We start from the raw sequence: 60,948 nt of genomic DNA, 5'->3' as shown, positions 1-60,948 counted from the left end.
TGGATAAATAAATAAATGAAATATCTAATACACATTCTGTTAAGTCAAGCACTTACTTAAGATGCAATGAGACAACTGAGTTATAAAAATTACACTATAGTAAACAATAAATAAAAACACCTTTTAAAGTATTTAAGAGACTTCTTTTTTTCAAACTTGGATAAAAGCACGTCCTTCTCATTAAGATGCTGCTTCCTCATTGGTTTATGCTGAAATATGAGTGCAATTTCCTGTCCCCTCAACAGTGTCAGTTTCTCTTCTTGATGAACACAGATTTTGGGGCCCCTGAGTGGACAAAAGCATCACCTCAAGAAACATGGGTAAGTATAAAATTATAAAATAAAATAAGATTGTTAAGTAGATAATGTACTTAAATGTTCAATTGTCAGCAATGTTTGCAAGATTTTGTCTGGTTTAAGCTGAATAAACATAGTAATACAAAGCAATATAAGAGAGAGAAATGAGGACACATGGTTTCCTCTACTTTGAGCAGTGGTAAAGGGTCAAAATTTAAATTTAGGACTAGTTAGGTAAAACTGTAGATATACAAAAAGGGAATTGTGTACTTCCTTTTCAGGAAATAGTGTATTAGCAAATTGCTTTAAATATTTAAAAGAAACCTGCTAGCTCCTAGCTGTAGAACTATCTGGTACCATTTCCTCATCAGTACAATGGTCTAGAAATACTTTTTATACCATCAGAAATAATGTGAGGTTAGGAAATAATATTTCCAGTATTAATAACTATTAACTAGTAATTATTAGTCAATAAGTGACTAATCACAGTGCCTGAAATATAGCGGAGTCTTAATAAGTAACAATAAAACTGATAAATGAAAGCAAGCATTTCCTATGACACTGTAAGAAAACATTTTACTTTTGGTCATTGTCATCAATGACTTGTACTATTTTTAGAGCTAGATGTAATTTAATATACAGTAGCTATAGTTTAATATACAGTATATAATTCAGATATAATTTAATATATAGTAAATTGTCTATTTTGGCACTTAGTAAAAACTAAAATAAAAATTAAAAGCTCATCAAAATTTCTCACCACTGGTTCCATAAATAATTTTCTCAAAATTTGCTTATGATTTCCCAAAATAATATCTGAAAAGACATACGAATACAATAAGAATTATACAGAGTATTGTATTAAAATCTCAGCGCCACACAAAGTAAATTGACGACTATGAATTTTACTGTGTAACTGTACAAATTACACTCTGAGTGCCTCTGGCTTCTCTGCTGTACTCCTGCTTGATGGCCAAAGATGATCTCCTTCCCGGAAATGTAGGGGACAGCACAAAGGATGGCAGCAGGTCACCGATGCTGTCATTAAAACAATGTTATCACTTAACGCACAAGGAATGCTTACCATGTGCTAGGCACTCTGCGTCATCTTATTTAACCCTCACGACAACCCTTTGAAGTGGGTACTAACTTACGTGGGTGAAAACTGGAACGAAGAGAGGTGAAGAAACAGAGATGTCCCCCGATCCCCCGAGGACCGTTGGTTGAGTGGCTTTGATCTGTCTCCAGGGCCCACGCTCATAACCACAAGCCTCTGCTGCCTCTGCTCAACTGTGGCCCCGTATCTGCTTCATTAAACCATTCTCTGTCTTGCGGTGGTTTAAGTCAGGGCAGGAAACGCTTTGTAAAATGTCTGTAAGCTAGAGAAATTCATTCTCTTGATATAAACCTTCCTGAAATCATATTTTCCATTTTATCTATCTCATCATTTTTTTAAAAGAGAAAAGATGTGTATATTCATTGAGCAACATGGACAGAGGAGGAAGGAAGGGGTACCCACTGCCCACTACGCAGTCTTCTCCATCCTAGTCCCAGAGGAGGATATTTTTTTTTTGGCATATTATGGGGGTACAGATTTTAAGGTTTCAATAAATGCCCATTTCCCCCTCTCCCCCCAAAAGTCTGAGTCTCCAGCATGACCATCCCCCAGATGGTGCACATCTCACTCATTATGTATGTATATACCCGCCCCCCTCCCCCCTCCCACCTGCCCAATACCCTATTACTGTAGCACCTATGTGTCCACTTAGGTGCTACTCAGTTAATACCAGTTTGCTAGAGAATATATGTGGTGCTTGTTTTTCCATTCTTGGGATACTTCACTTAGTAGTATGGGTTCCAGCTCTAACCAGGAAAATATAAGATGTGCTATATCACCATTGTTTCTTAGAGCTGAATAGTACTCCATGGTATACATATACCACATTTTATTAATCCATTCTTGGATTGACGGGCACTTGGGCTGTTTCCACAGCCTTGCAATTATGAATTGTGCTGCTATAAACATTCGAGTGCAGGTGTCTTTTTTGTAGAGTGTCACTGGATCATTTGGGTAGATGCCCAGCAATGGGATTGCTGGATCAAATGGTAGATTCACTTGTATCGCTTTAAGGTATCTGAGAGGAGGATATTTTCATGGTTCAAGTGTTCTCCCCCAGACTCACAAGCCTAGTGGTAGACGTCATGTTATGCGTGCATCAGAGTCCCACTCTCCAGAGTTTATTTAATCCTTCATGGAGCTCAGACCTCATTCTAGTCTTTTGTCAATCTAAATTCCATTCTGTGTACGTAAGTCCATCTCTTCTGTCTGCCTCTTTTTTTTCTTGAGTCTTTGGTGTTCTGCAGTTTTATTGCATCGCGTCTAAGGATAGATTTTTGTCTGTTTTTGTCTATTTTTGTCTGTTTTTAATCCTATTTGGGATTTTCTAGGCCTCATGAATCTGAGGATTCCATGTGCTTCATCAGCTCCAGAAAGCTCTCAGCCATTATCTTTGTGAATATTGCCTCTTCCCTATTCTCTTTTTTCTCTATCTTTATGGAACGTCAATTGTATATGTGCTGACCTTTTCACTTTATCCTCCATGTCTCTTTGGTATTTTTTCCCATTTCTTTAACACTGTAATTATTTTGGTGGGTTTTGTTAGCTGCACCTTGCAATATACTATTAATAATTCTCTCTTCAGGTGGATCAAATCAGTTGGTTAGTCCCTGTGTTGATTTTTTAATTTAACTTATATTTTTTATTTCTAGAAAGTCTATTTCAAGCTGTTAAAAAAAATGCTTGACCATTTTTAGAGTCTCCTGCTCCTTACTTATGTGTTTAAATTCCTTTTTATTTCTTTAAACATACTAAATGCATTTGTTTTATATCTATATCTATTAATTTTATCTCTAAAGCTTTGGGAGATCTAGTTCTCTTCTTTCTTGTTTCTCCTCAGTCTCACACAGTGGCTTATTGTGTGTGTGTGTGTGTGTGTGTGTGTGTGTGTGTGTGTGTGTGTTAATCAGGTCATATTTGTTAGAACTTACCTGTGGGAAACTTTGAGGCCTGGGTTAAGGAAACCTTCCTAAAGGGAAGATTTGTATTCACCTCTTCCAGATGCCTAGAATTTATTATTTTTTTTAAATATAGTAAGCCTTTACTTTTGGCCAATTTATTTCCATAACTATTTAAATAATTTATTTATTGTTTTGTTTGAATTACTTTTCATATATGAGGATGGAAGTAAAATCCCATTGTTTCTTAGGAAGGCATATACACTGCATCTTCAGGTAAAGCAAACATTCGTTTGTGAAGATGCTTTACCGCATAGTCTCACACAGCCTTTTGATTCTACTTTTTCACTTTTTAATTGCAATACGATACATATGCAGAAACATGCAAATATCCTCAGCGTACAGCTGGATAGATTTTTACAAACCAACCATGCACCTGGACCCAGCACCCATATTAAGAAACAGAGAACATTACCAAAACCTCGCAAGTTTCCCTCATGCCCGTTCTCAGCATTGCTTGGCCCTCCGCAAAGTAAACACTTTTCCTGACTCCTAACAGAACAGATTAACTTCACCTGGTTTTTATCGGATAGCACACATTCTTTTGTGTGTGTTTTTTCTATCATTCAGCATTATATTTCTGAGCTTCAGCCATGTGGTTGCATGTAGCAATAATTTGTTCACTTTCACCGATGTATAGACTTTAGTGGTGTTATTATATCACAATTTACGTATCTATTTTACCGCTAATGGGCATTCTAGTTGGGAATATTATAAATGGTGCTATTGTGAACATTCTAATTCTAGTATATGCCTTTTTGTTCATATATGTATGTGTTTATGTTGAACATATACCTAGAAGTGGACTTTCTGAATTACAAGGTATACATAAGTGCCAGTTTTCCAGCAGACAGCGTATAAAAATCCAAATGTTGTACATCCCCACCAACACTTGATATTTTGTCTTTTTTTTTTTCATTATTAATATTTATTCTGGTGGGTGTGTAATGGTATCTCATTGTAACTTTAGTTTGAATTTCCCTGATAACTAATGAAGTTGAGCATGTAAGTTGGCCTGAAGTTTGTGGGATCAAACTAATAATGTAGACTCAGGCCCACCTTCCAAGTGAGGACCTGCCAGAGGCCATGAATACTTAGCTAAAAATTTTTTTAATTATAGCTCCTCACAGAAACCAAGCTGGTGCAGAGAAGTTGCCATCTTTTCTCTGCTGTCTACAAATACCTATGGAGTTTGTTATTTTATTTTGCTTTTTTTTTTCTATTTCACCCTTTCTATTTCATCCATCCACCTACTGGATCCCAGTATCTTTGGTATGGTCAAGGACCCCTTCCTGCCTGCCTGGGCCCAAGCTTGGCCCCTAATTTCTCTGACCCAGAGACTCTAGTTGGTTCCTCTAGATCTACATGTGCGTCCAGAACACCCAGAACTTTGGTGCCCACTCACCTCCCTGAGGTCAGCTCCCACCTCTTTCTCCCTGTTACACATTTTGTCCTCTCAGGAAGCTTCCCTATTTATTAAAAAGGCTGTTGTTCACATTTTATTCATAATTTAGGGTGTGGTAAAAGTAGATTTCAGGAGTTTTAGTTCTCCATTTTGTTTTGTGGTGGAAAAATAACATACAATCTGGACATGTCTTACTCTGCTTTGTGACACAGGTCTCTGTGCCCAGCACTTGCCAGCATTTGGAAGGGACTGTTTCTGATGCCCTGCGTAGTGTCCCCACAAGGCTTTCTCTGAAGGTCCCCATGGGGTAAATCATCCGAACCACCAATAGGCCTCACTAGTAAAGGAATACAGACAAAAGTCTTTCTCTACTTAAGGGTGGAGACAAGGATGGATCCTCTATTCCAGGTGTCCTCAAACGACGGCCCATGGGCCACATGCCACCCACCTAGCACATTTATCTGGCCCTCTGGGCGCTTTTGCCACCACTGCCTGTCCTGCTTAGCAGCCGACTCATCCCGGGCACACAGTGGGCTCTCTCCAATGGTCTGAGCGACAGTGAACTGGCCCCCTGTTTAAAAAGTTTGAGGACCCCTGCTACTCTACGTGAATCTATGACATCGAAGCTTTCAAAAGAAGCTAACCTAGTCAACAATCAGGCATAAAGGTGGAAATTGATGACCCCGGGATTTTGCCCAGAATTGTGAATGTTCTGTCCCCTCATTTATAAAACTGTAGGAAAGATAAAGTGAGTTATCCCACAAAGGAAGCAAAAGGATTAACAAGACGAGTTAGGGTTGTCTAAGTACATATTAAGGTTTGACAAGCTATAGTTTAAATTCTACAACTTTATTGTACTTCTTATGCTATTTCCTTGAATATTATGGTTGGTTTGAAGGTGTTCCTTATATCTAGAGTGTATATGAAATTAAAAATTTGAAACCATATAACCTTATAGTTTATCATGCACTCAAAAGCATTTACTGATCCCAAACAAATAATTGAATTTCCTATCTTTAGCTGCTAAAATGGCTTTTTAACTTCAGTTTTGTGTTCTTAGTTCATGTCCAGTGAGAAATATAATTTCCTCTAGCATCCCTTGGATAATAAGGATTCTTATTTGAGATAGGTAAAATATCTCAGCATGATTTTATTTACTGAAGTCACTTAGATAATTTTCCTGTTTTAAACACCTTCGTTGTAATTTGATGCGTTTGCAATATCTTCAGTAAATGAAATAAAAAGAGATTGTTTTGAAATCATGGTTGTAATGAGGTCATGTATCTTTTAAACATCTAAACTGTTCTAGTTTGTCTTCTGTTACAGAAACGAAGGCATTTTAAAAAGAGATTTCAATTTCTGTGAAAACAAAGCCTTATATATTCATGTTTACATCAAACTCCTATGAGACTCATGAGGAAAAACAAATTGAGGACAACATTCCACAGAAGATGGAAGACAAAGCAGTTGATCCTTGAGGACTGTTGGTCAGTATCCTGTGATAATGAGCACATGACTTCTGTTCTTCGAATTCCACCAACCACTTTAGTTAACTGCCCGGAGCCTGGATCTGACTTACAATCATTGATAGCTGTGTGAAATTGACCTTTAAAAGCATTGACCAAATGAATTAGAATTTTAAAAGACACAGAACAATTGAAAAAAAAATTCTTACAAAAAGAAAATTTGATGGTGAAACAAACCACAATGAGGCAAGATTGACTTTTCCATTTACCCGGTTGAAGAACTAATGTAATTGCCCCTTAAAAAAAAAAAAAAAAAAAGATGAACAGCACATGTATTGAAGAACAGCACGACCTGGATCATTATTTATTTCCAATTGTTTACATCTTCGTGATTATAGTCAGTGTTCCAGCCAACATCGGATCTCTGTGTGTGTCTTTTCTGCAAGCAAAGAAAGAAAGTGAGCTAGGGATTTACCTCTTCAGTCTATCGCTATCAGATTTGCTATATGCATTGACGCTCCCTGTATGGGTCAATTACACTTGGAATAAAGACAACTGGACTTTCTCTCCTGCCTTGTGCAAAGGGAGTACTTTCGTCATGTACATAAACTTTTACAGCAGCACAGCCTTCCTCACCTGCATTGCCCTTGACCGGTATTTAGCAGTTGTCCACCCTTTGAAGTTTTTTTTCCTGAGGACAAGAAAATTTGCATGCATGGTCAGCCTATCCATCTGGATACTGGAAACCATCTTCAATGCTGTCCTTCTGTGGGAAGAAGAAACAGTTATTGAATATTGCGATGCCAAAAAGTCTAATTTTACTTTGTGCTATGACAAATACCCTTTGGAGAAATGGCAAATCAATCTCAACTTGTTTAGGACGTGTACGGGTTATGCAATACCTTTGGTCACCATAATGATTTGCAACAAGAAAGTCTACCAAGCCGTGCGGCATAATAAAGCCACGGAAAACAGTGAAAAAAGGAGAATTATAAAACTACTTGTTAGCATCACATTGACTTTTTTTTTATGCTTTACTCCCTTCCATGTGATGTTGCTGATTCGCTGCATTTTAGAGGGTGGCGTGAACTTTGATAACCACAATAAATCTGGGAAGCAGACTTACACAATATATAGAATCACAGTTGCATTAACAAGTCTAAATTGTGTTGCTGATCCAATTTTATACTGTTTTGTAACTGAAACAGGAAGATATGATATGTGGAATATATTAAAATTCTGCACTGGGAAGCATAATACGTCACAGAGACAAAGAAAACACCTACTTTCTACATCTACAAAAGATACTGTGGAATTAGAGGTCCTAGAATAGAATCAAGGATATTTTGGGGGGACATGGATGTGTTTGGGGAGGAGGGGGCAGTTAAAGTACACAGTATTATATCATCTTGATGATATAACTATATTTTGAAAAGGATATCTAGAACTAAGGGCTCACAGAGAGCTATCTTTATCCTATCCAATAGAAATATTTTTAAAAGTGCATTGTACAGCTGAGTTTTATTAAATGAGATATATTAAACAAAATTAAGCATTTTCTCATGACTCAGGGTCATCATTGTTAATGGCATTTTTTTGTGTGTCTGTGCTATAATCCCTCAGAGGTCAGTAAGGTATATAGGATGGTGTGTCTTTATATTAGTGGCCTTTGTATCTGGGTTTTGTGATTTTTCTCACTCTTTTGGATTTCATGCTGCCTGCCATTAGTTCTCCCAATTCTGTGTAGCTCTTTCCAACAACTTCAACTACTAAATACTATTCTGATCTTTTCATTCTTTAACAAATACTTATTGAACTTGATATACTCAGTTTGTGTTGAGTACTGGGGCTACCAAAAGTCCCATGAAGCCTCTCGAAGTTTATATCAGTTCAGAAACCTACTCACTGAGCTTGAAATATCTCTATAATAGGTAAAAGTAAATAGGCTCTGAGTTTTGTTTTGACATTTAAAAAATTTAAAATAGGTGAGTACAACACAGTTGAAATTATCATAAGTTTAATGTCTAGACAAATAGTTCTATTAAATATTACATTCAGAGGCTTCTTTTTGGACTTAGAATATTTAAAGAGTCTTATATATTAAGACTAGATATCTCTCTATGGTCTTTTGAATCCTCATTTTGGAAATTACTCTGCCTGGTTGTAGGTAGTCACTAGGTTAAAATTTTTCTTAACCAAAGTGTTTTTAAATATTTTTCTTTCCCTACTCTTCTCCTTCCCTTCTTTCTCTTACCTGTCTGTTCTTTCTGCTCCCTCTAAAATGATCAGATAGCAAATGACTTGGTAACATTTGGTACCCTCACACTATAAAACAAAATCCTGATAAGAAAGACCAATATCCTTTCAATAATGAATTTCTAGACACACACTGAAAAATTAGCGAATGCACGGACTGACTACATTTTCCATTAAGTTTTTCCATGATGGTGTGTGTATGTCATAGAAAACCATCTTGCCTTGAGGTCACATGCGTTCTCTGTTCTTCGCGGTTTTCTGGTCATGACGTTTTTGGAGAATTAGCAGATTCTCTCTGGGCACTCTGATATACACATAGGCTTAAAAACTACAGGTACTTTAAAACTTAAAGTAATTAAAAATTATTTGAGTTGTTTGATTAATTGCTGATAAATTATTGGCAGGTGGGAGTTGAATATTTGTGAAAGTAAAAGATCCAAGAGCAATTTTCCCCCTTTATGATTTTTTTTTTAACTTCTACCATTTCTTTCTTTAGGCATGATAAAGACAGCTGCATGAAGAGCTGTTCAGTGTAGTCATTAGATTTAGGTCAGGATTTTCAAGATACAGGAAAAAAGGAGAATTATTTCATTAATCAACACCTCTGGAAATATACCTCTAGAAATCATATAGAATGTCATTAAACTGATGTTATAGAGAACTGATTAGCACTTTTCCTCAGTTGGTTATACAAAGAGACATGACAAATCCAAATTTGTGGCACCCTTAATAAGAATGTTCTACTTAATGATCAGCAGCAAAATGTTGATTTGGATTTTTTTTTCCGGCATATTATGGGGGTACAGATTTTAAGGTTTCAATAAATACCCTTCCCCCCCTCCCCCCACAAGTCTGAGTCTCCAGCATGACCATCCCTCAGATGGTGCACATCTCACTCATTATATATGCATATACCCACCCCCCTCCCTCCTGCCCAATACCCTATTACTGTAGTACCTATGTGTCCACTTAGGTGCTGCTCAGTTAATACCAGTTTGCTGGAGAATATATCTGGTGCTTGTTTGGATTTTGTGAGATAAGTTTCCAGGTGAACCAGGCTGCCCAAACTTCCTCACAGGCGGTCTTTCTTACCAGAGCAGGACCAATCATGGAGAAGCCATGCTGAGAGGACACTCATATCATTGAAGGTAAAACACTCTAGAAATGATGTAAAAATTATCTAACATCTCAACATTGGAAAGTTAATCCTTTGGTTTTCAAAGGCCTTTTAGGTTTTCTTACTAAAGTTCCCCAGTAAATTGAAAGTACTTCTGGAAGGGATTGGACCTTCTAGCTGTTATTACCTGGGACTTTCTTGTCCAGAGACTTAGCTTTGAAGACTAGCTGTTTGACCTCCAAACATTTTTGTAATTTCCCCAAAGTTCAAGTTCTATAAAGTGCAGGAACAATAATAATACCTGCTTTTTAACAAGTAGATGCGAAAACATTTTGTAAACTGTGGTGAGCTGTCTAAATGTTCTTTATTAGTAGTTATTCTCAACTTTGTCAAGATTATTAGAAAACTTACCCAAAATATAGAAAAGTCCCTGATGGGATGGTGGACATAGAAATGTAGCAATGTAAGTTGGCATTCCTCCAGATGATTAAATGCATCATTAAGGTAATTTAAGGACCGTCATTGTTTCCAGTTCTGTGGAATGTTCTCAGTAGTGCCTGCTTCTAGGAGTTAGACTCTGAGGTGACATACACTGTGGACATCAACATACAGGTAGACATCCATTTTCAATTTGTTTATATTTTTGACTTTGTATTATCTTCTTCAGAATGTTATTTTTGAATGTAACAAACTGGAAAAAGACATACTGTATAGGCCAGAGAAGAAACCAAATACAAGTTTTTAAAACCTCCCTTTTCCTTACCCAGTTTGGGGAGGCTTCATGGATGAAGGGCAACTTTAAAAGCACCACAAATAACCACCTCATTCAGTCAAAATTATACAACATTTACCCTGGAGCACTGTGAGAAAAGTATGTTTTACCCAACCTGATTTTTTCCTTTTTCTCTTTTCAAGCTAAGCTAACATTTCTCCCCAAGACATTAGACTTCTACTCCTTAATGGGATATTCAAATAAACAATTATTTGCTGATTGCCTCTGTTGACCTTGTTACCTTCATTTATTTCTAATTAGACAGTGCCTATTTTAAAACAGAATCTGTGATACAGAGTATATAGGCCCTCTTCAACAACACTTTTATCTGTCCCTGTGCTTCTTTTTGTCCAATCCTCACTGTCATCACTCTGCCAGCCATGCCGGGGGCCCCTGTTCTTTTCTGGCTAAACCTACCCGTAGGTTGCTATGGAAACACAACAGCTACTATACCATCCTAATCTAAGAAGGTCTTTGTGATAATAGACTTCTTTGTCTAGGTCTATCGGGCTGGGCCTGGCCGTAGAATCAGAAGACTTCCTCCAGAAGACACATACAGACACAAGACATATCTATGGAAACATACAAACAATTGGCCCCATCTCACAAAAATAAACAAAAAAGCAAAAATCCCTCGGACCTTTTAGCATGTGCTTGTGCTGTTCTATAAAGTGTTTAACACCAACTAGTGGAACACATATTACCCCCTTGACTTCTAAAATAATTCACCTCTGGGTATTTTTATTTTCCTGTTTACTAAATCAGCAGCAGGCAGGAGGCAGGGGAAACATTTTTAAGATTCTTCCCTGACCCTCTTTCCTTCTTTCTTCCCCAACCAGAAGTGGCTGCCAAGGGAGCTATGGTAAGAAAACTCCTCTCCACATTTTTTCTTTGCTTTACTAGTCTGGAAAAATCCAGTTCTGACTGAGTTTTATTTACATCTCCTGGATAGACACCTTTGGGGGGAAAATCATAGAAATTTAATTTAAAACGATACAGAAATGTAGTTTTAAAATTGTTTTTGTTCATAATATAAACAGCTGATTCAGCCCAAGTACAAAAAAATATACCTATGTATATATTCAACCACTATGATCACTATTGTCTTTTATTTTTGTCATTTCAAATAGTTTAAAGATAGAGCACAACGTGATTAGCTTCATGTTATTAGTTACATTAGTTGAACTCATCTGATTTAAAGGAATGAGGCTGGCAATGGCAAAAGTGGATCAAATTTGGGGTGAGGAAGAAGTGATATGGGGGTTAAAATTCCTCTTTTCCCCTGCAAAGATCCTGTTCTTACTACATCACTTGTGGCTGGCCAAGAAAAGCCAGGCAGGGGTCCTGCCTGTGGCCACTAGGTGTCGATCATGTTCTATACAGAACCTTGTAGTTCTCTGCTAGGTGCCCGTCCATAAGAGCACAGTAGCCTAGGATAACATTTTCTTATCCAAAAAACAAGGAATATCCACTACCACGGACTGGAAATAAAGAGGGAAAAATTCTGAAATTTCCTTTACACAATTTATTTCTCTACTTTCTGAAAATTTCAGCCATCATCAGATTATTTCGCTTGGTTTAAATTCCATATGTAATTCCAGTTATTTTTTCTTTTTTTACAGTCAGTTAACATTGTTCAGTTCATGTTTAAGAAAACGTAGGTCTAAATTGTGTACACATTTCTACAAGATTGTGATATAGCGTTGAAGATATGTCCTTATGTAGTTATCTTACTCATATAAGAAAATACTGGCCACCTTTCAATAAATAGAAACGTAAAACATTTATGCTATACGCAGTTTGCATTTTTCTCTACTCATATGAAATTGCTTTTTATGAAATTCAAGATGTTATTCAATATATGTATGATTTTTAATGTCTGATTTAGTGTTAGATCTCAGCGCTAAAAAGCAATTAGATTTGTTATTTTGAATGGTTTAAATCTGTTCTTCCCCAAAGAACAGTAATACAATCATGGTCTAATTTAACAGAATTTGCATATCATTAAACATATAATGGCCTGTAATTTACTTTTCTTTTGCCTATAATTTTCCGAAGCCCTTTATGAAGCACCAATATATTTTTGTTAAAAGAAAATAGGTTATGATTCCTCAAATAATGTTTCAATTGGGTGTTCAAAAAGCAATCCGTAGACATAGCCAATAGAGGAATGAGCTAGAGAAGTCTCCTTATTATCATTCAGTACGTGAGCTCTGGAATAAAAATATAAATTTCATTATCTAGGAAATGTGCACTCATTTAATTTCAAATCTGATATAATCAAGAAACCTTACCCTGCAATGACTGGACTTGCCAATACTACCAAAAATATTACCTTCAGTTCTCAGAGTTTCATTGAAAGTTCTTGGGTGCTTCGAACTTGAACTTGTAAATATCCTTCTAAAGGAATAACCCTTTTCAGAATTACTCTAAAATTTCTGGTCCTGCCTGCTAGACTATTGACACTAACAAACAATTTAACTTGGAAACCTTGATTGGAAATTTGGAAACAACTTTTGTCTGACCCCCTCCCTACCAAGGACTGTTCTTAAGGTATTGTCACTACTTACTAATCATGGTTATTCACACAGTGAATAAATAATAAGTTAATTAACGGAGTAAACTAACAACACTGCATTTCACAGTTTGTCCCACCCCCAGGCTTCAGTTCCTAAAGCCCTTGGGGTTATTTGTATTGTCGGCTGCAAAAAAAAAAAAAAAAAAAAAACCGCTAAGATCATGTGGGAAAATAATGTTAAAGAGAAAGACTTTTCCTTCAGAAAATCTTTTATTAATACTTTGTACATTTGCTAAAGTTAAGCAGTAGAAACACATTAGCAATGCCATTTTATTTACCTTAAATAGGTAGTAACAGGAATTATATTGTTTTCCAGCTATCATTCCTAAATCATGTGAAATGTTTATAGGATGTTCCTTCCCTAAATTTTTAGTAAGTTGTTCATAAATTGGTTTAATTTTGTTGCAAACTACACAATGACATGAATCTCTGTTCATAGAATCAATACTACAAAAAAATCAAAAATATTTCTGTATTTTGTCAACTTCTCCCACACACCCTCGAGCTATAGGAAATTCCATTTCAGTCATTACCAGGTTGTCTTCCTCTTTGGGGTTTGCATTAGAATCAGGGAGGTTTACAAGACACTAAGAAAGTGGAGGAAGGGCCTCTGATTTACAGTCATCAGTGATAATGATATTGCTTAAGCTTTCAGTGGGCCCTTGAATCCCAGTGGCTCTTTATGACCTCCCTGAATATCTAAGAGGCACAGGGCTCATTGGCAAGACCAGGTAGAAACCTAGCAAATGACTGGGACTCTTGTGCATCAGATAGACAGATATTCCTTCAAAACATCACATCCTCTGGAGTGGCCTCTTTCGGGGAATGCCTAACCTCCTGATCCACGTAGTTCTTGGCTTCAGGGATGGAACATGTAGTACCTAAATTAAGCCAATGAAAGCTGTCTAATCCCCTGGCAGCAATGGTTCAGTACCATAATCAATTGGTTAGGGCATGTGACCTAAGGACATCATGACCTAGGGCTGGATCCTAAGGACATGATGAGCTTCCCATACTTGAGTTACGTGAACCAAATAAACCTCCTTAGTATCTAATTCAGTGTGAGTCAGCTATTTTTGTTCCTTGAACCCCAAGGGGTTCTATTGGAATGTGAAACATGGAAGTGAGAGTGATGTTGCAGACCCTAGATTGTTGAACAGGCAGGGTTGAAGAGCCACAATGGGGAGGGCAGTGAGGATATCACTAGCTTGTGAGTTAGCAGCTCTCGTTAAATGGTAGCAAAATCACTGGTTAAATTGTTGCCTGGTTACATTGGCAATTGGCAAAATCACTGGTTAAATTGTTACTAAGGATTCAGGCAATGTCTACCATGGCTGTCACGTCAGGGATTGTTAGGAAAAATTCAAGCCATTGGAGGCTCTTCCTTTCTTCTTCTAGCCTTCAATAAGGTCTCATAAGAGACAGCTAAAATAATATAATTTTTATGAGAGCTTTCCTGTTATATTTTCAAATCCAGAAAATACTGCTGTTCACCCACTGAAGGAATGTGTTTTCATGCTTCAGCAAAAGGGTGAATTTTAGCTAGATAAAGGAAGTCAACATTGTGAGTCACTGGTAAACAGTCTCAAAAGCCAGACATTATGGAGAAAGAAGAGAATTTTTTAAATCCCTTAGGCTCCCATCTTATAACAAGAAGTAAGTCTGGATACTTAAATTTGGAGTTTTCTGTACACTAGTGGGGAAACAAATCTCTTATTATTCAGAGAAATAAAAAACCCTGGCATCCTGACCCCAGTGGACTATGGGAACAAGGCAAGAAAGAGTTAACATGAGGGGGTCAGAGACAAATGTCGAAGTTCATGGCTTGATAGCAGTAGAAACTTTCAGAGTAGGCAGATAGTCAATGCCAGTAGTCTGCTTTCCTTGAGGGCAGCTGCAAGCCTCTGGGAGAAACCCCATATTTAGCCTGATGCACATTATTCTGGTACAAAAATAGAGATTGACATACAGTTGCACAGGTTGAGCACTGCACAAGAAATTCATGTCTAAAGGGGCGCCTTTCATTTTACAGTTTTTGGAGTTTTTCACATTTATTATGGCAATTTTAAAGCATATGGCAGCGAAACATTTGTTATAATATAACAAAATCACCATGACAATTTTCCAACCACTGTAAGAAAAGTATCTTAAGGAAGATAGGTCTTCTAATTTGCATAGAATACCCTATGCGCAGTATAACTCTACCTCTAACCTGGTCCCACAAGGTCATGTAAGTCTCTCCCACCCCAGAACCATCATGGAGGTAACTAGGATAGGAGCAGTTTAAGCAAGAAGAGGTGGAGATATCTTTAATTCACAAGTGACATAATTTTTGTACCCTGCTACTCAGCAGGTTGGTGAGACAAGAGCAGGAACAGACCAACAACAGAAAATAAACCTACTTTTTTGTGTGTGCACAATTGAGCCATAGTGTGATCCATAATCTCTCAGATGTCCAAACTTTCACTGGAGGTGACCTGTCTGGAACAGAGAGAAAAGAAAACATATCTATTTTTATTAATAAAAAAACTCCTGTCCACCTGTGATCTATAATCTAGGTTGCAAATGGGTCAAATCACCTAGTGCAATGATTCTCAAACTTCAATGTTTATAAGAAACACCTGGAAATCTTAGTTTAAAAAGATTCTTATTCAATAAATCTGAACTGGAGGCTGAGATTCAACATCTTTAACAAATTCCCAGGCACTGCCAATGCTGCGGGGCCCTGGGTCCCGGCATTAAGTCACATGATTTTAGAGTCTAGAGCAGTGGTTCTCAGACTTTAGCATGGATTACAATCACCTGGAAGGCTTGTTAAAACAGGGTACTGGGACTCATCCCCAGAGATTCTGATTCAGTAGGCCTGGGGTGGGGCCTAAGAATTTGTATTTTTGACAAGTTTCCTGAGGACTCTGACATGAGTGGATCACACTTTGAGAACTACTGCTGTATTATGCAGCTCTCTTCTAAGGATCCCTTATTAATTTGCATCTGCCAGAGATAAGATGCAGTTCCTCCCAGTGAAGATATGGATCTCTCCCACCCCGAAATTCAATCCCAGCCCACTGTTTGCTAAGAGACAGAAATTCTCAAGCCTGTGGTCTAGGCTCAAAAAACTGTGACCAGTAAGGTTTCTGACTGTGGTTTTTAACTGGCAGAACTGAGAAGCAGCAATTAAACTGAAAGCTGCCAGGGTTTTAAGAAAGTTATGCGAGCTTTCACCCCTCTTTGTTATCACAGCACAGTGGTGCAGGCCACATTCAGGCCCCATGCTGTGCCTTAGCCAGTGGTGTTCATGATCACGTCCACCCCTTCCACCAAGTTAAGCGCAGAAACCATGTCTTACTCTCCCCTGTTATCTCCTCTGAGCCCATCCTCAGCTCCCGTCCTAGAAACTAGAATAGAGTTTCATATTCTAAACAACAGGAATCCTATTTAAAAGATATTAAATTGTTATACTTTCCTTTCCCATTTAAGTGACTGTTATACCAAAGGCCTTCCGTCATTAAAACCCAGTTTGTTGTCCAAGAAAAAGAAGAGAAGTAGCAAAAAGTCATCATACACAAAAGAAAGAAGGCATGACTTGGTGATGCCCCCTTGGACAAAAAGATGAAGTAAATATTCCTCCTGATTCTAGGAGGAACCCACAAGCTAGAGAAAGCTAGAACAAGAGAAAGGATATGTTCCTGGGGTTAAATCAAGAGAGGTCAATAAGGAAACCCATTTCCTGTTTGGGGCTCAGGGAGGAGACCGCTTTTCAGGGAACCCCTGGACTAAAATGGGAAAACAGCAACAGAACAGAAAAACAGACATGGTGGTATGCCATACTTAAGCAAGAAAGATAAGTGGGAATAGACCAGCTCTCCTGGGGCAGAGAAGGAATCCAAACATTGTCATATGCTCCTCGGGAGGCAGGGTGAGGAAGAGAGATGAAGGCCACTGAGCCTACCATAGGTCACCATGGGAGGGAAACTCGACCCTGTGGCACAGGCTGCAAGGTGGACAACCTAGGGCCAGACCAAGAGGAGCTGCAGCTCTAGGGAGAACCAAGGTAAAGGAGTATAGCAGGAGGGGGACACATTAGGTGGACCCCCACCAGACCACAATGTATCATAAGTTACACTGGCTGTAATTGTCAGCAGCTTCTGTCAGGAGGATTCCCAATGCATAGGCAGGACATCTTCTCAAAGGCCCGAGAGGATCAGAAGACAGCACCAGGACCAGCAGGTAGCCTCACCTTTTTCCTCCCTACAAAGAGGACAGGTAAGGTTTCCTCTCCATCCAGGTGCCATCTTGTGGAAGACGCCATCTTGTGGAAGACACCATCTTGCAGAATATGCCTCTTGTGGATATCTAAGCAGAGAAACAGTACTAAGAGGAACATGTACCTTAAATTTGACCAAGTATTTATCCAAAAGACACTAAGCAAGTCTTTAAAAGACTGTTTAAGCCAGCAGTGACTGAAATAACTTCTATGCACATGTTTGGGGTTTTTCCCACCATCCGTGGGAATGAGGTTTTCAGGGCAAGATGATGATAGTTTCTTTCCCACACCTAAATCTATAATCTATATATTATAGATTATATAATTATAGATTATATAATATATAACCTAAATTATAGATTATATAATCTATACCATAATAGATTACATAATCTATTATGGTATAGATTATATAATTATAGTATAGATTAAATCTATTATAGTATAAATCTATTATAGTATAGATTATATAATCTATAATTTAGATTATATAAATATGTGACCTCTCAACAAATGTTTAGCAAACCATGCTGTTACATTGGTTTTACATAAGCCCAGTTTGTTTAAGCTAAATTTTCATTCACCAGAAAACAATAGCAGAAAATAAAGCTATGAACAGCCCAGAAACAAAGCCCAGGTCATTGGGTAGTGGAAGAATGGATGACTAATGAGGAGATTAAGTACTCTTGAAAAATTTCCTTTGTCTTCACTTTAAAACTGATTTGTTTTTCTGGCATTCATTTGATGAAAATGAATTGAGTCCCTTCCAAGGAGGATACACATAAAAGACGGAATACTAATAATGATAATACCTCACACCGCATTTTACTTATGGTAGGCATTGAATATTTATATGGACATTTGATGTGCTGATTAGATTTGAAGAGCGATATCATGAAAATTATATAGTGTACTTGGTTGATTGAATGGAAGTGGGAAGATGAGATGAGCTCTCCTAGAAACATCATTGTGGCTAACCAGGGCTGGGTATGGTCGTTAATTGTAATAATAGCCATTGTTGGATGAATAGCAGTGGCTGCCTGTCTGCAATGGTCAATGTGCTGGGAACAGAGAATGAGCTCACTGAGGCACAACTTTCCTCTTAGTTCTAGCTGAGTGGGAAGATGGGCCACTGTTCATTCTTCTCCATGTCCGTCTCTAGAAAGATATGTGAGGAACAGCCAGTACAAAATCCTCATTTTATAGATGAGGAGTCTGAGCCCAGAGAGGCAAAATAATTCACCAAAGGTCACACAACTTCTAAATGACAGAGACTGGAATGAATTTCCAGTCTCCCACATCAGGAGTTTTTCATTTACTGCAGACACTTCTGGATGAAGATGATAGAGCATAAGACAAAAATGATTATTGGTCCAGGAAAGAGAAGTCCAGGGACAGTTTCAGGTCTGGCTGAATTCACATGCTGAGCCAAGGTTGCCAGGAAGACATCTTTGCCATCACTCAGTTCCATCTTGTGTTATTTTGGCTTTTACAGAATGCCAAAGATGGTTACCAGCATCTTCAGACCTAGGTTCTACAGCTTAGAAAATCCAGTGGGAAGACAGCCTTCTTGCTGATACTTCTGGGAAAGGTCACAATTCTGGTTCCCCTGCCCTTGTCCCTTCCCATCTTTAAACCAATCACTGTGCTTAGGGGTGTATAGTTCTCTTATAGGCCAGGCCAGGGTCCCACACCTGCTCCTAGGATGCAGGGTCAGTCCCATCCTAACCAAGGAGCTTGAGAGTAGAGGGTAAGGTGGTTTCTCAAAGGCAAATCTGGTTGCTGTTACCAAAAGAAGGAGAAAAAAGAGTCTGTTCCTATGGCTACGGCTTTCTAGTCTGTGTGGTCTTGGCACACCTGTGACAGCAGACACATACCCTCAATTATTATCAATTGAAAGAGATACTGGTTTATCTCCTTTCATAAGAGATGGGAAATTGGACTTCTTCCTATAGAAACACCTTCAACAAGGTTCATTCTGGAAGTTAATGTCAGGGAGGATCCTGGCATAATATGTGAGCGTAGGAAATATATTAGTATGTTTTTGGTGGGTATGACTTTTTTATAATTCTTATTTTAGGAAAAGTTCTATAGCCTACTTTACTCAGTCCCACATGTGGCAGTATTTTTTACCATGTGAACACAGAAATGAATTAATGACAAATGAACCTCCAGTTTACTCCAGGCTTGTGTTAGGGAAATTATTGTCCATGATTCTGCTTATTGCTAACAACAACAACAAAAAAGTTAATCAAGCTTTCTGCCTGATAAGTGAGTTGCCACTGTGCTTATTATCTGTTTATGACTAGGCAGAAGCACACAACGACCCTCTGTGTCCAGTGAGTTATGCAAGTCCTTTAAAAGCAGTGCATTAGCCATGGATCTTTCTGCTATCTCTCCCCTGCACTTTGCTGAGAGTTTTTCCTATTAAATAATAGAGCTATGCTTATCACAATTTATTTCTGCCTTGCTGGCTCCTAGGTGATTGCCTAGAGTTCTGAACCCCACATGGGAAGCTGTCGTTTAATAAAAACTACTTTAGAGAAAATGGCCACACTCCCCTCATCCCCCTCTCACCTTCCTTGAGGCTGACCAAATAGGCTGGTCTTTTAATCAGATTTTCTTATTGTCCCAGATTTCTGGAGCTCATCAATGATAGCTGCCATGAGTACGTGGAAAGTGTAGTATATGCTGAGAACTCCACATCTCATATTTCACTTAATCTCCCCAATAATCTTATAAAGTAGTTGCTATTAATATCTTCCCCATTGTACATGAAGAGACTGAAAGTTAGAGGTCTAAAGCAGAATGAGAATATAAATCCAAAAGTCTGAGTCAAAGCTTTATGACCTTAACCACCCTGCTGTGTAGCCTGTCTATTCCCAGGTTGGTCCAGCGGGCTCCTTGTCTTCTTATTTCTTACCATAGTATCTCATTGATTGCTGTTGAGGAATGGATGGTAACTGGGTTGAGATACAGAGGGAGTTTTGCTTCTGTAATTTCAGGAGATCCTTGTGTACCCATATTAGTGCAAGTAGATTGCACTTCATTGGGAAAGAACTGTCAGTATTCCCTGGGGACCCCCTTTTAATAACTAAGAAGGGCCTTGCCACATTTGACTGCTGTCTTTTATCAGTCACTGTGAACTCTAAATTTCAATTATTATGATATCATCTAGGATTCAAGACCATTAGTGAGACAAATGTTCAGGAGGAGGTTTGTTCAGCTTTGTGATGGACTATTGCATTAAAAAAATATAACACAGGATTTTTAAAATACAAAAGTGTAGAATGGTTGTGAATCTATGTATGGTATTTAATCTATTTTTCCCAAATGCTTACTTAAGAAGTTAAGCCCAGTGATATAAACTACCACTAGGAAAGTTCCCAATTTCATGCTGTTCTTATGCTATTTCATTTTATGTAAGTACATTGGAGAAGCATATGAGGAAAAAAGGTACGCTCATCTGTTAAAGATATTATAAAGAATGGTGAGCAATTTAACCAAAAGGAAAGAAAACCACTTAATTCATTTATTAATCCTTTCAATAGATTTTTGTCAAGTGTTTATGTTTTACTAGATGCTAGGAGAATTGGGAAGCCCATAGTCTGACAGAGATTCCAAAGACAAGCAAAACAAAGCTGTGAGTGTCACAATAAGAGTTAAGAAGGGTGGAGGTAGATGGCCACTACAAGCTCAAGCTTGGAGGGTTCAGGAACATGGCTCAGGACCCTCTCTTGTTGCTTCTGGGACCTAAAAGGCTGAATAGGCATTAATTAAGTGGGGAGGTGTGTTTCAGGCCAAGGGATAGCACATGCCAAGGCCTGGCTCCGACATAAGGAAGTGAAAGTAGTTGGGTGTTATTGGAGCTGATTGTGAAAGCGGAAGTGGCAAAAAACAAAGGCTGGGAAGAAACAGAAGTTGAATCTTAGATAGTCTATTTGCTAAGATAAAATTTCCACCTTTATATTAAGATCAATAAGTAGCCACGGAAAAGTTTTAAGCAGATGAATGGCATGATCATATTTGTGCTTTAGGAAGATACCTTTTGTCTCAGTGTCCAAGATGGGTGGAGGGAGGCAAGCTTAGAAGCAGAGAGTGATTTAATGTTGGAAACAAAGAGCTGTGGAAACAACCAGGCAAGATTCAGCGGAGGCCTGAACTAGGCAGGTGGCATCTGAATGGCAAGAAATGGACAGATACGAAAGATAATTGAAAGGGCGGGAGGGTACTGTAGCTGCATGGCATACATTTCTGAGGAGCAAGGAAGAAGAGGAATGGTCTGGGAATAGTATTTGGTGAACCAGCACTCTTCATTTGAGCAGGCTGCAGGGAAAGTTGTATCCTTGGAAGACAGTCATATTTCAGTTAAAATGAGATTGGAGGGAATGTTCATTGTGGCAGTGGAAGTGGGTCAGATTGGGAGGTGAGAGATTATCCTCACCTGAATTAGATTGTGCAGTCCCAGGGAGCAGGAGAGAGAAGCAAGGAAGTGTAATAGAAAAGAAATAGGGAGAGAACATGAGGACCCATCATAGAGCTGACTGCTGCTAAATGCAACTGCTCAATCCCTTAGGACTATCCTCTAAGCAGTCCTATAATTTCATCATGGAGGAAATAAAGAATTTAACCACTGGCTTCAGTCTCCAATTAGTCAAAGGTTTATCTCAAGGGACATGAACCTCCCTGCACTTCCATATTTGACATACTTGAGTACAATATGGGTCTTACGGATCACTGGAGGGGGCTGGAGCAGAAAGTGGGAAGTTATGATGATGTCAGGTTGCACCTGCATGCAAGTGGTCAGAACATACCCCGAGAGCAAGTTATCTCAGTGGCAGCTTCAGTGAAGTAGGTGAGCCAAAGAATATGAAGTAGTACCTAAAAGGTATAAAATACAGTCCACCCCTTGCACTGTTCAGCTTCACTTTGACCCACCATTGTATCCAATTCCCATACTACAATATAGGTCTCTATTTTTGTGAGAACAAGTTGTCCTCATCTATTGCACTCATCCAGTCTGTCCAAAGTCCCCTTCAGTGTGATGGTCAGCCACACTGACACTCAACCTGGTTGAGGTTAATAAAACAATCTTCAGTCCCATGGCTATATCTGTATCTGAAGTCATAAGAAATGTTTATCTCCAATCTCTTCCAACAATTCCATGTTTCCCTCACCAATGGCCAGAACATTAGCTTTCTGGGTTGGTGTCCTGGTAGGATGACACAGACCTTCATCCTTGAGGGGCCTGAGCCCATGTTGGTCTATAGTTGTGGCAATACAACTAATTATCAACTTGACAATACAACTGTGTAGATAAAATACAACTATGATAATTATGTTATTACTAAGAAAGAAGCACCAATAGATAACCTGGGAAAGCTTTGCGTTCCAGACATGCATCTATTTGCCCCCAGCAATACAGCAATCCTAGGTTTTCAGGATAATTGTAGATTATCACCTTCACAAATACAGTAATTTTTTCTTCCCTGGTTGGCCCACAGGCATGAGGAGTCTAACTGGTATTTTTACCTTAAAATTCAGGGAACTTTTACACTTCTTCTGCCAGAATCATTTTCTTTCCCATCCACAACCACAGTCAGGACTTCTAATCCAATGGAGGCTAAGGTTGCAGTATGGGAAACAAATTGTGTAATCACTTGGTGGTTGCCAGTCCCATGTAATTAAGCTACTAGGGATTTAGCATCATACACTGGTCATTGGCTTAATGTATGCACCATATCCTGGAAGGCCACATTCCAGCTCTGCTAGGTGTTGTCCCCAACCTGGAATCTTAAGTGAATCTTTAATCTTAAGTAAGGATTTCTACCATTTCTTAGGATGCTGCTTCTGGGTGATAGGGTACATGGATCAATTAGTGGACCCTGTGGTCATGTACCTATCACTCTACCTTGTCTACTATAAAATAGTTTCCTTGGTGTGAGGCAATGTTGTATGACACGTTGTGTTGATAAGTCAAGTGTTCTATAAGCTTTGGATGGTATGCCAGTTGAGGTACTTCAGACAGGGAGGGCGAACCTACAGTCACATTGAGGATCAATTCTTGTAAGGACAAAGTTATGTTCTCCCCGTACCCCCAGGGTGGATGATGTCTAAATGTAACCAACCTGATACCAACAGGCTGGCTGATCTCCATCTCTGCTGCTGGAAGTTTGGGCTTTCAACAGTAGCATTAGCTAGACCAGAGGGAATTTCTGCATATGCCTCTATCTCTGCCACATGAACACTCCATTCTTGGGCCCATCATCCGGCAAAGAGGCAATCGATGAGAGACAGATTGGCTGACATGTATGATGAGTTATTTTCCCCCACTGGTTGTTGAAAGCCCCCTGGGCAGTGGATGTTCTCCAGTAGGTAGTAATATCTGCATACCTTGTGTCCTTTTTTATAGGTCAATCTATAGATCTATTCACCAGACCTCTTTGTCCCCAATTTTCCACATCTGTTCCTTCTAGCCTCCTGACCAGTAGTCCAAGCAAAGTGGATGACAAGTTTATTGCTCAGCACTTTCCCACTGATAGAAATCCTTTCACCACTGTCCTTGAGAGATACCACTAAGTACGTCTATAGTATGTCAGCAGTGCATTTTTGGCTAGCATCTAATGACGCACTTGTGAACCATATCTGAAGTTTTTATCCTCTATCAGTTAGTCATAGGGAATCCCCCATAAGCTGTAAGTGAAAGATGAGATAGAAGGTATCAGAGCAATAGAATCAGATGATGTGCGAATATGAGCCATCTCTTCATGCAATGTACTCTGGCTTATTGGGCCTGCTTGGGCCCATTCCCAAATATAACATTACCATGCTATAATGGATTGCTACTGTGCTTATCCAATCTATAATTCAGTGGGTCTCATAGTATACAGCTTGCTATAGTTGGGATATTTGTCCCCTGAAAATGTCATGTTGAAATTTAATTCTTCCAGTGTTGGAAGTGGTGCCTCGTGGGAGATATTTGAGTCATGAGGGGTGGATCTCTCATTAATAGCTTGGTTAGTGGTAGTGGGTGAAGTTCTCACTGTGTTAGTTCCTGGGAGAGCTGGTTGTTAAAAAGAGCCTGGTACCTCCTTTCTCCCTCTCTTGCTTCCTTTATCACCATGAGTGGAAGCAGCCTGAGCCCTTCACCAGAAGCAGATGTGAGACCTCTATCACCAGTGGATCTGTTGAGTCTTACAGCCTAAGTGGCAGAACTGCTGCAGAAACTTCTGTTGACTGTGGCCCATGAAAAACTTCTTAATCTCCTAGAAAGTAGACCAAAGCAGTATTTTTAGATGCAGTCTATTCCTCCACCAAAATTTTAAAAGGTTTACCAAGCACTGGAACTCTTTCTCAGTGGTGGCGGCTGGCAAGTGAAACAATGTGTTCATTTCTTTAGAAGAATGTCCTAGCATGTTCTGGACTGCTGTATAACTAAAAAGTTTACCAATATGGTGGGACCCTGTATCTTCATAGGATTTATCTTCTACCCTCTGGCACAAAGGGTATTAGCATTTCCCATAAGCAAAGCATCATCAGTATAATAGACAAGTATACTATTGGGATGTTCTGAAGAAGGTCAAGATGATTAAAGACTCTAAAACTATATAATGATAGGGAACAGGAGAGTTAAAACAGTGAGTGTATACAGCTGTTCCTCTAAATGTAAAGGCAAGTTTCTTTTGATCATTTTTACTGACGGAGACCTAGTCAGCAAACTTTTTCCATAAAAGGCCATTCAGTAAATATTTTCAGTGACATGGTTCCATTATAATCATTCAACTCTGCTTTTGTGGGCCTCTGGTTATATTTAGCCCATGAGCTATAGTTTGCCTACCCCTGACCCAGAAAAATGTGTTTTCCAGGTTAGTAGCTGCACATAAAATGCCAGAAATTGTGTTGATCTGCTCCATTAAAGGAACCACATTTTGCATGTGAGCTGCAATGGGAGTCATCACCCAATGTTTATGGTAGTACACCATTGTCTGCCCAGACAGGTCAACTGAATAGGGATATAATGGGACCAGCACCCCTACATCCTTTAAATCTTTGATGGTAGTAAAATCTCTGCAATTCCTCCTGGGATGCAGATTACTTCTCATTTACCATATAGGGCAAGCATGTGTGTGTAGGAGCCAGTGTGTGTGTGTGTGTGTGTGTGTTTGTAGGTGGAATTGCAGAAATTTCAGAGGTTTCCACTTGGCCCTTCCTACCATAATGGCCCTTACTCTACAAGTCAGAGAAACAATGTGAGTATTCTGCCAGGTACTTAAAGTAACTGCATGCTTGGGGACTATGAAAATTACTGAGATAAAGTTGGGCTAAGATTTCATTTATCACCCCGCCTGCATATACATACTCTAACTGGAAGTCCATGATGAAGTTTTGAGTTCACTAACATCAGAAAATCACATCTTATATTTAACAGTGTTCAGAAAAAGCTGTGTATTTTCCTTCTCTCAGAGTACAATGCTTTGTCAAATGGCCACAGGTCCCTTTGGGGAAGAATTTGAGGAATATTTAGGGTATATACATATACAACATATATACAATATATGCATATACAATATATGCAGTATTGTAGGAAATGCAGTCTTCCTTGCAATATATGGGTTTTAGGTCTATGAATTAACTTAAATCTTGAAACTGGAAGAAGGACTGCAAATTTCCATTTTGGTAACTGCTGATATCATACTTCTGCTCAGTAGTTCTCAATTTTTAAAAATAAAATAGTGCAAGTCAGCAACCCCAGTCATTAGTCTGTCTATCTCACATCTAGGAACACCATGATTAGCCAACACCAAAGATCTGTGTTTAAGTGACCGTCTGTCCCTGCTGCACATTGTAGACATTGTGTGCACCAAACCTCTGATAATCAGACAATCAGAGCCCCAGGCTCTGCCACTCTGGAATCCTGTGATCCCCACTGATAATGTGGAGCATCATTTCATGGCAGCATCTCCAACCATCAGTCCTTTTTACAAAGACAGGTTCCATCAAACATCTGAACAACTGTCAGTACCCTCTGACTATTTCATTCCTTATTGTTTTGGTAAAGGGAGTGTCTTCTGGATCCCCTCAGCCAAGTAAAAGGTTTCTTGGTCTTACATAATAAATTAATTCTGACAGCCCCATCTTCATGAGCTTTGTAATCCTTCCTTTAACACTATACCAAGAAAAGCCTAACATCTCTACTACTTTACTAAAGGCCATCATCCTGAGCAAGCTTTAAGGAGCCATCCAACAGACTTTTAGGATCATCTTGAGATGTTTCCCAGAGCATTGAAACCTAGACCATGAGTGAGCTCTTCCTTGCCAATAAATGCTCTCTACTCAGTCTTATATCTGCCTTCCCATAGAAGGCTAACACCCTTTAGATCTACTTTCTAATGTGTTCCCCATGTCCTGAAAATCCTTTGGAGTGTAGAGTATTCCTCCTGGAGCAGAGGTTGTACTTTCCTGATCAGATCTGACTCTGGTTGTTGGTCTGGAGGTCATGAGGAGTGGATCTTGAGGGGAACTGGTGCCATGTTGCAAAGCACCTGACCTCAGGGATGTCATTTCACCACCTTTAGGAAGGGGGAGACTGGTCTTCTCAGGCAAAGTGGAAGGCATTGCTTCTTCCATCCTGGAAAGTTCAGGGAATTTTATAGGGGGTTACCAATTTTGGGGTTGGTCCACCCAAATATCCCTAACACAAGTCATAGGATCCCACTCTTTTTTTCCATCAGGCATTACCTTTGACAGATGAGACCTATTGAACCTATGCATTGAGTTACCCATGCAGCTCTGCTATACTTAAAATTAGATGCTGGACCTAATTTTCAGCACAGTCTGCCCGAAATGAAAGTTTCCTTCAAAGTTGCCATAGAACACTCTGACTTACTTCAGTGTGTTTTTCCTTGGCGGTTGGCTGTTATGAGTTTCTCATTTTCTTGTGCCAAGCCTTGCAATGCATTTAAGAAAGTTATCACACTCAAAAATTCTTATAATCATCATTGTCCTTATAACATTCAAGTACATCATCTTCTGCCTGCACCTCACTCCAATTAATCTCATGTCAAGGGAGAGGAATCACATAGAGGTATGGGGTGGGAATGAGGAGAAGCTAAATAGCTGTATGCAAATTGAAAGCTTAGGCCTTTGGAATAAACTGGCCTATAGAAGCATTTTGTTTGGCAGGCTCAGCTTTCAGAAAAAAATTTGAATTTAAATGTTCTTAGGCATAGCATGCATTTTTCCCATTGGTCACAGTTCTTACCAGTCCTTACTGTGTTATGCCCAGCACACTCTACATAGTCCCCTTCCTCCCCTGACCCCTAAGGGCATTTGAGCTCATCATCATCTGAGTATTTGGATTATATCTTAATAACAAGGCAGAGTGGATTTATCTAGCTGCAAGTTTTCCAGAAAAATTACTCTTGGCACCCTCTGGATGGGAATGTCTCATGTCCCCCGGAAAAAGTGAGCAAAGGCCTGGGTTCCCTGAACACCTTTGACATTTCCAGCATAGACCAACAGGGAAGCAACAGGGATAGTTGATTCTCAGAACACTAGGCACATGTTGAAAAGAGCAGCAGTCTCTTTTTGAGAAAATACATAACACATTCAAGGGATAAGGAGAAGACATTAGAGTATCTTTGGCTTGGTTGAGAGGTTTCATCCTGACTCTGATTTAACACAATGATGCTGTACCTGGTTCTCTTCCCTACTATTTTTTTTTTTAGCTCAGCAGTGGCCTTCAATTCAGTAATCATTTTCCATTTATTTCCAAAGCAAGATAAGAGTTATAGTTGCTGTATCATCAAAGCAGAGCTTGAGGTCTACTGTCTGTACATACTGGTAACAGGATAACACCATTCTGTTAAGTGAACTATCTGGATTTATAAGGGAGGTTGAATTTCTGAAATTCATTCTGAAGTGGATGATAGATACTATATATATATTTTGTTAGGAAATTTACGTCATAGATATATTTATTGAGGATCATTCTGTGCAGATGTTGCATCAGGCTCTGTAGATGCGAGAGAGTTAAGATATGGTCTGCTGCCCTTGGGGAGCTAAGAGTCTAGTAGGAAAATGCATGAAATCATGTGAGGTCTGGGCGGAGTGTTGTGGAGCCCTAAGGAGGGAGGGAAGGCTTCATAGAGGAAGTGGCTTTTGTTCTGAGCCTGGAACAATAACTTGCTCCGGAGGCAGAAGTTGGGAGATGGAATGGCAGTTCAGAGCTAGGGATAAGATGTGGGACCACTTGCCCCCATGTCTAACTGGGCTGCCTTGACCACTATTGCCCCATCACCACCTCACTTTGGGTGTTCTGCAGTTACTTTAATTAAGGATCTCTGCTAGACTCTGCCTTCCCATAACTCTAAGATAGGCAGATTGTTCCAGCTATCTGCAAGTAGCAAGCTAGTCTTGGTTCCCTGAACTGGGCCCATGGGAGCTGGTTGAATATCCACCCCCAGCTGTAAATTTGTAAGTGTAACATCATACTAATGTCACATATCAGTGAAGGGACTAAAATGTTGTAGATTTATTTTCCCAGTTTCAGAAGGTTGGAGTTCAATGAGCAGGAGCAGGAATAAATTGCTACATTGTCACACTCTTCTGAGCATCTGGAAGGAAAACTGTATCTGAAGAACTATAGGTGATCAGGTGAATAGCAGAGCAGGTGCTGTGGGTGATCGGGTGTATTAATTCTCAGTGGAATAGTTAAGTGTTTCCTCTTTCTGATGAGTTGGTAACTGAAGGCATTTTCAACCTTCATTAACTTCATGTTTGAATCAGTGATTCTGTTGTAGGGGTCAGGGGAAACTTGCCCTTTCCACGAAAGTTCACTAAAAGATCAACTTCCAATTAAGGCAGATTAACCAGAGAAAGGTTTATTTACCATGCACATGGGGAGAATCACAGAGTGATTACCCAATGTTCCAATGAAGTCCAGATATGCTTATACCTGTCCTTTTGGAGGGGAGGGGAGATAAGGAGTGCAGGTAATTCTGCTTAGGGGTGACAAATGGTGCTTGGGAGGACAAATGGATGGGGGAAACAGATTGACTTGTAAATGACTCTCTTTGCAAATTAAATTAACTTGAGCAAATTAAATTACCCTGAAAGACAAGTATTATATTTAAATGATGTGGGCCAGGTCTGTTTGCAACCTTGATCCTTCTTCCTGCAATATTTTGGGATAACAAGGAGAGGAAAGAAAGTCAATTGTCCCTTTGATCTTTTAATCAGTTAGTCCAGTTTAGGCAGAGAGAGGGAAAGCACCTTGCAGTGCTTTTTGATCTCTAAGGGCCTTGATTCAAAATACCAAGGAATTATATTTTGGGTGAAGTTTCCTGACCTCTTTCACTGTACTGTGATGTGCACAAGTGAGCCCCCTGGATGCTAAAAATGCAATGCATTGACTCCATTGTTTAAATCAGAATCTCTGAAGTAGGCCCCAGATAATGGTGTCTTAAAAGCCATTCACAAGGTTATAATTTGCAGCCAGGGTTGACTACCATGGTTCTAGACCAAAAGTGAGAGAAAGGGGTAGGGTAACTTACCTTGGGGAACACCATTATTGCCATCTTCCCTCTTTTTGTAGATGTATCTATCTGTTTAGTAACACTAATATGGGGAGATGTAATCAGAATTCTTCTTTGGGGTGCATTCCATTAGTTTGATAGAAATATGCTTTGATGAGCTGCTTGGGACTAGAGGCGAGTTCTCTCAAGGGCATGCTCAAAAGCAGCAGTTCCCAAAATCACAAGCTTATGACAAGGAGAGGGATTAGATGGTCTTTGAGAGATCAGGGAAGAGAATGTAGAAAAGAGGGACAGGAAAGGAAAAAGAGCAAAGCAACCTGCTGTGAGCCTCCAAATCTTCCATGGCCTGAACTCCCAGTGCCTGTGGTAAGGATTTCTTGTGGACACAGTGGTGAGTGCTGAGGTTTCTGCACGAGTGAAAGGAACAGTATAAAGTAGGAGCTGGAAAGTCAGAAATGTCTCAATGCGGTTTGAGTCTCAACCGTGTTGATGGCTAATATGCATTGAGAGTACTTTAGACATTCAGGAATTTGAAAAAAAAGTTGAAAGATATTGTCATATCATGGTGGAAGAGAAGTTGCTGATGTCAGTTGGTCACCCGGGTCACAGGTTCACAGCTAGAGCTGCATTTATGAGGTTCTACAGAGAGCCATTGTGACCAAAAGTGCCCCTCTATGTGCTAAACTCCTGGAGGGTACTCATAAACCAGGACTTCCCAAGACTGTCCTGTGGAACTTGAGTTCTAAGGAGGTTAAATTTTTAAAAGCTAACGAGGATATCATGATCAAAGAAGCTTGGGAAATAGGCTAAATGAAAGGACCTCCAAAGCCTTTAATATGCTAATGAGAACAGTGATGTTCCAAGAGGAGAGGTATAGACTACAACTCTCATGTCTGTTCTCAAAGAATATCTCAGAGAACCAGAATTCCCTGACAGTTATTTTGGGAAACGCCACTGCTGGTCTATATGTATGAATGACCAGTGTTGCATAGAATTGTTTTGCAAGAAATGACCAGGAGACACAAATGAATAAGGACACACACTGATACATTTTAAATTTGTCTACTTTTTCAATCAAAAACCAACAAAAGTAAGTAGTTTCCCCTTTCAATATCCTTTTCTAGAAACAAGGCATGTTAAAAACAAGCTGTTGCCGCTGCCAGAGGCAGCACGAAGCCTATGAGTGTTTATCCCCAAATGAACGATAACTTGATATAATAGTGAATTCAGCAGGGTTTATCTCACTCACTCCTTGAAACTCAAATTCCCTGTTGAGAATTAGGAAGACAGTTGGGAGCCTGAAAGTTAATTCATCTTGCTGAATTTCTCCTATGGCATATTCATGATGTTTTGTGCAGACTAAAGTTTAAAGAAGACCAAAAAGCAGTTGGCATTTCACAGTGGGAGGTTAGAGTTACAGCGTGCTGCTGGGTAAGGTACTGTTACTAAAATGGAGGTGTGCGATGGAGTCAGTACTGGGGTGGGAGGCAGAAACTACACTCTTGCTATGTGACCTTGGCCAAATTCTCAGCTGTCTCGTCTGTAAAATGAGGATTAAATGGTCCTGAAGGTCCCCTGCCGGTCAAATCTATTTGTATCTGGATGACTATGCAGTAACGAATCTAACCTATTCCAAAATTACTAGAAAAAAACCCGGAGAACTCAGCAAGTTGCTCAGATAACTTGCAAAAAGGGCTGTTCTTAGGAAAGAGGCCCCAGAAGTTTCACAGCCACCATTCTCAGTGGGACGAGGGGCAGAAAGGGCACAATGCTTCCTTTGACAAAGCTTTCCCATCTTGTGAGCTTTTGATGCATGGGTCACTCCTGGGTCGCCTTCCCTTCCTCCACCGGATCACACAAAATCCCTGGGGTCACATGATGCTGGAAAAATGGTGAAAGGTCCAGACCCTGAGTTTCCACATGATATTGCTGGTGAGTTCTGGTGGCCAGGGCTGTGGTCCTTTGTGACCGCTTAGTCCCCTCTAGCACTCTTGCAGCTGTCCCCGACTTGGAGTGTGACCACCTTCTTCCCCTCTGCCCTGTACTTCCCCATGGATCACTGGACATCCTCCAAAAAAGCAAATATTTTCCCGAGGGTTGTGAAGAGCTCAGTCTATACGTGCAACCACTTTCCTACCACGCCCTGGGAATGGTCGGTTTGCCTTTCCTCAGAAGCAGTAAGCCAACAAATGGTTGGATTTTCATATGCTGTGATATTATTGATAAGTTCTCAATAATCCACCTAACTTTGTCCCCCTAATACAATTTTGCTGTCTAGGAGGGTTGAAGTGGTCAAAATGTATATAATTTGATCCAAGTCCTCCCAGTGATTCTAGTATTCTCTCCACGCCCCCTCCTTTCCACCCTTTCCTGGACCCTTTAGCTCCCAAACATAAAGAAGGAGGCCATTTGTGTTGGCCTTAGTGACTTCGGAAAGGTTCCTTTCTTCGAGGGCTTTAGCCTTCCCGCCTGAAACTGGGGAGGATCTGTAAACAAAGTACAGTCAGCACTCCACGTCCATGGGTCCTACATCTATGGAGTCAAACAGCCTGAGATAGAAAATATTTATAAAAATGGATGACTGTGTCCATATTAAACACGTACAGACTTTGTTTTCTTGTCATTATTCCCTAAACAATACAATATAACAGTATAACAATTTACATAGCATTTACATTGTATTAGATACTATAAATAATCTAGAGATGATTTAAAATATACAGGAGGATGTATGACGGTTCTATGCATCTACTACACCATTTTTATATCAAGGCACTTGAGCATCCATAGATTTTGGTATCCGCAGGGGGTACCAATCCCCCACAGATACCAAAAAAGGACTGTACATTTTTACTCATGTGACCATTTCCCGTTTAAGTACATTCTTCTAAAATGTCACACTCTTTGACACTACCACAGCCACCTCCACAGTCTGAGCCCGTGGATAACTGCTCTAACCTCCAGCATGGTCGTTCCACGTCCACTCCTGCCCTTCTATTTGTTCCTCACACAGCAGCTACAGGGATCTTTTAGTAATCTGATCAGTGCTTGTCCCACGGAAATCTCTTCTGGTTTCTACTGCTCTGAGGACAAATTCTAAACACTCACTCCCGTTCCCCAAGCTTCTGTCATGTGGGCCTTCTCTCCACACCTGCCTCCTTTGGGCATCGGGGCAGATGCTGGCCCTTCATCCAAGGTCCTCCTCCCCCTGTTTCTTCATGTCGTCAATTATAAGTCATCAAACAGGCGATAAGCATGCCACTTCATTAGACTGGGGAATCTATGATAATCACTAGCAGCCCGGTCTGAAATTTATTTTAATGAGTGACGTGTGGTAACAATCCAATTTATATTTTTATGTGATACAATTTATATTTTTATATGTCATATTTGTCCATATGGGAAGCCAATTTTTGGCACCATTTATTATTTGGCATACCCCTTCACTGTGCAATACTTCTCCCACATTTCTTAATTCTAGTATATACCTACGTCTGTGTCTACACTTTCTATTCTCTTTAATTGGTCTTCAGTGTCTATTTCTGGACCATGACCACACTGTGTTGATTAATACATAGCTTTATAATAAATCTTTGTATCTGGTAAGGAGAGTTCCCCCTCCCTCCTTATTAATTTTTCTTTTTTAAAATTGTCTTTGTGATTCTTGGCTCCTTTCACTTCCATCAAAATTTTAGGATCACTTTATCCAGTTCTGTGAAGAACCCCTGTTGATTTTAATTGGAACTGCATTGAATTCTATAAACTTGGGGAGATTTTACATATTTCTGACTTTTCATCCAGTAAGAGAGCATATGTTTCTATTTTATGTAAATCTTCTTGTATGCCCTTCTATAAGGTTTTATAATATTCTTCATAAAGACATTAGGCATCTCTATTAGATTCCTAGGTCACTTATAGATTTTTGACAATGTAAGTGGTATTTTAAAAAATATATCCTTTAAATGCTGGTTGTTGTTATATGGGAATGAATTCATTTTTCATAAGGTAATCTAGTATTTAGCAACTTTGATAAATTCTTTTATTAATTGCAGTTATTTGTCTTTAACTTTGCTTATATTTTTATGTAGATACTAATTTCACCTCCAAATAATGATAATTTGATTTTTCTTTACCTATCCTTTTAACTTTTATCTATTTTTATATATTATTATGTTAACTATGACTTTCAGAACAATAACATTGAATAAAATCGGCATGGTAGACACCTTTGTCAGTTGTCACGCTATTAAGCATGATATTTGCTCTAAGAGTTTATGATTTTTCTTTCTCAGACTAAAACAATTATTATAAGTTTCTATTATGAATTTTCATTGGATTTTACAAAATGCTTTCTCCGCATACCTAGAGATTATATGGCATAAAATGAGATGCAGATTTTCCCTCTTTTTCTACTTACTGAATCAATTTGTATAAGAGGAGAATTATTTGTTCTTTGAAGAATTGTTAGAACTTGCCTGTAACATCATCTAGACCTATAGCTGTTTTTCATTCCTTATTTATTTCTTGCACCTGCAGCTTTTCTTTTTTCCAAGTCAATTCAGTAAGACATTTTTTAAAATCACTATATATTATAGACAGCATCCTGCATTTCTACATGTTATACAAATTGTTTAATTAACTTGGTATACCAGCTTTCTAGAATCAGAATTCTGGAATTATTTTTAAGAAAATATATTTTGGTTACTATTGTGATTGAGGCCTCCATTGTATGATACATTCTAGCTAGTCAATATTGGTATATAAAACGTATATTTGCATTCATTTCTAGTCCTCTTTACAATGTGCTCAGTGTATTATGAGACTCAGTGGCCTGTAACTGCAAGATATTTTATTTCCTTTTGTATTCAAAATATAAGAATTGCTAGGCGCATTGCATGGACTATCAGAAATTTACACTTCTCCAAGATTTCCCAGTCGATTTTTTTTGAGTCCCCAAGGAAGTGGATCTCTGCTGGTGTTTTTGTCCACTTGCTCCTGCAGCCCACCACACTCAGAACCACTGCTTCTGCAAAGACAAGTAAATCCCCTCTCACCAGCTCATGGTGCATTTCATGTGCCTCTCCGATTGTCTCCACGCTTGGACACGATCCTCTCTCATAATTCCCAAGGTAGAGCCAAGAACAGGCTCATGAATTTAACAAAACTTATTGGTGAGCATATAAAGAAGATGATCGAGTAACTTATAATTAAAAAAAAACTAGACTGTCATCAGACTTTTTAGTGTGTGTGACAGAGACCGCAGGCTGGTCACAACATCCTTTCTTTCCTCCTTCCCGGACCCGTGGCTGGAGTAGACGTCCTTATTTCTCTTGCAGTTGTTCCATGTGACTAAGTTCTCACCAGTGGAATTTGAACAGAAATAAAACGTACCACTTCTAGGCCTGGCGCATTAGAACTGCCCAGTCACATTTCTCCATGCTCTTTCCTCTTTGTGGCCAACTGGGAGACGACAACCTTAAGGAAATCTTGGCAGCCACGTGTTGAAAATGGCAGACTCTCTGTTACACCTGAGTCTCTGAAAACGATATCACTGCTGCTGCTGGCCTGAACCCCCTCCTTGAGAGAGGAATGCATTTTTATTTAAGCCACTGCATGTTATGGGCCTCTATGTTTACCATTTTCCCTAATCAATACGAGAGTCAGCATCTAAAAGTAACAAGCACCTGCAATAGACGGTGTTGATTTGGCATTCAGACTAAAAGAGGGAATAAAATGGATACCAAAGGTTTAAAAACTACAGCCCCATGTTATCCATGGAGAAAAAAAAAAAAAAACACTTTCAAAAGCTATCATCTATGATAACTTGGAAGGCAGACCAAAAACCTATTGAGTCTGTGCCTCTAGAGAAGGGTTGGAAAGAGTAAGAATATTAATGCGTGTTGGCTGCTGTTTGTTGTTTTTTAGCTAAGCACTACAAGAAAGAGATGAACTCAGACAAGAATTGAATGGTTAGCCAGCTGAAGTGGAACTGGAAAAAAAATTAAAGGCTTCTCGGGGCTGGAAAAAACGGATGGTTTCTATAACTCAGATACTAGAAAGATAAGACTTGTAGATCAGAAAAAGGAAACACAGACCAGTGGAAAAGATAGTATCAATGCTGTTGCCTCTCCAACCCAAGCCTGTTTCAGACGTCAATATATATTCCTTCATGGTAAGGTAGATGGGGTGATCAAGGAAGGTCAACTTTACAAGAGGTCTAGAAAAAAGAATTCTGGGTTTATTTACCAGCATATGAAACTGACTGGAAACAAGTAGGTCAGACGCCTATCAAGTTTTTGAGAAAACTGGAAAGCCCAGAAACCACAAGCTTGAATCTGTCAAATTACCTTCATGCAACAGCAGAAAGTGGGCTCTGAAAAATGTACAACTCCTAATAACAGACTCCCCGATATTCATCTCGTGTGTGGCCACAGCAGATAACAGACAAGAATGTTCTCTGGGCAAGTGGAGCCATGGGCCACAGAGAAAAATGGGCAATGAAGTTCCTTCTTGTAGAGGACAGACATAGAGTCTATCAGAACATTTTCTTCTAGGGCTTGGAGGTCTTCATACATACTCTACAGAATCCTATCGCTGCTCTGAACCAGGGACTTCTCTGGGAATTTTCACTGTGGTTAGGCTGTCCACATTTGCACCTTGGATGGGAAGATGGAGCACAGACAACTTGTCTTTTAGTTCAAAGGATGCTGGGTCTTGAGGAACCGTATTTGGACTTTCAGAAGAGACCTAAGCACTCCCTGGAGAGCCTAGACTTTGAGATAGAAGCAATAACTAGACACAATTTGGAGTTTCTCCCCTGAGGAACATGTGAGTATGTTTTAAGTAAGAAATGATGGTGGCCAAGTGGGCTAACTGTGATAGAAATTGCCAGCTATCTATAAAAAATCCATCCTCCACTGCTTTCTGGGCACCCAGATAGACATCCCTGCAGTGAAGTGACTAAGTTTTCTTCAGAGAAATATGACTGCAGAGATAGATGCCACTTCTATGCTTGGCCCATAAAAGCCTCTCACACTTGTCCCTATATGTCCTTTCCTCCTACTGGCTGATTGATGTAGCAAAGCTTTGGATGACCTCTACTTGCCACATACTGAGGATGAAAAAAACCGTCATCAACCTGGGTCCCTAAATGACTGTGTAGGACAGCTGCCATCAGCCCTATCCTATTACAATGACTTTTTGTTCTTTTCAAATCATTGAAATTTGGGTTTTATTTTAAATGCAGCTTAGCATACTCTAATGCATTATTATGGTAAAAAGTAGCAATGTCTATATTTGCAGAATTTGCTAACTTTTCCAAGTAAGGCCAAGACCTTTATACTGTCTCTTACTATCATCCCTCTTGGCCAGATTAGATTGCATGGTGCCTTCTTGAATAAATATGCTCCTAATCTCCTCTTTCCCCTCCCCTTCCTTCCCCTCTTCTCTTCTCCTCTCCTCTCTTCCCCCACCCTCCTGTTGTACTCTCCTGGCAAAACCCCAGCTCTGGTTTCATCCAACTCTACCTACTCCCACACTCACAGCTTCCTGTGGCTAGTTGCACTTTAAATTCTCAACTGCGGATGCAAAATAAGACCATAGTTCTGCCCAGCAATCTCACTACGTTTCCATAGTTCATTCACTCATCCAGTCTCTTACACAGCTATTTCATACTTTCTCTTCTCTCCACAAATCTCCAGTTCCTCCCCCTTCTTCCTCATTCCCAGCTGATGAGTTTGAATTCTACTTCAATAGGAAAATAGAAGCAATCAAGGGAAAATTTCCATTGGTTCTCACCACCTCCTCTGCTGCCTACCTGCATCTGTTCCTGTGTAACTTGCCTTCCCTCCTGGGTGAGCTGTCTGTGCTCTTTTCTAAAGCCAAAACCTCCATATGTGCACTGGGCACCATTTCCTCTCGTCTGCTTTAGGATCTTACTCTGACAATTCTCTCCTCTCTCTCCTGCATCATCAAAATTCCCTTCTATGCTGGATCTTTCTCATCAACACACAAAACATCTTGCAATATATTCCATCTTAAAAACAAAAAACAAAGAAACTTGACTCCACATTATCCTCCAACTATCCCATTTCTTTGCTAGCTTTTATAGATATATTATTGAAAATAAGTGTCTATATTCACTCTCTTTTTTCTCCAAATGTCCTTCTCTCTTGAGTCCACTCCAGGCAGGCTTTCCTCCTCACTGTTTCACTCAAACAGCTTGTAACAAGATCACCAGTGATCGTCATGTTACCGAACCCAATGGTCAATTACTAATCTTCATCTTAACCTGTCTGCAGCATTTGGTACAGTATATTACTCATTTCTTCTTGAAACACTTGATTCTCTTTTTTCTTTTTTTTTTTTTTTTTTTTTGCCTTCCGTTGCCTTTATTCTGCCTCATCTCCTCAACCCTTAAATCTTGGAATGCCCCAAGCTCAGTCCCTTCTGTTGCTTCTTTCCTATCTACACACATTCTCTAGGTGATTTTGTCAAATTTCATAGTTTTTATTACCAATTCTATGTAGGGGGATCCCAAATTTCTATTTATAAGCCAGATATCTCCCTTTCACTCTGGGCTTACATATCCAACTGCCTTCTTGACATCTCTACTTAGATGCCTCATTGTGATTTTGAAATTAACATTCACTAAAAGCAAACTGCTGATTATTTTCACCCTCAAGCCTACTCAACAAAAGTAGCTCTATTTTTCAGTGAGTTAAGCCAAGACCTTCATCACTCTTGACTATGCTGTTTTCCTGACACCCTACAACCAGTGTGTCAGCACATCCTCTTGCCTCTATCTCAAGCTATATCCAGAATCTGACCTCTTCTCATGACCCTCATTGCCATAATCTCTCACCCGGACTACTGCACTAGTATCCTGTAGCCAACATTGCTCTGTCCCTCCCAATATCCTTATCTCCTCCTTCTATACTAATACGTAGAAGTAATAACTAATAAAACTTGTATCTGGGTGCCTGGTCTTCTAGAGTGTGGATTATATTTCCTAACATTTCTTGCACCTGGTGTAGTCAAGAGGATGCAAGCAGAAATGACTATGGAGCCTCTGGAAACCTTCCCTAAGAGAGAGATCAAAGGTACCCTTTGCTGCTGCCTCTTTTTCTTTTCCTCCATCCCTCCTTCTAGTACAGAGATGACTCCTTAGATCACAGAGATTCACCTTCTGTTTACTCTTTTCTATTGCACTTATGCTCTGGACGAGTCCTTAGAGCAATGAGTTGCAGAACTTTGGGGTCCCTGAGGACTTGCTGAAACAGAGCTGCCATCTACCTCTGGATTCCCACCTCCAGACTTGAGTGAGAGAGGATCCAAATTCTACTTAATAGAATCTGAGGGTATTTTGTCAAAAAAAATTAAAAAAAAAAAAAAACAAATTCTACTTAAATCCATTGTCATTTGGGTTCTACTGTCACCACTGAAATTCATCCAAACCAATATGCCTTCTCACCAGTCTCTGTGGTTTTGCTCTTGCTCCATTATAAACTATTCTCCCCACAGCATCAGCCAGAGTAGCCCCTGTAAGGCCCAGGTTGGCTCATGCTACTCTTGGGCTCAAAGCCCTCTGGAAGCTCCTCTTGCTATGTGCACTTTCCTGTCACCAAAGCCCTCACTGGACATGGCTGTTCTTCTATGCTCTGTCCCCTGTTCCTCCTCTGCTCTCAGCCCTGCCCACTCTCGACCCAATTCCTTCTGTCCCAGCTGCAATGGCCCACGCACTGCCTTGCAGGCACATTCCTCCTGCAGGGCTGTGCCTTCTTTCTTTCCTCTTCCTGGAAGACTTTTAGCCCCACTATCTTCTGACTCACTCTCTCACTTTCCTCCAGACTCTACCCAAATGTCACCCCATCAAATAGACCTTTTCTGACCACTCAGTCTCAACCATCACCAACACCACCAGAAAATGTCCAATAAAAAATCAGGATACTCAGCTTCTTTAGATAAAGCAACCACTTTGAAACCACTCTGAAAATACTGGGCCCAAATTCTCACAGAGCAAATATGGACTTGAGCCACAGGTAGCACCACAGTAGGGTTTAGGAGAACTTCAGTTATTCTTCCCATATGATTTCTATCAGGGCACTGTCTTCATTCCTTGATGTGGAGGATGGACGCTCTGTTTATTTAATGCAAACTACTGTGTAAACTTGGTCTCAAGTACCACCACCCCCATCCCATTCTCCCCATTCCTCTTCCCACAATACACCCCTGCCCACAATACACACCCACAATACATCCCTGCCCAGCTAGATGATCATCTCTTTAAATAAAAAGAATAAAGTTGCTTCTGGCTAGAAACTGGATGGCACTGGCACTCCACAGTTTACAGTTCCCTGAATCCCTACTGTCATATACCCCCCGCTTTACTGATTCATAACATTTGTCTGGTTCCTGAAGACATATGATTAGCAAATAATGTTACTGGGTGTTTTTGTCCTCACAAATTTGTAGAAGAAAAACTCAAAAGATTAAGAGGTATTCTGAGATCTCAAAGAATGACTGGCTTTTAAATGCAGAATTCTAGGCATCAGGAGACCATCACTTCGCATAATAACTTTATATACCTACTGCTCCAAAGGTTAAACTCCATCCACCAGATTACTTTGCAAAGCCACATGGCTCATTCCTGGAGAGTTGTTTGATTTGGTTCACAATCCAAGTCTGTTTTCATTTCAAATGTCAATACAGGCCAACCAGGCTTTGAACATGTGCAGTGATTATTGCAAACAGATTCATGTTTCCTAGGAAGGGATCTAGCCTGGTACCAAGGAACTACTATTTTAAACAACTAAAAGGACAACTACATTATTTAGCTGGCAAATGCTATATTTAGGGGTTACTAAAGACATAAATTCGAACAATTGCCAGTTCAAATGAAGTTCAAATTCTTCAAAGTGAATAGCTCATAAGAGGTTTAAATCTAGCTCAGTAGTGCCCTTTTAAATATTTATGTTGAGTTTTTATTAAAGAAAAGTATTGATATTTCCATGCTCATTTTACCCTGTCTTTGTAAATTCTTTCAAAACCAAATTCTTGGGAAATGTTAATAAAAACTGTTTTGAATGGAACTCATGGACTTTTCTTTTTAGCACTTTGTCCAGGATTAAGAATTATTATGAAATAATCTCATTCATTCATTATTCATTCAGCAAAATCATGCAACAAATATTTATCTAGCCATGCTAGTCACTGTTCTAGCCACCAAATTCACATCAATAAACATAAGAACAAGGTCGATGCTCTTATGGAGATTATAGTCTGATTAGAGGACAGACAATACATAAGTAAGTGTATAATATGTATGAACTATGATGAGAAGTGTTAGCAAAGCAGGCAGGAATGGAGTGTTATCCATACTTTCATCACCAGTATTTGGGGCCTGGAAAGGGGCTGAAGTGGACGAATGAATTAATGACTTACTATGATAAACTCTACCTGCAGAATCTCTGATCAGACAGGACATTTGCTGCATAGCCATAGAATGGGGTGGTGTGGGGCATGCATGTTTTTAGCTCCATCTTACACAAACTATGGCCTTTTTTATTTCAGTATATTGCAAGGGTACAAATGTTTAGGTTACATATATTGCCTCAGCCCCACCCAAGTCAGAGCTTCAAGCATGTCCATCCCCCAGATGGTGTGCACCACACCTGTTAGGTATATATATACTCATCCCCTCTCCCCTGTCCCACCTGCATGACACCCAATGAATGTTGTTACTACTGTATGTACACTTAAGTGTTGATCAGTTAATGCCAATTTGTTGGTGAGTACATGTGGTGCTTGTTTTTCCATTCTTGTGATACTTCACTTAGTAGAATGGGCTCCAGCCCTATCCAGGATGATACAAGAGGTGCTAGATCACCATTGTTTTTTGTAGCTGAGTAGATCTCCATGGTATACATATACTACATTTTCTTAATCCACCCATGTATTCATGGGCACTTGGGTTGTTTCCACATCTTTACAATTGTGAATTGTGCTGCTATGAACATTTGAGTGCAAATGTCTTTTTTATAGAGTGTCTTTTGTTCTTTTGGGTAGATGCCCAGTCATGGGATTGCTGGATCAAATGATACTTCTACTTGTAGCTCTTTGAGGTTTCTTCATATTATTTTCCATTGAGGTTGTACTAGTTTCCGGTCCCATCAGCAGTGTAAAAGTGTTCCTATCTCTCTGCATCCATGCCAGCATTTATTGTTTTGGGATTTTTTGATAAAGGCCATTCTCACTGGAGATAAGTGATATCTCATTGTGGTTTTGATATGCATTTCCCTGATGATTAGAGATGTTGAACATTTTTTCATATGTTTGTTGGCCAGTAGTCTATCTTCTTTTGAAAAATTTCTGTTCATGTCCTTTGCCTACTTTTTGATAGGGTTGCTTGATTTGCTCTTGCTGATTTTCCTGAGTTCTATATAGATTCTAGTTATCAGCTCTTTATCAGATGTATAGAATGCAAATATTTTCTCCTTTTCTGTAGGTTGTCTGTTTGCTCTCATGATAGTTTCCTTGGCTGTGCAGAAGCTTTTTAATTTGATCAGGTCCCATTTGTTTATTTTTGTTGTTGCTGTGATTGCCTTTGGAGTCTTCTTCATAAATTCTTTGCCTAGGTCAAGGTCTATAATAGTTTTTACAACATTTTCTTCTAGAATTTTTATAGTTTTATGCCTTAGGTTTAAGTCTGTTATCCACCATGAGTTGATTTTGGTGAGAAGTGAGAGGTGCAGATCCTGTTTCAGTCTTCTACATGTGGCTGTCCAATTTTCTCAGCACCATTTATTGAATAAGGATTCTTTTCCCCAGTGCATGTTTTTGTTTGCTTTGTCAAAGATTAGATGGCTATATGAGGATGGTTTTATATCTGGGTTCTCAGTTCTGTACCCTTGGTCTGTCTCTGTTCTTGTGCTAGTACGATGCTGTTTTAGTTACTACAGCCTTCTAGTATAGCTTGAAGAAATTGGGAGGCATCAATTTACCAAACTGTGGCTTTATTGTATGTTAGTTTCAGGTAGTTCCCAAAAGGAAAAGCTCTGGGAGACGGAAGTCCTTGTTTTGACCTCTGCCTTCCTCACATGCTGAGAGCTACAGAGAAATTTCAAAACTCCTCTAAAACATTGGGATTCTTGTAAAATTGAGAAAATTGGAAAATCCCCCAGTTTGATGCTCTGCGTTATGTAAAGCAAATTAGATCTATATTTGGAACCGAGGCTACTTGTTGAGAAATGAGTCTGCAAGTTCAAATGTTTTTCTAATAAACTTTCTTTGGTCCTTAGTTTCCTTGGAGGGGAAATAGTCATTGCCCAGGGGCCCCTTTTGTTTCCCCTCCTCCCCTTTAATTTATCTGTCTAGTCATTTGTGGCAGTTTCTAATTGCCTCATAGAACAAAGTCAGCATTTCTTGTTTCCAGATACTACTCTACACTGGCAGAGTTCAGCTGAGTCTTCTCTCTCTCAACAGTTCCAAGAAGACGGTATCTTCTTTACCTATAGATCTTGATAACCCTGAACAGAAACTGAAATAGACATACCCAAAGGCTGAACCCAATATCTCTGTGACAATCATGAAAACCAATATTGCCTTTAGCCTTGTCAAGAGCATCTGATAAGACCTTTCCGGACCACAGTCCCCTCAATATCAGAGCATATAGATGCCGGCCCCAGGTCAACCCAGGAAGTATGAGAGAGCCAGGGTGGGACTGCAGGCTGAGAGAAGAAAGCCAGTGACCTAGTTTACGTCAAATGAATCTGACAGGCAGAACTAGATTGTGAAGTTCACAAAGTTGCTTATGGCTATATCACATCTTTTCTGGGCCCTGGGCACTTTGCCTTCCTTCACAACCCCTTCCTCCACCAAATAATACTAAAAACGATATTTTATTATTGTGTTGGTGTAAAAATGAATATAATCATGACTGGATTCATTATTATAGATTTATTATGATTATAGTCAATTTTTGTGTGCTTATTTTAAAAGAAATGAAAATCAAAACAGTTTTGCAGGCCCTTGGCACTGCACCTCCTGTGCCTAATGGAGAAGCTAGCCCTAGAATTGGTGCTGTCACACTTGTGCCCCTCTTTGGGACACCATTGTTTCCATACAAGTATCTCAGGCATCACCCATCATGCCCACTGCTAACCGATCAAAACATTTGACCAGCAACAGCGCTGGGAGGGACTCGATAACCATCTCCCCACTTCCTTGTCACTCATGGGGACTGGCTTCTGCCACCGCTTCTCCACTGAGACTGTCCCACAAGGTCCTCAGGGACCTCTTGATTGCCAAGCTCATGGACGATGTTTAATCCTCATGCGTTAGGCCTTTCTGTTGCATTTGACACCATTCTTCATTCAAGTAGTCTTTATTGAGTGCCCACGATGTTTCAGGCTGTGTGCCAGATGTTGGAGGCATGATTATGAAGTAAGCAGACAAGATTCCAGCCTTCCCAGGGCGTTTGGCCTAGTAGGGGACACAGATAAACAAGCAGCAAGTATAATACGTTTGGGGATACTACAGAAGCAGTTAGGTCCCTGACTTGAACTTGAGAAGTCCAATAAATGCCTCCTGAGGCAGATTACACTTAACCTAAGGCCTGAAAGATGAATGGAAATTAGCCTGGTAAGGGGAAGAGAAGAGAGTTCTAGAAGGAAAAGGCAACATGCACACAGCCCCAGTGATGAGAGGAACAACTGCACACTTGGTAATAGAAAGTAACTCCACAAGGCTGAAGCCTAGAGAGTGTGTGTGGGAGGTGAGTTTGTGCTGGGCTGTGTCACAAGTGTATTGACATTTTATGAAGATGACTCTGGTGTCAGTGTGTAGAATTAAGTGGGCTGAAGGTGATTCTGAGGTCAGAGAGAGCCACCAGGAGACTGTGGAGGGGATGCAGTGGCTGGGATCTTGGCAGGACACAGCAGAGTTCTGAACCAGGACTGCAGCAGAGGGGATGGAGATCCATGGACAGATTGGAAAGATCCCCTCAATGGGGCTTGGTGATAGAGTGGATTTGGGGGTGTAGGAGAAGAAGGAGCCAAGGATGACATTGGTATCTGGGGTCTTAGTGGCAAAAAACAGAACCCATTTTTCTGGTTAAGCAGAAAGGAGTTTGTCTGAGATGTTAGGAGGAGGAAACACAATTCTGGGGAGGGGCAGCAGGAAACCCAGTGTGGAAGGCTCACAGCCAGGATAAAGTAGGCAAGAGCAAGCCACATACCACAGGACTATGTGGGCACAATCACTGCTGCTTGTTGCTTGGCTCCTATGAGACTAGGAGCTGGACACCAAAGCTTTACTACAGTCATCCCAGGAGAATGAGATGCTTCCATATTTGCCGTGGCCACAGAAGGCTACTTCTCCTTATCCAATGGCCAGCCATGTTGCACACTTCTGTCTCCTATTCCTACGAAGTTTCCAATTCTTAACCAACCCTGAGCCCCATGTTGACATGAGCTGAAAAGGAGCTTAGAAAATGTGGCTCCCAGCTTTCTAGGAAGGTAGACTACAGAGGAGTTGGGACGGGTGCTCAGTGAGTCCCTTATAGTATCAGCTACAATTGGTACCTCTGCACCCCCCTCTCACTTGAACAATATAAGGAAGGTGTTAGAACTCTCTTTTACAGATGAGGCTGAGAGGATAAATAACGCATCCCAAGTCGGTGGTGGGTACTATAGTCTGAATGTTTGTGTCCCGCGTCCCAAATTCTTATGTTGAAACTGAATCCCTGGTGCAATAGTAAGAGGTGGCGCCTTTTGGAAGTGATTAGGTCATGGGAGTGGAGTACTAATGAATGGGACTTGCGCCCTTGTGAATGAGGTTTAAGAGGCCAGGCACGGTGGCTCACGCCTGTAATCCTAGCACTCTGGGAGGCCGAGGAGGGTGGATTGCTCAAGGTCAGTGTTCGAAACCAGCCTGAGCAAGAGCGAGACCCCGTCTCTACTATAAATAGAAAGAAATTAATTGGCCAACTAATATATATAGGAAAAATCAGCCAGGCATGGTGGTTCATGCCTGTAGTCCCAGCTATTAGGGAGGCTGAGGCAGAAGGATCTCTTGAGCCCAGGAGTTTGAGGTTGCTGTGAGCTAGGCTGATGCCACGGCACTCACTCTGAGCAACATCAAAAAAAAAAGAGGTTTAAGAGAGCTTGTCTGCCTCTTCTGCCATGTGAAAACACAGAGAGAAGGTGTCATTGGTGAAGCAGAAAGCAAGCCTTTCGGAGACACCGAATCTGCTGTCACCTTGATCTTGGATTTCCCAGCCTCCAAAACTGTGAGCAATAAATTTCTATTGTTTATAGATCACCCGTCTATGGTATTTTGTTGTAGCAGCACAAAGAGAGTGGGGCAGAGATTTGAAGCTGGGCCTCGCCCACCCCACAGCCAGGCTCTTTCTGCTCCATCATGCTGTCTTTCGAGGAAAGGACAGGACTTCCGTGTCTGTCCTGACCTGGAAAGACTGCCCCACCCATCCCAGACTGCAGACTGCTTCTGCTGAGCTTCCCTAATGCCCTGGGCAGATATGTCTATTAGCCTATACTATGCTGCATTCTCATTGTTAGTTAGATGTATGTTTCTCCTACTTGGTCATGACATCTTTGAATTAGTTCTAGTATGTTTGTATTCCCAAATAGTTAATATTTTAATGAGGATTAAAAGAATATGCAAAGCTCCTTTAGTACGGTGCCTGCTACATAAAAAGCATTGTTACTGCTTTTGTTGCATTCCTTTTTGGCATCTAGACTTTAGCCCACAGAAGCTTCTTAATAACTATTTAATGAATGAGTGAATTAGCCCCAAGGGATTGATGACTGATGAAAAATTCTGTTGTCTCTCCAAAGCACATTCGCCTTGTTAATAAGAGTTCTATTCTTTGTTGAAAAGGCTAAAATTACAATGGTAGAATGTCAGGCTCTAAGGCCAGGCACATATTTTTCGGGAATCTTCCCTGAGTCACTTCAATCATGCACCATCAAGGGCACCTGAATTTGAACTTCCCTCTACCCAATCCAATGTTAATTTTGGATTGTACAGTTCTGATAGAAGCCAGTTACCAAGTAGAACTTTCAAACAGGAGCCTGAGATGTTCATACTCTCTGAGCAACCCACATCCACAAGGCTCTCAACCTCGCTAGCAGCTGACTTCAATCTCACCCACCAAGCCTGCCCTGTATGCTTTTCTATTTGTTATTAAAAGTGCCACACATTTACGAAGCAGAGAGAGTGTGACGAGCCCCTGTGCATGGCACCCAGCTTTGACAATGATCTATATATTGCCATTCTTGGTGTCCCAGCATTCTTCAATCTGCCTTGATCCAGACCTGTTCTGTGCTGGGCTTTGCACAAACCTTGTTCTCTGTTCTGTGAATCTCATCCTATGACTCAGCAAACCTCTCACACTGATGATTCCACGTGCACATAAACTCCCCCATTCCAACTTTATCCCAAGCACCTGAAATAGGGTCTACTTTGACTGTGGTTCCATCTTCCCAACTTCATATTTCTGCTTTATTAAGTAACATGGTATCATTGGACCAGATATTCCTTTTCTGCCATAAAATTCTAGGATGGATTCTGGAATTTTCACTTTTTGGCTTTGGCTCCAGACTGCATCAAAGATTTTAATTGGATTCCTGGGTGTCAGGGCTTGTTCTTTTATAATCAATACTTCTCCTCTGGACTCCTTTACCAACAGCATCAAGTGGCCCCCTCTTGGCCAAGAAACTGTGTGCACATCTCTTCTGTAGTATTGATACTCTTATTGGCATTCATACCTATTCCCCACCTGGAGTGTCTGTGCAATTATTTCCTTACACCCTGCCCACTGCTTAAGGCTTGCAAAGCCAAATTCAATAGGAAATAACGGCACATAATGTGATATGAGTCCCTAACCTGGACTCAAAATGGGAAATGTTAGGGAAATGTTCTCACTTCAGATGAAGGAACTGACTCTACAGCAAAGGATTGAGAGCAGTGAGCACTTGACCTGGGGTCCGCTGGTCCTATCATAAATCACACCACTCGGAGCAATGGGACAGCTCTGTGAACACATAGCTGAGCCACCAGATTAAAGATGACACACTACAAGGTGGATGCCATCCTTCAGGATGTAGTAATCTCCCTAAATCAATGACCATTATATGGCACTATGTCCCTAATAGTTAGAACACACGTGTCTGGGTATCAAGGAAGAAAAGTAGAGAATCATTTCCACCTGGGAAATTTGTGTTTCCAGCTTCAGTTGCCCAAGGCAGCACTTACCCATTATCTTCAGTCTTCTCCTCTTCCTCCCTTCCATGTCTTGTCTTAGTCCCCCACCATACTCTGAGGTTACTTCCCAAATAAACTCCTTGCACCTGAATTTATGTCTCAGAGTATATCTGAGGGAGATCCAGCTAAAGTTTGGGGGTAAGTCTCATACTCACCTCAAATATTTGTTGGAGAAATATATGAGAGACTGTCCCAAGCACCACGTGTGGCTTTGAATAAGTGCCTGGTCAATGTCCGTCATCATCATCATCATCATTATCTTTAGCCTCTTACAAAGAGAGCTGAGACTAGGCTTGTTCAAGGTCCTAAGAAAGGCAAGATTCACACACTAGGCTTACTCCTCTTACCTCTTCTGTCCAAGGAATAAATTATTAATAATATTAATAGCTACCATTTGTCACTCTGCTGGTTGCTTTGCATGTGTCACCACAGCACAAGGCTGCCTTATGACTTCACCAGATTACAATAACCAGGAGCCTAATTATAATCCTAATAATAACGGACAAGTATGTTGAGATTCTACTATGAACTGGGGGAGTCTCCTGAGTGCTTCACATGTATGTAGTATTATGTATGTCGGATTATAGTATCTTTCCATCTTATGGGAGAGGAAATAGGCTCAGAAAAGGGGAGTGATTTGCCCTTGGCCATACAGCCTGGACAAGGAGGACTCTGGATCAGAACCCAGACCTGGCTGGCTGCAGAGAGCTTGCTCTTTTCATGAGACCACAGTCTTTTCTCATCACTGCTCATATTTCTCTAGATGGGACTGTAATATCTGTGCAATTTACACTTTTCAGGGTAACAAAACATCCTTCAAAGGAACTGAAAAGATGACTACCACTCAGCCCAAACAAGTAAAGTTCACAGGAAATATAACCCTGTGACAATAATTTTAAGGAACAAGAAGACATGAGTCACAATCCAAAATAGCAAGAAGAAGACTTATGCCAAAACATTCTCTCTGTGATTTAAATAGATGCAGTGACTTTGTTGCAACCATAGTAGATATAAGAAGGAGAATGTCTGCTGCAAGTTGGAATGTCTGCAGAAAAAGGGACATCCTAGACACATTGAAATGATTATCTTTTAATAATTGCTAAAAGACAGACATGTATATGTCTACCTAATAAATTCTTATATTCTACCCGTAGAAAATTTATACTTAATCAATAATTTATGCTAATGTGGAATCATTCTTAGAAAATTCAAATTAGACCTTGCAAAAAAATTCACTGGAGTCTCCCAAATTAACGTTACACATTATTCCAAAACATCCTTACTATCTACAATTACAGCAGGAAAATGGAGTCATTTTACCAGCTTTTTGGGTTATAAGAAACTTAATCTGATAGATTCTCCCTTCCCCAATATTATTTACAATCATAATAGCTAGTATTTTTCAAGGGCTTGCTGTTTGCCAGGAACTGACCTAAGAACTCGTTACATTATTTTGGAAAAGTACTATTTTTTGTCATCATTTTACAAAAAAAAAAGAACTATGGATTAGAGAGGTGAAAATCTTGCCCAGCATCACTCCACTAGCATGTGGAGGAAGCAAGGCTCAAAATATGATTAATTAATCCTACAGCTTGAAAGAATTATTCACTCAGCCAGTGTTCATTCTAGGTGGACCCAACTGTCCAAATTCCAAAGTGGCTGGAAATTTTGTCAGGGTGGACAAAAGCAACCCAATGGGTTACTGGGTTCTGGACACAAAAATTAAAAGCCCTTCTAAAAGTGACATCCTAATAAACAGCCTCCAGAATCGGCTTTTCTAGGGAACATACAAAGAGCTCACTCTTCAGCACTATGATTTGCAGTGAAGTTTCCTCCCTATCAGACTGTGACAGCCACCACAAAGACTCATAAACAACAGGCTCAAAAGTGTATACCTTTCCAAAAACAGAGTCAAGATTCACTCCCACACTGTGAAATTACAGACATCCTGCACCACCCAGGCCCCTGAGTCAACTTGGTGATCAAAGGGAACTCTGAATTTGGTGGGAACCAAGAAATAAACCCAATCAAACACCATGGTTTCCTTAGTCCATCTGTTACATACAAACACTAAGAGCTATTTCCAGGTCAGTTGTTGAAAACCCAAATGAAAACTTGAAGGAGCAGAGGCACTAGGTATATAAGGGATGTGTCTTCCTAATAAAGATGCTGGATTCAGCCTGATTTATGAAGAGTGACTGCATTTCACACTTGTCAGTTTACCTTTCCTGGGTCTGCCTCCCATCCTTAGTCACCACACTGGCAGTCCTGGGTCCTTCCATGAGAGGATTTCTGACGATTTTTCTGGAGTCATCAGGCAGATGAAGAAACATCCCCCCAAGCAGAGCTTGCCCACCCCACAGCAGGGGACAAGTCTCATTAAAAAAAAAAAAACACCACCCAGTGAAAGCAGAAGTGTCTGTTTATTTTAATAACAACAAAAGTTATGAGAGTTCTGTGGTCTTTGAGGGGTATTTGTTCTCAAGAAAGTATCAGATCGCCACCCACAGCAAGTGATGGGATGGGGTATTCTGCCCGGCTGAAGAGCAAATTTGTCTGCCTCTCCTAATTGTGTTAAACATCATGGCATGCCAACACAATGGTTCTAGGCCCAGTTGTGGGGAAGTGACCAGTGACCAAGTTCTCCATCCCCAATAATCACCATATTGTACCTACAGGGTGATCAGATTTTCTTCTCATTCAGTAAAGAGAGAACTAAGAGACGCTCGAGTTACCCAACATAGTTCACCCTGCAAGGCAGAAGTTGGAATCCAGCAGAGGATTTCTAACATTGAATCTGTTCCACTAATCAACAGATTCATACATGTGGATTCATACACGCCTGATACTCCCAATCATTCAAGTAGGACCCAAACATAATACCACACATTTCCACAGATACTTCTCTGATTGTTTTCAGGGAGGGTTGGGATGACCCTTGTCTGAGGCTTGCTGGTGGTCCAGGGTCTTAAGCATTCATTTCTCTTCAAACAACACCCCAGAACTAGTCCACCTTGCAGTCCTATTAAGTGCACCATTATCCTGTAGTTAAGAAGACATGGTCTACCTCTTTCTCTAGAGCCAGCAGGTTTGCCTGACTCTTCTACTACAATCTAGATTTATACCCCTTACCTTTAGGAGAAAATCATCATGAATAATATAAGATTTGTAGGGTGGCTGTTGATCTGCCCCTGGCCATTAGTAATAAAGATCTTGCTCTATAATGCCAATTGCAAGAGTCAGAATGATTTGGATGGACCCTTCAAAACATATAAGAAGGTGGCTGTGGAAATCCAGGGAGTGTTATTCCCCCCACCACTTATTCTTTTTTAAATTATTGATTAATAACTTAATCCCTTTCATAGATTTACCACCTCCCCAGAAACAACAAAGGGACAAAAAGCATTCTTTCATATATGTATGATATGGTTTTCGAGAACTATGCATCTTAAACAGGAAGGACTGATCTCATGAAATAGTATTTACCAGAAGTAGGGCTGCTGATCAGCTGGCCAATATTTGAGTTATATTCCTTGGTTGAGTGCTTCCTCTAAGTGCTCTCCTGGTGTCTTGCTAACTCATCAAAAACACCTGGGCTACGTCAGCTTTATTCTGATACAAAAAAGTCTCCTGTGAGTTTCGATTTAGTGTGAAGTCCTTGGCCATAAGAAGAACCTTTCTGCAATTTGTAAAAAAAAAAAAAAAAAAAGTAAAACTGTTGTTGACAAAATTTTCAATGTCCTTCATTTAAAAATGAATGTTGTAAATTCTTCTTAGGATTTAGGGACTTAATACCCACAAACGAGTTTATAATGAAACCAAAGTATATCTCTTAGTTTTCGGAAATATGAGAATCAAATGAAATCAGAAAGCATTTTCTTCTTCTTAAAATAATTATTTGTCTGTTCTCCTGAATAATTTCTGATTTCCCTTTTACTTTTGTTTAATTTTGTTTACTTTTGTTTACTTTTGTTTAATTGTCTTGTGGGTGTTTTATATGTAAGGCGTATGTTTCTATGGCATGCATATATTTTTTATTATGTTTTTATAAGTCCTTCTATAAACGGTAAGTAAATACAGATCTAGATACCACATGTAGAAGATAGCTCACCATAAAAACCCCAGAGATGGCAGAAGCAGACTATTCATCCAGGTCTCTTGAGCTAAGATTAGGTAAACTTGTGAGGGAGGTGAAGATGTTCTAAATCCCAGGTTCATGATGTGTCTTGAATGTCTCCCCCATGTCTCTCTGATTATTTATTGCTGTGTTTGGACAGATCATGCCCAAACAATGATTTAAAAACAATAACCAATCATTTATTTTTACACCTGAATCTGGGCGTTGACCAGGGTCAACTAGCCAGTAATTCTCAACTAGGAAGGGCTACTTTTTCCTTAGGGCACATACGGATATGTCTAGAGGCAGTGAGGAGCCGGCACCATCAGGTAGATGGAAGCCAGTTAAAACACAAGATTTAAATAAGATTCAGACTCTTTAACATAATATACAAAATGTCCGGGTTTCAACTGAAAAATCACTTATGCCAAGGACTAGGAAGATCTCAAATTAAATGAGAAAAGACAATTTACAGAAGCCAACCACAAGATGAAACAGATGTTGGAATTATCTGATAAGGGCTATAAATCAGCCATCACAAAAATGCTTCAACAAGCAATTATGAAAACATTTAAGACAAATGAAAAAATGGGAAGTCTCAGCAATGAATAGAAGATATAAAGAAGAACAAACTGCAGGGCCAGGCACAGTGGCTCTCCTATAATCCCAGAGTTTTGGGAAGCCGAGGTTTGAGAATCTCTTGAAGCCAGGGGTTCAAGACTAGCCTGGGCAACATAGCAAGACCCTATCTCTAAAAAAAAAAAATTTTTTTTTTAATTTGCCAGTCATGGCGTATAGTCCCAGCTACTTGGGAGGCTAAAGCAAGAGGATCACTGGGGAGCCCAGGAGTTCAAGGCTGCAGTGAGCTATGATCACGCCACTCCAACCTGGGTGGCAAAGACTGTCCCATAAAAAAAGAAGAAAAAGAAGACCAAAATACATATTTTGAAAAAAATTTACAGAAACCAAAACAAAAAACTCAGTACATCATGGGCTCAACAGAAGAACGGAAAAAACAGAGGAAAAAATCAGTGAACTTAAAGATACCTGATTAGAACAACAGAGAGAAAATAGATTGAAAAAGAGACTATAACAAGTCCCAGAAGAAGAGAAAAAGAAAGTGGGGGCTGAAAAATATTCAAAGAAATAATGGGTCGAAGATTCAAAAATTTGGTGGAAAGCATAAAATTACAGATTTAAGAACAGAGTGAATCCGATAACCTTAGAGAAATCCACACCAAGACACATTGTAGTCAAACTTCTGAAAACTAAAGACAAAGAAAAAATCTTGAAAACAGCCAGAAAGAAACAACACATTATCAACAAGGGAAAACACAATTGGAACAACAGAGGATTTCTCATCAGAAACCATAGAGACCAGAAAAAAGCAGCAAAACATTTTTCAGGTGCTGAAAGAAAAGGATTATTAACCCAGAATTCTATATCTGGCAAAAAATATCCTTCAAAAATGAAGGGGAAATCAAGATGTTCTCAGATGAAAGAAAACTAAGACAATCTATAAACAAATTATGAAAGAAAGAGTCATGGAACATCAGGAAGTAAGAAAGAACACAATAATAGGAAAAATGTGGTAAATAGAATTTCCTTCCCTCTTGAGTTTTCTAAATTATGTTTGATGGCTGCAGCAAACATTTTAGCACTGTCTAATGTGGTTCTCAATGCAAGTATAGGAAATATTTAAGATAATTATATTATGAATGAGAGCAAAGGGATATAAAGGGAGGTAAGTTTTCTACACTTCACTTGAACTGGTAAAATGTGGACACCAGTAAACCTTATTAAGTTATATATGTAATACCTGGAACAACCACTTAAAATGCTGTACAAAAGTAAACACTCAAAAACACTACAAATAAAAATGGAATTCTAAATATAAGTAACCCACCACATGAAGCTAGGAAGAAAAAAACTGAATTTATTGTTCACTACAGTAAGGGAGAGTTAAACCAGTTAGACACAGCCTTTCTTTTCTTTTTTTTAACTTCAGAATATTATGGGGGGGTACAAATGTTTAGGTTACGTGTGTTGCCTTTCCCCCCCTTCCTCCTGGAGTCAGAGTTTCAAGTATGTCCATCCCCCAGATGGTACGCATTGACTCATTGTGTATGTACATACCCATACCCTCCTCCCCCATCCCATCTGCCCAATGCCCCATAAACGTTATCCCTATATGTCCACTTAGGTGTTGATCAGTTAATACCAGTTTGCTTGTGAGTACTTGCGGTGGTTATTTTTCCATTCTTGGGATACTTCACTTAGTAGAATGAGCCAAGAAATTCATGCTTAGCTTCAACTACTTTGAAAGTGAACGAGTAGGGAAAAGCTGGAAAAAGGGAAAACTTCAAGAGTGCCCTGAAACCTGGGCTGCCAGGACAAGGGAGGACAAAGCTGGCCTTTTGGTCCAAGTGCACGGGCCTTTCTCATCCAACTAAAATAGCCCCGCTTTTGTAAAGGTTATTCTGAGCATCAGTTCTGAGAAAGCCATGGTTTCAGTAGGTCGTTGCCTTGGTGAGAAAGGTCGTTGCAAAGAATTTCAACACTGGCTCTCTAGATGACACAATTGTCCTCGTGGCACCTGCTGGGTACAGGATTTACTGCCAGCCTGTCTCTCACACTCAGCTGTCCCTGTGTGAAGAACCTCTCAAGGACCATGGGTATACGAGTGGGTGAGACCTTTGGCCCAGAGAGGTTTCCTGTACAAAACTGGCCCTCCCTGGCCTAGAAGCCCCTGTACCTTCCTCCCTCATGTCACTCCGTGACACTTTGTGGCATGGAAATTGTTTCGTGACTGCCTCCCCCAACGGACTGTGAGCTACTTGAGGGCAGCTATCACGTCTGGTTCCCTGGTTAGGTGCTCAATAAACACTTCTTGATTATGTGAGTAAATGCATGAATGGATAACGGGTCAATAGGAGAGTGAATACTCAGCTATTATTTGTGAAATAAATAAATTGCAGTTGTAGAAACTCAGAAAAATCTGGGATAGGGAGATATTTAGGACGGATCATCACCTAACAACTGGTATTGCAGAGACTGTATCCCATAGGTGATTGGGTGCAGGAGCTGACAATTCATGCTTTTTCTCTCTTAAGTTGAGCCATCACCTTCCTTCTCTCCTCTGGGGAAGGGTGAGAAGAGAGGGCATAATTGTGCTTTGCTGCCTCGGTCAGATAGCTTCACAGTTGTATGGAATTGTATAGCTCTCACAATGTGGTTTCATTCATGATGCTTCATTTGACAGCCTGTGAGTTGGAAAGGACAGTTTCTAATTTTTCTGATAGAGCAGTGTCAGCAACTAGCCTGAGCTCATGCAACTAGCACAAGGAGGTCAAGTCTCAAAACAACTTTCGATAAGTCCTTGTGGGGGGTTGCTGTATACCAGGCACTACACTAAACCCAGTCTTATTTGTTTTCTTATTGATGCTGTAGCAATGATTACATTTTTTTTTTAGACACAGTCTTGTTGTGTTGCCCAGGCTAGAGTGCAGTGGCATCATCATAGCTCACTGTAACCTCAAACTCCTGGGCTCCTCCTGCCTCAGCCTCCCAAGTACCTGGGACTATAGGTGTGGACCACCACACCTGGCTAATTTTTTCTATTTTGGGTACAGACAGGGTCTCACTCTTGCTCAGGCTGAACTCTTGATTTTGAGTAATCCTCCCTCCTCAGCCTCCTGGCCCATGAGCCACCACACCTGGCCCAATGACTACAAATGTACTGTCTTAAAATAGAACAAATTTATTCTCTCATAGTTTTGGAGATCAGAATTCTGAAATCACTTTCATGGGGCTGTAGTATTAGCCCCATGAAAGGTATTAGCAGAGTTCTGTTTTTAATGGAGGCTTGGAGCAGGGGAATCCATTTCTTTGCCTTTCTCAGCTCCTAGTGCCTGCCTGTACTCCTTGGCCTGTGGCCCCTTCCTGCATCTTCAAAGCCCATCGTTCCAATCTCTGCTAATGTCAGCATATCGCCTTTTCCTCTGACTCCCGCTTCACATGGGTCCCTCTTATATGGATTCTTGTGGTTAATCACAAGATTACCCAGATAATCACCTGGATAATCTAGGTTCATCTCCCCATCAGGATCCTTAATCACATCTGAAAAATCCCTTTACCATGTAAGGTAACATTCAGAGGTTTGGGGGATTAGAAAATGGACATGGATTATCTCATCCCATTTTAATAAGAAAATCAAAACTTCATTAGAAATTAGCTCAAGGTTACATAGCTGTATGCATACATACACATCATACATAGGATAAATAAAACAGTTTTCTAAAGTTTAATCATAAAAAAAAAGAAAATGGATATATTTGGGAGCTACACCCCATAAGCAAGTATGTTTGACTTACCCACCCCACCCAGTTACCAAGGGATGAGATCTTCATCTTAGCTATTGACTTATTTATTCCCTCATGTGGCACACACAAAATCAAAAGTAACAGTCCCAACTTGGGGTCACTTAAACACAAGAGGATGCATCAGTAAGATCAAATACCATAGGTGCCAGGTGCAGAGACAGCTCTGGCTGCAAGTGCCATCAGAGCCTCCCCAGCCCTCCCCAACACCCCCAGCCAGTCACAGTAGCTAGAATGGTGAGGCCAGTTTGCCTCCCAGGAGGCATGTCGGGGCTGCTGTGCCCAGGGGATGCCAGCCAGCTGTCTGGGACAACTCTGTACTTTCTGCAGACATTAGGGTTAGTGCTCCGGCTGGTCCCATAGTCATATCCATTGGTCATTCTGAGCATGAGGTACAATTGCTCCTCTAAGAATTCTCAACCAAATGAAGGGTGGTAGCATCAGTGGATAAACCTCATGCATCAGCAAAACTCTAGGACTGGCTGCTACCCATTTCGTATTGGTGTGTCCCAGGAAGGCTGAGAGAAGACAGGTAGGTGAGATTAGATGTAACTTTCTAGGACCTTATTCCTGCTTGAAATTCACAGTAAGAGTAGAAAGCATTAGACTAACAGGAGTCAAGCAACTTAAGTCCTACTGACCTTGAGCAAGTCATTTAAATTCTCTGGTCCAGTGTCTTCATCTGAGATAGGGGTAGTCTTTTTCACCTCTAAAGCTCACCATTGTAATGCCTCTAAATGTCAAGGTGAGAAAGCAGGTGTAGTGTCTAAGACAAGTGCCATCGCCAGGATACCATCTCAAGTCTGAACATAGTGGAGTTCCTTTCCTCTGGTCTTTGTCTCCCCCCTGACCTTCCAGTGGAGGGGACAAGGGTTGTGGGATATTCAAGGGTTGTGGGATGAGTTGAGTGACAGCTCTCAATAACTCAGGGTCTGATCATTTTGGAAAGCATCAACTCCAAGGTGAGAGATTCTACTTTATGATTGATTGGCACATCACTGACAGCCCGGCTTCAATAGGAAATGTCTCTGCATTAAGAATGTTCCCCTCAGATCCTTTCCCATGAACTTTGTGTATTTTCCTGAATATAATATACACAATAGTTTTACAGGCAGTGTAATTGTGGAGGATTGGAGCAGTCTTTGATGATGTATTTCACTGAGTAATAACAATAGATAATAATAGAGTTCGTGCTTTATGTTGGCTGAAAACATAATTATGATGAAGAATTAATGATGCTGACAAAAATGTATTTGAAAGTGAAGAAAAATAAGGTCCACAGATGCCAGCCCCTCTCTAGAAAGTATTAAAAATAGTTTTCTTAGGAGAAGATACTGACTTACAAGTCTTGTCTTCTGTACTTCTTTCAGACACATACAAAACATAATCCACATTTGTTTTTCCATTCCTGATAAAGGAGGGTGGTTTTTTGGAAGAAGTGATGCAATGTCACAAAATCTTCGAGCAAATAAAGAATTCCCAGGATAAATTCAAGCAATTACTTAATTTTGCATGGGAAAAGACTGATGTTCATAATGGAAGTTATGTGAGTTGTTCAAAGTTACACAGTAACTGTCAGCACTAACTATGGCTCTTTCTATATACAAAATGTCTCAGTGTCTGTATCTGTCTATATCCAGATCTTTATATTTACCCTGATGCTCAATATCTGGTAGATATCTGTATCCATTGCACCACTATTCCCTAGATTTCAGCACTTTATGATTCCCAATCTGTACCATATGCACCCACCATCTTACCATCATTTACTTGTTTTAAGTCGACTCACATTTTCATTCATATTTTTTGAAAACAATATTTATATCACTAATATAAATTTAAAAACAGTATTACTTGCCATAAATGGCTGGAAAAATAATCACTTTGCATCCATGTGCCAGAAGAAGTTTACTTTCCAAAGTTTGTAAAAATCTGTCTTCTCCCAGGCTACCTTGCCTTTGAAATAATAGAATATTGAAATTCTTTAAAGATCAGAAATAATTGGCCTAAGATAAAAAGTAATCATCAAGATAAACTTGCAGACTTGAAAAAGTTATGATGTACTGAAATATCACAGAAATTTGTCTTTGGTTTGATTACAGTATCTTCCCTTACCAGCTGAGACAGTTGACTGTTGGCTCAGAGAGGTGATGTTGAAATCCCTCACTGTGTGCAGCAGGGAAACATAAGTGTGGGGGCAGGTAGCTGTTGCACCAAGAGAACCTGAAGTCAGGAAAACATTTCTGGTTGAAACAATTATGGCTCCACCTTTGCTGTCTGTGTCATATCAGACTCACTCTAACGTCTGAGAGCCTTGGAGTTTTCTCATTTTAAAAATGGAAGCAATCAGCACCTTTCAGCGTTATTGTGGGGATTAATAAGGAAACACACATAAAATATCTTAATAATTAGCCTAGTATGAAGAACACAGGGGACACTCAATATATTTCTGTCTATGACAAGTTGTTTTTCTTCCCTGTTCTCTCTCCTCCATAGTCTGACATCTTTCAAGGTTTTTTGTATTGTAATTCAAGATTGGGACGGAGAGTCGTTTTGCTTTAGCACTATAAGGTATAGTAAATGTTTATCCCATTTTTCAGGCAAGGAAACAGAGGCATAAAATTAGTATAAGCAATCTGTCAATGCAGGTAGTGAGTGATAAAGTCAAAATGCTCTGTCTTCAGAGCTTAATCTCCTAACAACTGTGCAATCTATACAATGTATTGTGGCAGATCGAGAGGCTGTAAATTCTTTGACATTCCTCCCACTGGCAAGAGGATTCTGTGTCTCCTTCCCTTATATCTGGGTTGTCTCTGTGATTATCTAATGGAATATGGAGGAACCAACATTATACCAGTTTCTGGCCCAGGTCTTAAGACACTGGTAGTTTCCATTTCCTATTTGTATAATTATTATTCATTCTTGAAGGTCTGAGGCTGCCTGTAAGAAATCAAACTATCCTGCTGGAGAGACTACATGTTAAGTTCACAGTTCGGGGCACAGGCTTGCCAAAGGACTGAGACCTAGGGAATGGTGATAGTCACAGGATCAATAGATTACCCTATAAAGTCACAGAGGGCACCTTTGCAAGTTTCCTGGCACTCTTAAGAATGAAGGAAAGCTAGTCTGCTCTGTTCAGCTTTGGAGCTTATAAGAAGCTCTGAAAAAACCAGAGAAAGTCTCATGCAGCAGCAGGTTATGCACACGATTGCATTGGTGTGAATGGGTCATTCATTGTTAAAAAGAAGATACGGAGGCTGAGTATCAAGGTTGGCACTAGTAAGAAGGCAAGCTACTGGAGGCTGAGTATCAAGGTTGGCACTAGTAAGAAGGCAAGCTACTGGAATCAGGGGGCATGTAAAATGGAGACCCATGTAAGGTTAACTTTACAACCACTTTCTGAGCATCCCAGTGTTGGGTCAGTAAAACCACACCGGAGACTTCATGGTGAGGGCATTTCCAATCAGTCAGCGAATATTAGCAAAACCCATCAACGTGCCAGGCAAATAGAAATGAACAGAACCCAAAGGTGGGTGGCGGGGCTCTTATTTGCAAAACATTGTCCAGGCACCTAAAGGTTAAGTGAAGGCAAACAAAATCCCGGATCATACTCTTTCCTAAATGGATTTGTAATTGCATTCATTGGGAGCAGATTGCAATATCAATAACTACAGTATAATGAACTGACTTGCTATTCAATTTTCATGAAGAACTTTGCAGTTTCTCCACTAAACCATGAATCATGTTTATTCGAAGACCAATTTCACCCCCGCCCTGTATCCACAGGAAGAAGTGCACTCATTGCGGAGGCTCAATTACTCCCTTCCTCTTCCCAGCACCAGTCTGGAGAAAGCTCGGAGCATCGTACATCACTGCCTCTGAACTGTGGCTAATTTCTCAGTGTGTTTAAGAACTCATGCAAATGGTTATCTATAAAGATGCATCAAATTAGAAGGAAAAAAATGAATAACATCCTGGAGTTACTACTCCATCAATTCAATCAGTGAGCATTTCCTTTTGCCGGTTAACTTTTCAATTACTGTGATTCATACTACCCAATCCCCACATGTAATGACTAGATTCCATTTGCTTACACAAGAAACTGTTTTTGTTTTTTGTTTTTTTCTGTGTATGATTCCTATGTATTTAAATAGATAGTGTTATCCTCATTTAATGAATGAGTAAATGAGGCTTAGAACTATTGAATAATTTGCCTACACTCACGCAATTAGCAAGCATGGACAGAGAATTTCAAGATAGGTTTCTCTAATCCAGAGCCTAGACTTTCCCCCTACACTATCTCTCTAAAGAAGATTTAAAAAAAAAAATGTTCTGAGTAATACAGCCAAGAAATGGTAAAAAAAAAAAAAAAAAACTCAAAGGTCTCTACCAAATAGGTCAG

General features: G+C 40.0%; 1 protein-coding gene and 1 long non-coding RNA gene across 3 annotated transcripts; one reads left to right on the top strand and one right to left on the bottom strand.

Moving 5' to 3' along the window:
• Nucleotides 1–213: 213 nt before the first annotated feature.
• Nucleotides 214–7,808, top strand: GPR65 (G protein-coupled receptor 65). 2 transcript variants are annotated; one of them, XM_012774003.3, is made up of 2 exons: nt 214–320; nt 6,103–7,808. In XM_012774003.3, exon 2 carries the CDS (start codon nt 6,562–6,564, stop codon nt 7,573–7,575), a length of 1,014 nt encoding a protein of 337 aa, XP_012629457.1. In that variant the 5' UTR covers nt 214–320; nt 6,103–6,561; the 3' UTR covers nt 7,576–7,808. The 2 variants fall into 2 exon arrangements, with proteins under 2 accessions (XP_012629457.1, XP_012629458.1); XM_012774004.3 differs by having other exon boundaries at nt 229–320; nt 6,086–7,808.
• A 2,223-nt stretch (nt 7,809–10,031) lies between these two features.
• On the bottom strand, nt 10,032–30,358 carry LOC105876319 (uncharacterized). Its single transcript, XR_002223210.2, has 4 exons — nt 29,784–30,358; nt 17,203–17,318; nt 15,368–15,446; nt 10,032–10,207 (listed from the first exon to the last, which is right to left on the bottom strand). It is a non-coding gene; the product is annotated as an uncharacterized LOC105876319 (long non-coding RNA).
• Between the last annotated feature and the right edge of the window lie 30,590 nt (nt 30,359–60,948).

Source organism: Microcebus murinus, chromosome 6 (genome assembly GCF_040939455.1).
Source record: "Microcebus murinus isolate Inina chromosome 6, M.murinus_Inina_mat1.0, whole genome shotgun sequence".
In the NCBI taxonomy this organism is placed as follows: domain Eukaryota; kingdom Metazoa; phylum Chordata; class Mammalia; order Primates; family Cheirogaleidae; genus Microcebus; species Microcebus murinus.
Note: the sequence above shows the minus strand (reverse complement) of the source record. Positions and strands in the feature narration are given on the sequence as shown.

What these genes read in the sequence shown, in the direction of transcription:
- GPR65 (XM_012774003.3), top strand. Translation starts at nt 6,562, where the DNA reads ATGAACAGCACATGTATTGAAGAACAGCACGACCTGGATCATTATTTA.